Source organism: Rhinoraja longicauda, chromosome 15 (assembly GCF_053455715.1).
Source record: "Rhinoraja longicauda isolate Sanriku21f chromosome 15, sRhiLon1.1, whole genome shotgun sequence".
NCBI lineage: Eukaryota > Metazoa > Chordata > Chondrichthyes > Rajiformes > Arhynchobatidae > Rhinoraja > Rhinoraja longicauda.
Genome location: NC_135967.1, coordinates 6,043,296 through 6,115,384, shown reverse-complemented (window position 1 = coordinate 6,115,384; position 72,089 = coordinate 6,043,296). Strand labels below are relative to the sequence as shown.

The 72,089-nt window shown below is 45.5% G+C and overlaps 1 protein-coding gene across 1 annotated transcript; it reads left to right on the top strand.

The window, feature by feature from the left end:
* The first annotated feature begins 29,803 nt into the window (after positions 1 to 29,803).
* On the top strand, positions 29,804 to 45,183 carry LOC144600739 (T-box transcription factor TBX22-like). The gene is made up of 8 exons (XM_078412663.1): positions 29,804 to 29,957; positions 31,173 to 31,326; positions 33,175 to 33,276; positions 35,804 to 35,978; positions 38,553 to 38,717; positions 39,092 to 39,156; positions 43,350 to 43,444; positions 44,669 to 45,183. The coding sequence occupies exons 1-8, from the start codon at positions 29,804 to 29,806 to the stop codon at positions 45,181 to 45,183; spliced, it is 1,425 nt and encodes a 474-aa protein (XP_078268789.1).
* Positions 45,184 to 72,089: the final 26,906 nt, after the last annotated feature.

Below are 72,089 nucleotides of genomic sequence, written 5' to 3'. Positions count from 1 at the left end.
CACCCGGTGGCCAGAGGCGCTCCCGTTGTCCGACATCTCAGCAGCCTCCTGCGCGCGGGCTCTGGCACTAAATTGGATTGCCCGTTTCGGCGTCCCGGACGTCATCACTACCGACCGGGGCGCCCAATTCACCTCATCCCTGTGGGTGGCTCTGACTCAACTGTGCGGGTCCCGATTACAGCAAACCACCGCCTATCACCCCCAGGCCAACGGGATGGTGGAACGGTTCCACAGGCAGCTTAAAGCGCCACTCACTGCCCGCCTGTCCGGCCCCGACTGGGCCGACCAGCTCCCATGGGTTCTCCTGGGTATCCGCACGGTTCCGAAGCACGATCTCGGAACTTCCTCGGCAGACCTGGTCTATGGCTCGCCCCTGCGGGTACCAGGCGACGTTCTCCCCCAATGTTCCACCCCCCCTCCCTCCATGCCAACACTCTTAGCTTCACTCCGAGCGCGGGTGGGGTCCCTGGCCCCGGTCCCTGCTTCTCGTCATGGGGATCCCCCTTCACACGTCCCGCCAGCCTTGGGCGACTGCGAGTTCGTTTTCCGACGCATCGATGCCCACCGTCCCCCGTTCCGGCCGTTTTACCAGGGTCCGTTCAGGGTAGTGAAGAGAGGCACAGTCACCTTCACGTTAGAAGTGGGTACACGACAAGAGGTCGCCTCGGTGTCTCGCCTTAAGCCTGCCTATTTGGACCCAGACCAGCCCGTCACAGCGGCTCAACCTCCTCGCCGGGGCCGCCCTCCGGCCGCGGCTCCCGTACAGCAGTTTTCCCCCTCGCTGCCCCCGTACGGGACTCCGCTTCCCTCGGTCGCCTTGCCACTGCCGCCTCCGGGTCCGTCAGTTCCCCCTCCTCCCACGGTGCCGGTTTCCCCGTCCCCACCCCCGGCAGGGCCTCCCTCTCCTCTCCGCACCCGCTCCGGTCGGGTGGTCCGGGCACCTGCCCGGTACCGCACCGAGGGTTCTGGGGGGCGTCATGTAGGGACACAGAGATTGGTCCAGACCATCGAACCCTCTGATTGGTAGAAGAGGTGAGGTGGTGCGCAGGTAAAGGAACTGGGCAGTCTGGTTTAGAACTCCGAGAGAGACAGTAAGATTTATGGTTGTCTGTCGTTTGATGCGTTGATTGTCACGGTTGTTAATATTACAATAAACGTCTACCTCAACGTACTTCGCCTACGACTCGCCATATGCTGCCCTTTTCAAACACATAGTGAGAGAATTCAATCAGAAGGACATGTTGATAACTACAAAGTTAAAAGGAGAATGAGGAACATATTAGAGCATATTACTGGTGGAAGGTTCAACAACGAAGGGACATAAATACAGGGTAAGGGGAGGGAGGTTTCGGGGGGATGTGAGAAAGAACTTTTTCACCCAGAGGGTGGTTGGAGTCTGGAACTCACTGCCTGGGGTGGTGGTGGAGGCGGGAAAACTCACAACGTTTAAGAGGCATTTGGATGGGCACTTGAAATGCTACAACATTCAGGGCTACGGTCCAAATGCGGGAAAATGGGATTAAAATTAGACTGTTTGGTAACGGGCGGCACGGACACGATGGGCCGAAGGGCCTCTTTCTGTGCTGTAGGACTCTATGACTCTATGACTCTATATAAACAAAAAGCTGGAGTAACTCAGCAGGACAGGCAGCATTTCTGGAGAGAAGGAATGGGTGACATTTCAGATCGAGGCCCTTCTGCAGACTCAGTCTGAAGAAGAGTCTTGACTCGAAACCTCACCCATTCTTTCTATCCAGAGATGCTGCCTGAGTTATTCCAGCATTTTGTGTCTATCTTCAGTGTAAACCAGCATCTGGCAGTTCAAGCAGTTCCTTCCTACACACATATTGCAGGTTACAGCACACTGTAGCCTGTTTTCTATTGTTTGCACTGGGTCTGTAGCATTTTCAGCATAATCTTTTGAATCAGACATATTATTTCCTGTTTAATCTTCACGTTTGCGGAAGTAGTAATTGCAGACCTTGAGCTAGTTGAACCGAACTCCAAAACTACAGAAAAGCATATCCGACATTTTTTTTTACACACATAATGAAAATTGAATTGATGACACATTCAGAATCTGCTATTATTATATATATATATATAGCCTTTTGCTCACAAATATTATTCCGAGAAACCAAAGAGCTTTATGCAAAGCAAGAACATGGACGATTATCAGAATGCTTCATTCAGCTAATGGGAGACTGAACTAGCCTTGCACTTCCCCTGCACTTAAAATGGTGGCTTGAGAACCTGCATAGTATAATTGGGACAGATAGTTATACAGCGCCATCTTGTGGGACAATGAGAGTACCTCTAGTGTCAAAATATGGGCCTTCTGATAGAGATTTATTTTTGTATTACTTTGTTTAACTTTCTCCAAAACCAAAGCCCTCTTTTCCTCTGGAGCTTCATTTTGGATCTGTGCAACTATTAAAAACAAATTAGAAGCAGAAATAGACCACCTGCCAGCTACTCAGTAAGATCGCAGGCAATTTGATTATCACCTGAACTCTGCAAAACATTCTACCATGGTTTAGTTTTTTTAGTTTAGAGATACAGCGCGGAAAAACAGGCCCTTAGGCCTACCGAGTCCGCACCGACCAGTGATCCCCGCACATTAACACTATCCTACACATGCTCGGGACAATTTACATTTATACCAAGCCAATTAACCTACAAACCTGTACGTCTTTGGAGTGTGGGCGGAAACTGAGGATCTTGGAGAAATCCCACACGGTCACAAGGAGAACGTACAAACATCATACAGACAGCACCCATTGTCAGGATCGAACCCGGGTGTCTGGCACTGTAAGGCAGCAACTCTACCGCTGCACCACTGTGCCGCCCCAACATGCTAACATTTTATCTCCTTGCAATAACTGTTGCCTCACCTTGCCTCTTCAGGTTTGGCTCTTATGCTTCAGATTTTTTGTCAAAACCGTTCTGCTTCGCCACCTCCTTTTTCATCTTTATGACCCGTTTTAAACACTCATCTTCTTGTACAACCTTTTTAAAGTGTCTTGATCTGTGTTTTTAACCTTTAAAAAAGCTGCAGGCACAGGACAAGAAGGATGCAACACCAGTGATACCCATCCCACTTTGTTCCACAAATGCTTTAAGAAAGCTGTGGCCAAGTACACTGCCAGTGTTTGCCAATGACACCACTGTTGTCGGCTGGATCAAGAACAACGATGAAACGAAGTACAGGAAAAAGATCGAGAACCATGTGTCTTGGTGTTAGGACAACAGCGTAGCCCTAAACATCAGCACGATGAATGAGTTGGTTTGTTGACTTGTGGAAGCGAAGGAGAGAACACAACCCTGTCCTCAGGCATTCGTAAAACCTTCCAAATTCACCAGAGAATAAGTGAACAAACTTCAGTGTTCTCTCCCACGACAACATCCCTACCAATTAGGAGGGCAGAATCAAGGGCGTGTTCAAAGGCCCAGACAGAGTGGATGTGGAGAGGGTGTTCCAGTAATAGGAGATTCTAGGATCAGAGGGCACAGCCTCAGAATAAAATGACATCCCTCTAAGCCCTTGCTATACATATATCCATCCAAATACCCTTTGAAATTCGTAATTTATTCACTTCTAGTTTCCTCTAGAAGCTTATTCCAGATACAGACTATCCTCTAAGTGAAAAATGTACCCTGAGGTCCACTCTCTCCCCTCTCACCTTAATCTTAGGTGCTCTAGTTTTAGAATCCTCTTCAGTGGGAAAAGACATTGAGCATTCAGTTTATCTAACCCTCAGCCTCCTACACTCCAAAGAAGAAAGTTTCAGCCTATCACCCATTCCCTGTAATGCAAGCCTGCAAATCAAGTAAAATACTGGTGAATCTCTTCTGCACCCTATCCAACTTAACGCCATTTATTTCTACAGCAGGGCTACCAGAACTGCATACAGTATTCTAAGTGTGGCCCAACCAACAACTTGTACAGTTGTATCATGATGTCCTTATCTTTGCACTCAACATCCTTCCCAATTAAGGCATGCGTACCAAATGATTTCTTCCTGTCTACCTGAACTACCACTTTCTGGGAACCATACACCTGTACTCCGAAGATAGACACAAAATGCTGGAGTAACTCAGCGGGACAGGCAGCATCTCCAGTGAGAAGGAATGGGTGACGTTTCGGGTCGAGACCCTTCTTCAGATTATTCGGGTCTCGATCCGAAACATCACCCATTCCTTCTCTTCAGAAATGCTGCCTGTCTCGCTGAGTTACTCCAGCATTTTGGATCTATCTTTGGTTTAAACCAGCATCTGCAGTTCCTTCCTACACATCTGTACTAGATTTCTCAGTTCCACAACATTCTTGAGGGCTCTACCATTTATTGGGTAAGTCCTGCCTTGGTTTGACATTGCAAAGAGCAACACCTCACACTTATTTGAGTTAAGTTCCTTGGCACATTTCCAACTGATTTAGATCCTGTTGTAAAGATAGATGTCCTTTCTTAATGTCTACTACATAATCAATTTTTGTATTATCTGCAAATTTATGAATAATGTTAACCACATTGTCATCCAAATCATCAATCTAGGCAATAAACAACAGTGGCCCCAGTATGGATCCCTTAGGCACACCAATGGTAAAATCCATGCAGACAACATCCACTGCCATATCCTCAACAAACCATCTTTGTCACTTTTTCATAAAATTCATTTGAATTCGTGGGACAGGACCTCCCCTGAACAAAGGCATGCTGACATTCCCTAATAAGTCCTTGCTTTTTCAAATGCAAGCAAATCCTATCCCTAAGAATCATCTCCAGTTAAGGACACAAAGTGCTGGAGTGACTCAGTGGGTCAGGCAACATCACTGCAGAAAATGGGTAGGTGATGTTTCGGGTCGGGACCCTCCTAGAGACTAGACTGACTGTGGAGGGAGGGGGCGGGGAGGGAGAGGTGAAAACTGAAAGAGGTGGGGCAGTACAAACTTGGTAGGTAATAGGTGGATACAGGTGAGGGGGGATTTAGATAAGGTGATGGTAGGAAATAGAGATAAAAGGAAAGGGTGTGCATCAGGAAACCAGCATCCGCTATTCCTACAATTGTCACCAGTCGATTCCCTGTCATCCCTTAAAGTAGCAACAAATGGCCCTACTTTTATATTTCATACCTCTTGCCATAAAAGTCAACATTTATTAGCTTTCTGATTATTTGCTGTACCTATATGTTAACTGTTTGCCAACATTACATTCCTTAGGATTTAATGATTTGAATTAGAATGCCTTTATTGTCATTGTACGAGCAGTACAACAAAATTAGAAGTGCTACATCTGAAACAGTGCGACAGTGCAAACCTTTCAAAAAACAATCGCACAAACATAAGAACTAATACAATAAGTACCAATATCAATAAAAACTAATAAATAATAAATGAGTTTTGCTCCTAAGATGCTGTATATTTAAAAAAAGTGCAAAGAAAGTGAGAGTCACATCAAGTCAAGTGTTTCCATTCACAGTTCTTATGGCCCAGGGAAAGAAACTGTTTTTAAGTCGGTTTGTTCTGGTCCTTAGGGTCCTGTAGCGCCTCCCAGAGGGCAGGAGAGCAAACAGATCATATCCTGGGTGTGTGCTGGCCTTAATTATATTTCTGGCCCTGTTTAGACAACGCGAGCTGAAGGCAGTGGACAGCCGATCATTTTCTCTGCTGTCTTAATGACCTTCTGGAGGGCCTTCTGGTCTGCAGCTGAGCAGCCAGTGTACCACACTATGGTGCAGTATGCCAGTACGCTCTCAATGGTGGAGCGGTAGAAGGTCACCAGCAGATTCTCCTTCAGTTTGGTTTTTTTAATGATTTATTTTTATTTTTTGATGAATTAGGGTGGCACGGTGGTACAGTGGTAGAGTTGCTGCCTTACAGCGCCAGAGACCCAGGTTCGATCCTGCGTGCAGGTGCTGTTTCTCCCTGTGACCATGACCCTATGATTTGTTTCTTTAAATGCAGATGCTGGAAATCTGGATCTAATTGTAATTGTAATTGTAATTAATTTATTAGCCAAGTATGTAAAAACATGCAGGGAATTTGATTTGCCATACAGACATACCAAAAAAGCAACAAGACACACAACTACATAGAAATTAACATAAACATCCACCACAGCACACTGTGATGGAAGGCAATAATGTATTATATTCTTCCCTCCTTTTCACCCGCGGTCGGGGCAGTCAAACCTTCCGCAGTCAGGGCGATTGAAGTTCCCGCAGCCGGCAATCGAAGGTCCCACGAAGGGAGCGATCGAAGCTCCCATGATCAGGGCGGTCGAAGCTCCTGCGGTTGGAGCTCCCGAAGTCGGTCCCCAGCAAAGGGACCGCCAGCTCCATGATGTTAGGCCGCAGTACGGACAGAGATACGATGTAGAAAAGTCGCATCTGCGTCGAGGAAAGAAATAAAAAAAGTTTCCCCCACCCCCCACAAAATAAAAAACTAAAGATAAACTAAAACATACATTTAACAACAGACTAAAAACAACAAAAGAACAGAAGGCCGAGACAGACCTTTGGCGAGGCTGCCATTGTGCGGCGCCACCTGGTCTCCATCCCGAGCCCTTATATCTGTTTTTCTTGTCCATAGACTATGCTGACATGATGAGCGTTTGCTGCATTTTTCATTTGTATCATTTCAGAGCTAGCAGTTATGGTGAAATACCATTAATCTACAACATGTGTCAGTTTCTTTTCTTCTCAGGTGCTGCCTGACCTACTGAGAACTTCCAGCATTCTGCACTATCACCAGCTTTCTCCAATTGTCTATTGTTTTCGCTATTGTTGGGTTTCAGAGATTGTCCTCTAATCATTTGGAAAAGCAATTTCTTGATATGCAAAGTGAATTGAATTAACCAAAGCCTTGCTTTTGTGATGCCAAGAAATCTTAAAAGAGACTGATCATGGATATGGATGAGGATAGTTGCAGTCTTGCCTTTTGTACGTATGATAGGCTCAGAAATAAGAATTAATTGCTTTTATTGAAAGTAAGAATGACTTCAGGGTTAAACTACCTTATTGATTCAATGAAAGAGCAATTTGCTGCAGTGTAGGGCATAGATTAATGCCTGCAAAATGACTCTCTAACCTCAGATAGCTGTAGGAAGGAACTGCTGATGCCGGTTTACACTGGAGATAGACACAAAATGCTGGAGTAACTCAGGCCAGAGACTTTCCTTCCCAGTTGAAATCGCAGCTACCAACCTGCGACCAGACCTGGTCCTCTGGTCCAACTCCTGTCGGCGTGTTTACATCATTGAGCTGATGGTGCCCTGGGAGGAGGCTGTGGACGAGGCATATGAAAGGAAAAGGCTGAGATATTCCAACCTTGCAGTAGAGGCAGAGGAGCGAGGTTGGAGTGTAAGGGTGTGTCCAGTGCAGGTGGGGTGCAGGGGCTTTGTAGCCAGTTCCACTGCAAGGCTCCTGAGGGAAGTAGGAGTCAGAGGGCAGGCCCAAAGGAGGGCAATCAAAGAACTTGCAAATGCCACCGAACGGAGCAGTCACTGGCTGTGGCCGAAAAGAAAAGATGCTGTCTGGGCTGCCACGTGACCATCTAGAGGCTAACCATAAGACACACACCCAGGTCTGATCACCCTGCGGTGGGCCTGCCTCGACTGAGGGTGTCTTGTGATAAAAGGCCGAAACACCCAGTGACGTTGAGGTGCACAACTGAAGATGTGTCTGAATGGTAGCAACATCACCTAGTGGTCACCCCCAAGAACAACACCAGTCAATTGTAGTGCAAACCTTAGGGATTGTAACATCTAGTCCTACTAATCAATCTGAAGCGGGATAGGCTGCATCTCTGGAAAGAAGGGATGGGTGACATCTGGAGATCCATCTTCGGACTGCTTGTTGCTCACATGTGGAAGAATAAATGTTTTTTCCACATTGAAATAAAAAACCTACATAGGAAGATAACCTCACTTCTAGATGACAGACCTATTTGTAGGAGACTATCTGCTTGTGAAAAGCTGTATTTTATCCAATGGAATATGATGATTGTGAGATCAGGGGAATTTGGGGGAAAAAGTGATGATTATACAAAAGCATAAATGCATTTTAGAAAGGAAAGTGATGGAAGAGCTAGCCATATAAACGTATGTCACAACAAAAACACAATAAATCAGAATAAAATGTAAAACTGGGAAGAAACTGCAAATGGCAAATTGTTGTCCAACTAATGATAACACATTGTGGTGAAAGTGATAGAGCTTTGAGACAACAATTTCTCTTTGTATTTCTTCAACCACCGAATCGTTGAGACATTAACACAGGGCCTCACTGCTGGAACAATCCCAACAGCCCTTCGATTTACAGTAGGGCAGTACATGTACTTATATGTCAAATAAACACTTCCACAAGCACATAAATGAACGGGGAAAAAATTACCCCAGCTCATCCACATTACCAAACCTAGAATAGACACAAAAATGCTGGAGTATCTCAGCGGATAGAAACATAGAAACATAGAAAATAGGTGCAGGAGTAGGCCATTCGGCCCTTCGAGCCTGCACCGCCATTCAATATGATCATGGCTGATCATTCAGCTCAGTAGCCTGTACCTGCCTTCTCTCCATACCCCCTGATCCCTTTAGCAAAAAGGGCCACATCTAACTCCCTCTTAAATATAGCCAATGAACTGGCCTCAACTACCTTCTGTGGCAGAGAATTCCACAGACTCACCACTCTCTGTGTGAAGAAATGTTTTCTCATCTCGGTCCTAAAAGACTTCCCCCTTATCCTTAAGCTGTGACCCCTGGTTCTGGACTCCCCCAACATCGGGAACAATCTTCCCGCATCTAGCCTCTCCAACCCCTTAAGAATTTTATATGTTTCTATAAGATCCCCCCTCAGTCTTCTAAATTCCAGCGAGTACAAGCCCAGTCTATCCAGTCTTTTCTCATATGTAAGTCCCGCCATCCCAGGGATCAATCTGGTGAACCTTCTCTGTACTCCCTCTAAGGCAAGAACGTCTTTCCTCAGGTTAGGAGACCAAAACTGCACACAGTACTCTAGGTGCAGTCTCACCAAGGCCCTGTACAACTGCAGCAGAACCTCCCTGCTCCTAAACTCAAATCCTCTTGCTATGAATGCCAACATACCATTCGCTTTCTTCACTGCCTGCTGCACCTGCATGCTTGCTTTCAATGACTGGTGCACCATGACACCCAGGTCACATTGCATCTCCCCTTCTCCCAATCGGTCACCATTCAGGTAATACTCTGCTTTCCTGTTCTTGCCGCCAAAGTGGATAACCTCACATTTATCCACATTATATTGCATCTGCCATGCATTTGCCCACTCGCCTTATCTATCCAAGTCACTCTGCAGCCTCCTAGCATCCTCCTCACAGCTAACACTGCCACCCAGCTTCGTGTCATCCGCAAACTTAGAGATGTTGCATTCAATTCCCTCGTCCAAATCATTAGGATCAGACAACATCTCTGGAGAAAAGGAATAGGTGACATTGCAGGTGAAGACCCTTCTTCAGGCTGAGAATTAGGGAAAAGGGAAACGAGAGAGGTAGATGGTGGTATAGGGAGATGAATGAAAGATATGCAAAAAAAGTAACGATGATAAAAGAAATAGGCCATTGTTAGCTGTGGGCTCGGTGAAAACCAGTTACAGACAATGAAACTCACCAGGATGACATTGAGAATGGCTGGGATGGGGAAGAGAGAGAGGGAATGCAAGGGTTAATTGAAGTTAGAGAAATCAATATTCATACCACTGGGTTGTAAGCTGACCGACCAAAATATGAGGTGCTGTTCATCCAATTTGTGTTGGGCCTCACTCTGACAGTGGAAGAGGCTCAGGACAGAAAGGTCAGTGTGTGAATGGGAGGGGGAGTTAAAGTGTTTGGCAAACGGGTGATCAGGTAGGCACAGGCAGACTGAATGGATTTATCACACCTAGACATGGTCTGATGAGCGAGGTGCTGCAACCTTCACTACCATGGATAAATCATTGCTCGAGGGTGAAACACATGTATTATCTTATCAATATTTTTTTGATTGTCAGATATTCCAACAAAGAATACATGCACATCAACATTTATTTTGAAGAAACCCTTTACTACTCTATTCTACCTTATTCACTCATACAATTTCAGTAATGGATGGACTCCTCCCACATACATGGCCAGCAGCAAACCTTTCCCCAGCTCTAGACGGAGCAGAAATACAGTAGGAACAGAACATTCAACATTGGAAAGTACAGTGCAGGGACAGACCCACCGGCCAACCATATCCACGTTGAATATGATGTAAACTTGAATTAGGCTTGTATACACTGGAATTTAGAAGGACGAGAGGAGATCTTATCAAAACGTATAAGATTATTAAAGGGTTGGACACGTTAGAGGCAGGAAACATGTTCCCAATGTTGGGGGAGTCCAGAACAAGAGGCCACAGTTTAAGAATAAGGGGTAGGCCATTTAGAACTGAGATGAGGAAAAACTTTTTCAGTCAGAGAGTGGTGAAGGTGTGGAATTCTCTGCCTCAGAAGGCAGTGGAGGCCAATTCTCTGAATGCATTCAAGAGAGAGCTAGATAGAGCTCTTAAGGATAACGGAGTCAGGGGGTATGGGGAGAAGGCAGGAATGGGGTACTGATTGAGAATGATCAGCCATGATCACATTGAATGGCGGTGCTGGCTCGAAGGGCCGAATGGCCTCCTCCTGCACCTATTGTCTATTGTCTATAATCTGCATGCAGGTGATCCATATCCTTTCATTCAGGAACCTATCCAAAAGTGTATTAACTGCCACTATCGCATCAGTATTCACCACCATCCCAGGCACCCACCAATGCCTATGTAAAAACCTTGCCCCACACATAGAATCATAGAGTTACGCCCCTCGGCCCAACTTGTCCGTGCCGACCAAGATGCCCCATCTAAGCTAATCCCATTTGACTGCGTTTGGCCCATATTGTTTGAAACCTTTCCTATCCATGTACCTGTCCAAGTGTCTTAAATACTGTTATAGTACCTGCCTCAACTTCCTCCTCTGCCAGCTTCTTCCATTTGCCCACCACTCTCTGAGTGAAAAGGTTACCCCTCGGGTTCCTTTTAAATCTTGCCCTCTTACTTAGTTTACAGACTCAGCCTGGAAATAAGTCCTTCGGCCCAGTGAGTCTGCGCTGACGAGTGATCACCCATATGGGGAAGAGAGAGAGGGAGTGCAAGGGTTGCTTGAAGTTAGAGAAATCAATATTCATACCGCTGGGTTGTAAGCTGACCAACCAAAATATGAGGTGCTGTTCCTCCAATTTGCGTTGGTCCTCACTCTGACAGTGGAAGAGGCTCAGGACAGAAAGGTCAGTGTGTGAATGTTCTATCCTACACACTGGGGACAATTTACAGAAGCCAATTAACCTACAAGCTTGTGTGTCTTTGGCATGTGGGAGCACCAGAGAAAACCGTGCACACAGCACCTGTAGTTAGGATTGAACCTGGGTTTCTGGTGTCGTAAGTGCACCACTGTACCGCCTAAAGCCTATGTCTAGTTCTTGATTCTCCTACCTTGGGTAAAAGACTGTGCATTCACCATATTTATTCATGATTTTATACCCCTCTCTAAAATCACCCTCAGCTAAAGAGTCCTTGCCTACCCAACCTCTTCCTACAGCTCAGCCCCTCTAGTCCTGGCAATATCCTTGTATATATTCTCTGCACTCTTTCCAGCTTAATGACATCCATTCTATAGCAAGGTAAATAAAACTGAACAAAATAATCCAAATGTGGCTTGTGCAGTTGTAACACAATATCCCAACATCTATACTCAATACACTGACTGATGAAGGCCAATGTGCCAAATGCCAATGTACCACCCTATCCAGCTGTGGCACCATTTTCAGGGAACTATGTGCCTGCACTCCTAGATCCCTCTGCTCCACAACACTCCCCAGGCCCCTACCAATCTGTGTGACTGTCCTGCCCTAGTCTCTCAGAATTTTGCCCCTCTCATCTTAAACTATGCCCTCTAGTCTTTGAGGTTTTCACTCTGGAAAAATGGTTCTGACTGTTGACCCTGTCTATGTCTCTCATCACTTTATACACTTCAGGTCTCCCTTCAGCCTCCAACGCTACAGAGAAATCAAACAAAGTGAATTGACCCATCCTTCCTTGTCCCTTATACCCTCTGATTCTGGTAGACCTCTGTGGCACCGTATCCAAGGCCTCCATATCTTTGCTGTAATGGGATGACCAGAACTGCACACAATGCTCCAGCCATGTTACAAGGCTGCAACATGACTGCTGAAGGAGGGCAGTCAGTGTTACGGTTGAGGAGGTGCTGAAAGTCTTGATGTGTATGAAGGTAAACAAATCTCCTGGGCCTGGTCAGATATATCTGAGGACACTGTGAGAATCTAGAGAGGAAATTGCAGGAGCCCTCACTGAGATTTATGAGTCATCATTAAATGCGGGTGAGGTTCTGGAAAACTGAAGGTTGGCAAATCGTGTGCCTTTACTTAGGAAGGGCTGCAGTGAAAAGCCTGGGAACTATAGGCCAATCTGTGGTTGGAAAGTTGCTAGAGTATTCTGAGGGATTTGATATACATGCATTTAGATAGACAAAGGCTGATTTGGGCTAGTCAGCACAGTTTTGCACGTGGAAGATTGTGTCTCACAAATCTGATTTTTTTAAAAAATGCAACCAATAAGAATGATGAGGGCAGAGCTGTTGACATTGTATAAATGGATTCAGCAAGACATTTGACAAGGTTCTGAATGGTAGGCTGCTATGCAAGGTTAGATCGCATGGGATTCAAGGAGACCTAGCTGACTGGATAGAAAATTGGCTTCATGGAAAGAAGCAGAGGTTGATGGTGGAAGGTTGCTTTACGGACTGGAGGCCTGGGACGAGTGGTGTGCCTCAGGGTTTGGTGCTGGGCCCATAGCTGTTTGTTATCTGTATCAATGATTTGGATGAGAACATGTAAGGCATGATTAGCAAGTTGGCAGATGACAAAAAAGTGGGTTGGTTTCTTGTAGATTGTGAACATGTTTGTCAAACATTGCAGCAGGATCTTGGTCGGTTGGGAATAATTGATGGAATTTCATGCAGAGAAACGTGAGGTGTTGCATTTTGGGAAGTCTGACAAGGACAGGATCTACAAAGTGAATAGTAGAACTCTGAGGAGTGTTGTAGAGGTGAGTGATCTAGGAGTGCACGTACATTGTTCTTTGATAGTGGAGTTATGGGTAGATAGTGTGGTCAAGAAGGCTATCGGCACATTGGCCTTCATCAGTCAGAGTGATGTGGTGAGGCCACATTTAGAGTATTGTGTTCAATTTTGGTCACCATGTTATGGGAAAGATGTTGTCAAGCTGGAAAGGGTGCAGAGAAGATTTACGAGAATGTTGCCAGTACTGAAGGGCCTGAGCTTTAGGACTGAGCAGGCAAGGACTTCATTCCTTGGAGCACAAGAGGATGAGAGGTGATCCTTTAGAAGTGTCCAAGATCATGAGGGGAATAGATCAGGAAAATCCAAGTCTTTTACCACGAATAGGGGACATAGGTTTAAGGTGAGAGGGGAAAGATTTCATCGGATTTATTTTAGATTTAGAGATACAGCGCAGAAACAGGCCCTTCGGCCCACCGAGTCTGCACCGCCCAGCGATCCCCGCACACTAACATTATGCTACACCCACTAGGGACAATTTTTACATTTGCCCAGCCAATTAACCTACATACCTCTACGTCTTTGGAGTGTGGGAGGAAACCGAAGATCTCGGAGAAAACCCACGCAGGTCACGGGGAGAACGTACAAACTCCGTACAGACGGCGCCCGTAGTCAGGATCGAACCTGAGTCTCCGGCGCTGCATTCGCTGTAAGGCAGCAACTCTACCGCTGCGCCACCGTGCCGCCAATCTGAGGGGCAACATTTTTACACACAGGGTAGTGGGTATGTGGAACGAGCTGCCAGAAGGGGTAGTTGAAGCAGTTACTATCATAATGTTTAAGAAATATTTGGATAGGTACATGATTAGGATAGGTTTAGAGGGCTATGGTTCAAGCATGAGCAGGTGGAACTAGTTTGGATGGTGCTTGTTGGTCAGTGTGGGCACGTTGGGGTGAATGGCCTGTTTCCACTGAATGATTCTATCACAGGACGGTGGTGGAGAGAGTCAAAAACCTCAAATTCCTGGGCATGCACATCTCTGAAGATCTGCACTGGACCCTGCACATTGGTGCAATCATGTGTGTTGGGTGTATGGAACAAGCTGCCAGAGGAGGTAGTTGAGTCTGGGTCTATCTCATTGTTTAAGAAACAGTTGGACAGGTACATTGATGGGACAGGTTTGGAGGGTCATGGACCAAGCACAGGCAAGTGGGACTAGGGTTGCTGGGACATTGTTGGCCAGTGTAGGCGAGTTGGGCCGAAGGGCCTGTTTCCACATTGTATCAATCTATGACTCTCTGACTCTATAAAGAAAGCCCATCAATGCTTCTACTTCCTTCGGAGATTGAGGAGATTCCATAAGTCAACAAATAATCTTGAAATTCTACAGGAGTACAGTAGAGAGCATATTGAGTGGTCGCATCACAGGGTGGTTCTGTAACTCAAACGCCCAGGAATGTAGACGATTGCAAAAATGATGAACACTGCCCAGTCAATCATGGATACTGACCTCCCCACCATCGAGGGGATCTACAAGAGTTGCTACCTCAAAAAGGCAGCTAGCATCATCAGGCACCCACAACTACCCTGGCCACACTCTCAATGTACATCTGCCATTGGGAAAAAAAGGTATAGGAGCCTGAAAACTAACGTCCAGGTTTAGGAGCAGCTTCTTCCCAACAACCACAAGGCTGTTAAACACTACAACCTCCACACAAGTTCCTAACTATTTCGACTCAGGAGCATTACTTTTGACTTTACACTATTATTGTGCTTGGAGACATAGGTAGGTGTTGATTTGGGTCAGGACTTCTTCCGACTGATTGCAGGGAACGAGAAAGGAAGTTGGAAGATGGGAGGCCGGACAGAGCATGGCCGGTAATTGGTAAACACAGGCGCGGGTTTTTATTTTGATAGGCAAATTGTTGGACAAAGGCCAGGCATGGTTAGAAAGGCGTGTGCCCAAAAGGGTAAAGAGTTATGAACTGTGAAACCTGAGGATAGAAAGGTTGCAAATTGTGAAGTCGGTGGAAGAGACGCAGGGGGAGGGAAGAACACAATACAAGGTCAGCCAGCGTTCAGGAGAAGAAAGTGGGGGAAGGGGGGGATAGGGGGAGAGGGCCAGAGAAGAAAGGGGGGAGTCTTGGGGGAGAAGGGGGCTGCTTGTGGATTAGTTACCTAAAATTGGAGAATTCTATGTTCATGCCTTTGGATTGGAAGCTACCCAAGTTGAATCTGAGGTGTTCGTCGAGTCTGTGTGTAGTCTTACTCAGGCAATGGAGGACACCCAGGACAGAAAGATCAGTATGGGAATGGGAGTTAAAATGGTTACCAACCTGGAAATCTAATAGGCCTTGGGAGTCCGAACGCAAGTGTTCGGCAAGGCTATCGCCGAGGTTATGCTGTTTCTTTCCGGTGTACAGGAAGCCATATTGGAAACATCCGATACAGTAGATATGGTTAGAGGAGGCTCACATAAATGCCTGTCTTACCTGGAAGGACTACATGGGTCCCTGGATGGAGGCGAGGGAGGAGGTAGAGGGACAGATGTTACATCTCCTGCTGTAATCAGTGAAGATAGTGACAAATAATCCCCTATGATAATCCTCAGCACTGGTGCCCCACAAGACTGTGTCCTCAGCCCCGCACTGTACCTCTTATACACTCGTGGTTGTGCAGCCAAATATCAATCCAACTCAAGTTACATGTTTGCCGATGACAATGCCATAGTGGGCCAGATATCAAATAGTGACGAGACGGAACAGAGGAAGGATTGGCTACCTCGTAACCTGGTGCTAAGACAACAACCCATCCCTCAATGTCAGCAAGACAAAGAAAATTGTGGTTGATTTCAGGAAGTAAAGCAATACAATCACCCTGGTATTCATTGATGGTGCCGAAATAGAGATGGTCAAAAGCTTCAAGTTCTTAGGAATAAATATCACCAGCAATTTGTGCTAGACCAGCCGCATCAAAGCTACGGTCAAGAAAGCGCACCAATGCTTCTACTTCCTTAGAAGGCTTAGGAAGTTCGGCATGACCCCAATAACCTTCACCAACTTCTACAGATGTGTCGTAGAAAGTATTTTATCGGGATACCTCAGAGCATGGTTTGGGAACAGCTCCATCCAAGACCGCAAGAAATTGGAGAGAGTTGTGGACATAGCCCAGACCGTCATGCCAACCACCTTCCATTGACTCCGTCTACACCTCATGCTCCCTTGACAAGGTCACCATCTGAATCAAGGACCTGTCTCACCCAACTCACTCCCTCTTCTCCCCTCTCCCATCAGGCAAGAGGTGTAGAAGTTTGAAAACTCATACCTCCAGATTCAGGGACAGTTTCTTCCCAGCAGTTATCAGGCTACTGGACCATCCTCTCACCCGCTAGAGTATGGTCCTGATTTCCCATCTATGTTACTGAAGACCTTTAAACTATCGGACTTCTATCTGGCACTAAATGTTGTACCCTTTATCCTATATCTGCACTCTGTAGCCAACTTGATTGTAATAATGTGTAGTCTTTTCTATCACTGGATAGCACGTATCTAAAAGCTTTTCACTGTGCCTCTATTCATGTGACAATAATAAACTAAACTGAACTGAAGAAACTAAACTAAAAAGTCTGAAGATGGGTCTCGACCCGAAACATCACCCATTCCTTCTATCCAGAGATGCTGCCTGTCCTGCTGAGTTACTCCAGCAATGTTGTGTCTATTTTTGTCTTAAACTAAAATAATGGCATTCACATGACACTCGGCCAGTTTTCTCCGTCATCCCTTTCTACCAGGCTTTAATCATCCTAATCACCACTGCTCTCAATATGGTTTTAATTTTCTGGATTATACTGGTCACAAGCACTGCAACTCTCATCATTGTTAATGAGCTATCACTGTGCTGGTACACACTCCGGCTCTGTCTCTCGAATTTGCTCTAATGCAGTGTTTCTCAACCTTTTTACCTTTGCGGAAACGCTTGAAATAATTTTCATGTCTCAGGGAACCCCTACGTAAAAATTATTATCTATTTTTATTCATCTCTTTCATAAACTTAAAGTTCATAAGGCAAACATAATATATTTTTCTGATAACTGGTTTAAGCAAAAAATAACTTACATTTTTATTGACATTGCAAAACACAAAAATGACTCCAAAATGCATTTACATATGATTAGCCTATTTATCACTGTTTCTCTTGGAACCCCTAGCGACCTCTCGCAGAACCCTAGGGCTCCTGGGAACCCCGGTTGGGAAACGCTGCTCTAATGAGTCAATAAATTCCTATGTATTGCACTGAAAAGTCTCATAGCAGTTGTTCATTGGCACCTTTTCAACACATTGCCAACGGATTTCCACAGCTCACTCCGGTGACCCCTAGAATAGGTCACGACAAAGTTGAAAACAGTGGTGGAGTTCACCACATCCCAAATAACTGCTCATTTTGATCATCTTGCTCACGTTAAGCTCGTAAATTAAGCAGTGGCTGCAAAGGTGAAGTCAGGATCTGAATTGCCATCACAAATAGAACACCCTTTTGTAACCCCTGCTAACTATGGTGGGCTCTCAGGGGTAGTGTGTACGAGTGATCATGCTTCTTGACCATCCACGCTATTTTGTTCAGCCTTCGCAAGCTGTGCTTTGTCCAACTCAAGTTCCTTCTCAAGCTTATTGTGCCTAAAGCCTTTTTGCTTACATCTGGAACTAAATCATTACCACAGTTTATGAAGAGAAACCCCTAATTAATTTTGTCCCACTATTTTCCTTTATTCTGTAAGTCATTCCTCTAATGATTTTTAACTCCATGAATTTATTTTCTTGACTGTTTCTGTTCCTCTCTTTGCCTCAACAACAGAGCAAATGCAGCAACATTTATTAATTTGTGCGCTTTTTTCCAATGCGGATTCCATTGGATCCCTGACCCATATTATTTTTATCAGCATATCTGGCCCACTTGGGCCATTTATGAATGTGATTCTCCCACTCTCTGTTCGCCCACTCTGGGCAAACAATCATCACTACCTTCCATTCTGTTTAAAATCTTGAACAAGTATTTTAGACCAGGCATCGGGCGATTCAGAACCATCGCCAGAGTGGCATATTGTTCTCCCTTGCTTACTTCCCATCTGATCCCTCTAAGTCAATGCACAGGAGATATTGCTGACCACTTCTTAAGGCTCACTTTCAGAGCTTACCCTTGCTTCATGACAAATCTACTGTCTTGACACCTGTAGTTGTGTGTTGTCCTGATTCCTAAACACCTAGTACATGGCCTGATTATCGGTCAGCCTCCTCTGCTCTGATTCAGGCCCTAACATGGGCCACCTGCCCTCTTAATTCAACCTCGGGTTGGATGTTCAGGTGCACAAGGCTGGTGTGGGTTCAACTTCAGAGCTCCTTTCAGCACCTCCTTATCGAACCCCTTCCAGGAATGCCAGAATTGTTGCTCCTGCTTTCTGAGCACTTTGACCAATATCCTTTTAACGAAGATAGACACAAAATGCTGGAGTAACTCAGTCGGACAGGCAGCATCTCTGGAGAGAAGGAATGGGTGACATTTCGGGTCGAGAAGCTTCTTCAGAACTTTTTAATGCTTAATACTTTCCAGGCAAACATAAGAACGCGTGTCAAATCCCTGTATAATTACAATGTAGTGCAGCCAATAGTCTCTTACTGTAGGTAAGAAAGTGGGCTGCTCATTGACACCCTGCCAACACCTCCCCAAACCCTTCCATTGGATTTCCCCAGCTTATTCCAGTGATCCCCACCATAGGCCAATGCAAAGCAGAAAAGAATGGTGAAGTTCATCACACACCCAATTACGTCACCTCTTTGTCATCTGGCCCATGTAAAGCTTGCAGCTAAGTATTGGCATGCAAAGGTGAAATCAGGATCCCTACTCCCAAGACAAACAGAACCACCCTCTGAACAGAACCACCCTGCTGCCTATTGTAGGCTGTCAAGGATAGCATGTACCTGGATATATTTCTAAAATTGTTTTGTGAATTTTCTGTATTGATAGAAACTATATTCTGCATTCTGTATCTTTCCCTATTGTACTTGTGTTTTCTCGATTGTATTTATGTATAGTTATATCTGATTTGATTGGATAACATGGCTTTTCACTGTACGTTTGGAAAAGAGATGGCAATTTATATCTGGGATCTAAACCAGGGTTAGTTGTTTCTCACAAAATCTATAATTCACATCTGGATATTTTATAAGGTCGCAAGGCCATAAGTGATAGAAGCAGCTGCGGCTTGCCTGCAGTCCGTCTGTCTTTTGTGTTTTGTGTTGTTTTTGTCTCAATTGTAGTGTTAATATGATGTAGTGTTGTATGTTATGTTTTGGGGGGGGGGGGGGGGGGTGGGAGGGAACGGGAACTGTAACTGTAACATTCTCTCTCCAGAACGGAGACGCGACCTTTGTTCTGTGCCGTGTCTCCGTTCCCGCTGCGGCCTACCACCGGCCATGCACCTGGGACCACCTGGGTCTCTGGTTCGCAGAGCCCGCGGCGCGGACTCACCACCTGCGGCGCTGGCTGCCTGCGGATGCTGCGGGAACGGCTGCGACTCGTCTCCGGAGGCTCCGGCGCGGGCCGCGTGGACGTCGGAAGCCCGCAGGCCCCTGGATGGGGGCCGACGTCGGGAGCTCCGGCAGCGGCATCGGCAGAGGCAACGTGTTCGCCCGCCCTGAATCACGGGGCTTGGGTCGGCCCGCCGCGGACCTTTCACCATCCGGCGCGGCCTGAAATAGGCCGCGGGATTTTTTTTCACCGCCCAGCGGGGGCTTCAATATCGGGAGCCCCGACCGCCCCGACGTGGCAACTCCAACAGCCTGACCGCGGGACAAGACGGCAGGGAAGAGAAAAAGACATTCTGGCCTTCCATCACAGTGAGGAGGGACTGGAGGAGACTCACTGTGATGGATGTTTCTTTTTGTTTGGTGTTAGTTGTGATTGTATGTGTTATTGCATTTTTATTGATTAATCTTATTGGTCTTATTGTTCAACTGCGGGTAATGTTTCATTTTACTACACATTTATGTGTATGTAACAAATAAACGACTATTGACTATATTGACTATTGAATTAGGCCATTCGGCCCATGAAGTTTGCTCTGTCATTCAATCACGGCTGACCTACCTCTCCCTCAACCCCATTCTCCTGCCTCTTTCCCATAACCCCTGACACCAGTACTAATCAAGAATCTGCCTATCTCTGCCTTAAAAATATCCATTGACTTGGCCTCCAAAGCCTTCTGTGGCCTTTTGTGCAACTCTGGGGTTGAAGAACTGAACGCACGCACGGATCTGAGCTTGGCACAACATGACTATTTCAAAGGCTTCTCCGGACTCATTTCGGCAAATCTCTACAAAAGATTACTGCTACTCAGAGAGTGGATAACCGTGCAACACTTTATTTAACAGGCAGCAGGCTGAAAGCATCGGAAATCCTTTTACAACCAATACTGATATCTTCAATTTGCACAGAGGCCTCTGGGTCGTGTTTAATCAGGTTTTGAACATCACATGCAGAAGTTGGATATCTCCGTCGATGGAAATAAAATACTCAACAAAAAAATAATACAATATGTATTTAAAAAATAATGTCGTATATTTTAAAATAACATAATATTGAAAAACTGAAATAAAAAAACAAAAAAGCTGGAAATACTCGGTGGCGATTGTGATAAAGTGCGACCTGAAAATAATCACTCACCATTGTAACGCCACATGGGAGTCCTCAACACCGTATGTCAAACAGATTATTCAATCAATAAACAGCCAAACTCATCATATAGTTCTGAAGACATGACTCAGTATGAAAAAGGCATAGTGGTGCAGCGGTAGAGCTGCTGGCTCACAGTGCCAGATATCCGAGTTCGATCCTGACCACAGGTGTTTTCTGTGCGGAGTTAGTATGTTCTCCCTGTGCCTGCGTGCTTTTTCTCCGGGTGCTCCGGTTTCCGCCCACATTACAAAGATGTGCAGGTTTGTCGATTACTTGGCTTCTGTAAATTGCTACATGTGTGCAGGATGCATAAGTGGAATAAAATGGAATTAGCTTGCGGGTGATGAATGGACTTGGTGGGCCGAAGGGCCTATTTCCAAGCTGCACTTCTAAAACTAAGACCCGACCCGGAATGTCACCTACCCATTCTCTTCACGGATGCCACCTGACCTGCTGAGTTCCTCCACCACATTGTGTTTCACTTATGATTCCAGCATCTACAGATCCTTATGTCTCAACATATGGTTCCAAAGCGTTCAGCTTCATAAAATTTTGGTTTCATGTTGCAGTTTTATAAAACTTTGGCAAGGCTGTGTTTGGAGTATTGTGTGCAATTCTGGTGGCCCCATTAGAAAATATATGGAGGCTTTGTAAAGGTGGTGCAGAAGAGGCATAGGTAGAGCAGACAGTGCAAACCTTCTTTCCAGGGTGGTAATATCAAATACTAGAATGCTCAGAGGGCATAAAGCGCTGGAGTACTTCTACACGCGTACAGTGAAGGGCACATTGACTGGTTGCATCAAGGCCTGGCTCAGCAACTTGAACCTTCAAGAGCGGAAAAGACTGCAAAACGTTGTGAACACTGCCCAGTCCATCATTGTCTCTGACCTCCCCACCATCGAAGGGACTTACCGGAGTCGCTGCCTCAAAAAGGCAGCCAGCATCATCAGAGACCCACACCACCCTGGCCACACACTCATTTCACCACTGCCATCGGGAAGAAGGTACAGGAGCCTGAAAACTGTAACGTCCAGGTTCAGGAACAGCTTCTTCCCTACAGCCATTAGGCTATTAAACACTATAACCTCAAATAAACTCTGAACTACATAGACTATTATTGTAAGAAAATAACTGCAGATGCTGGTACAAATCGAAGGTATTTATTCACAAAATGCTGGAGTAACTCAGCAGGTCAGGCAGCATCTCAGGAGAGAAGGAATGGATGACGTTTCGGGTCGAGACCCTTCTTCAGACTATTATTGTTATTATTGCTTGTTTATTTTTTGTTTGTTTATTATTGTTTGTTTTGTTGTGTGTACGTATGTGTGCATGTATATGTACATATATATTATCTACAGACTATTATTATTATTATTATTATTATTATTATTATTATTATTATTATTATTATTGTTATTATTATTATTATTATTGTTATTATTATTATTATTATTTACAGTGTTCCATGTTTACATATTCTGTTGTGCTGCAGCAAGTAAGAATTTCATTGTTCTATCTGGGACATATGAAAATAAAATATTCTTGACTCTTGACTCTTGAGTAACTCAGTGGGTCAGGCAACTTCTCTGGAGAATATGGATAGGTGGTAGACACAAAATTCTGGAGAACTAAATGGGACAGGCAGTATCTCTGGAGAGAAGGAATGGTTGATGTTTTAGGTCGAGACCCTTCTTCAGACTCGACCCGAAACATCTCGACCCAAAAAGTCACCAATTCCTTCTCTCCAGAGATGCTGCCTGTCCCACTGAGTTCCTCCAGCATTTTGTGTCCATCCTCGATTTAAACCAGCATCTGCAGTTCTTTCCTATGCATGGTTGTATTTCGGGTCGAGACTTTTCTTCGCACTCCGTGCTGTCAGTTGGAAAGTAAAAAAAGTCTGGAGAATGTAGAAGGCTGGGAAGGGAGGTTTGGGAGGAGGGAAAATGTAGGAGATGGGAGAAGGGGTCATCACTGAGAGGCAAGGATCCTTCCCATAGAAAAGGCGCAGAGACAGAGGCAACGGAAGAAGAGCTCTACATGAGGGAGGGCCAGGAACCCGTTGAGGTGGGGGTGGGGGTGGGGGGGTCCAAAGGTCAGGCCTCTGTCGAGGACAGACCGTTCTGTATCGGAAAGAGGGAGGTCTGGGGCGATGGTACAAACACGATGGGTGAGATAGAAACATAGAAACATAGAAAATATGTGCAGGAGGAGGCCATTTGGCCCTTCGAGCCAGCACCATCATTCATTGTGATCATGGCTGATCATCTACAATCAGTACCCCGTGCCTGCCTTCTCCGGATATCCCTTGATTCCACTAGCCCCTAGAGCTCTATCTAACTCTCTTTTAAATTCATCCAGTGAATTGGCCTCCACTGCCGTCTGTGGCAAAGAATTCCACAAATTTCATATTTTATTTCATATTTCAGATACAGCGCGGAAACAGGCCTTTTCGGCCCACCAAGTCCGCGCCGCCCAGCGATCCTCGCACACTAACACTATTAATACTATCCTACACACACTAGGGACAATTTTTACATTTACCCAGTCAATTAACCTACATACCTGTACGTCTTTGGAGTGTGGGAGGAAACCGAAGATCTCGGAGAAAACCCACGCAGGTCACGGGGAGAACGTACAAACTCCTTACAGTGCAGCACCCGTAGTCAGGATCGAACCTGAGTCTCCGGCGCTGCATTCGCTGTAAAGCAGCAACTCTACCACTGCGCTACCGTGCCGCCTTTACGGCTCTCTGGGTGAAAAAGTTTCTTCTCACCCCAGTTTTAAATGGCCTCCCCTTTATTCTAAGACTGTGTCCCCTACTTCTGGATTCCGCCAACATTGGGAACATTTTTCCTGCATGTAGCTTGTCTAGTCCTTTTATGATTTTATACGTCTCAATAAGATCCCCTCTCATCCTTCTACACTCCAGTGAATACAAGCCTAGTCTTTCCAATCTTTCCTCATATGACAGTCCCTCCATCCCAGGGATTAACCTCGTGAACCTAAGCTGCACTGCCTCAATAGCAAGGACGTCCTTCCTCAAATTAGGAGACAAAAACTGCACACAATACTCCAGATGTGGTCTCACCAAGGCCCTATACACCTGCAGAAGGACTTCTTTGCTCCTGTACTCAAATCCTCTTGTTGTGATCTGATGGCATGGGGATGGATGGAGGCTAGGCTGTCGGGAGAGTGTGGGAGATCATTGCATGACTATATCCCAGATTTTGTACCTAATACTACATGCCCTTGTTTGGGATTTCCCCACTTCTGCAATATTCTGAGATCTTCCTGTCATGGCCCCTCAGAATATGTTTCAACAGGTTCACCCCTGCTAAAAGCTGAAGATCATGGATCTCATTTCTTTAGCTGCTCTTAATATGACAACCCTCTCATCGCTGTAATTATTTTAGTGAATCTCTTTGCAATTGCAGCCACACGCCATTTCTTAAATCAGGTGACCAAATGTGTACTCAATGCCGTAGGTGTTACCTCAGTAATATCCTATTCTATAATTGTATAATTGGAACTATGCCTCCCTATTTCTAAATGCAACCCCTCTGACAATAAAGGACAATATACCGTTTCTCTTTCTAACCAAGATCTTTGTACTTTGCTCATTAGGCGTTAGAGATACGGCTCGGAAACAGGCCCTTCGGCCCCACCGAGCCAGTCGACCAGCGATCGCCCCGCACACTAACAGACACACGCTGGCTTTTACAACGGCTTACCCGAAGCTAATTAACCTGTGAGAAGTGGCAGGAAACCGGAGCGCCCGAGGAAAACCCACGCGGTTACAGGGGGGACGTACAGACAGCACAGGCAGTCGGGATCGAACCCGGACCTCTGGCGCTGTCAGGCGGCAACTCTACCGCTGCTCATCCGCCACCTTTCTCTATTTAGATAACAATCTACCGTTCTCTTCCTCCAATTGAAGTGTATCAGTCCTTCCCACTTCAACCTCTGCTGTATTTGCCTTTTTTTTGCACAATAACTATTCTCAGTTTTCGCTATTTTCTCTTCACGCCACCAAGTGATTGCTACTTTTCACAATCACTTTTTTTCCCGTTCCCTGTGTACCATACACACCCAGACAAGGATAACCGATTCCCAGCTGGTTCCTCGACTTAACGGTCTATTAAAGGCCAGTGAAAAAACATGTGCTGCGACCTCACCGTTAGAAATGCGGGAAATTTTCATTATGTACAAAAAAATCTTCCTCCATAATATTACTGTTAATTTGATTTGATAAATCTATCTGCAGATTGAACAGGTTTACAGGTGCAGTATTTTTACATTCACTTCTAATTTTCTGTTTAAGGGCGGCATGGTGGCACAGCGGCAGAGTTGTTGCATCAATCGTCTATTGTCTATTGTCTATTGTCTATAATCGCTAGCGCTAGAGACCCGGGTTCAATCCGGACTGCGGGTGCTGTCTGTACGGAGTTTGTACGTTCTCCCCGTGACCTGCGTGCGGTTTTTTCCCGAGAACTTCGGTTTCCTCCCACATTCCAAAGACCTATAGGTTAATTGGCTTGGTAGAAATGTAAAAAAATGTTCCTAGTGTAGGATAATGTTAATGTGCGGGGATCGCTGGTCGGTGCGGACTCGTTGGGCCGAAGGGCCTGTTTCCGCGCTGTATAACTAAACTAAATTGAATTCTCTTCTCGGCAATTCCAGCAAACATATTCCTCTCTTTGGTGTATTTTAGCTCTCCCTACTTTCTGCGCATACATACATGCCACTCGTTGTCACAACGTTGAAAATGATGTGTTTCTAAATCCTTTCATGCGAATGAAAGTTACTGCAGATGCTGGTTTAAATCGAAGGTGGACGCAAAATGCTGGAGTGACTCAGCGGGACAGGCAGCATCTCTGGAGAGAAGGAATGGGTGACGTTTCTGGTCGAGACCCTTCTTCAGACTTTCATGCGTTTTCTTATTAAAAAGCCGCCAGTCAGCGCCGAGTTTGTTTGTGAAATATTTAATGAAACGACGAATAAAGCCCAATTATAACAACCCCCTAATCAAGAGATCTTGCCGCCCGGCTCGGTCTCTCGTGCTGGGTCGTTTCAATGTGGTGTCTCATCCAACAAGCTTGCTCGCATTGGCGCTTTAATTCGCATTACAGTGGCATCTTATGTTTTAGCAACAACGCTCCACCTTCCCCATTAGTTTTACTACTGACCTACAATAATCCCTTTTTATATCCAAAGGCATCTTACATTGGGGGTTACAAACAAGGTTGGCTGGGACTGCTTAGTACAACAGAATAATCGGCGTTAATACATTGCATTTAACTTGCTTTGACAACTATTAGACTTCTCTGTAATTAACGATTCAGAAGTTCAGTAATTCTCCAAGTAAAGATTTGAACGAAATTCAATTAACCGCTGGACGAGAAAAAACAACATGGAATGGCGCGATAATTTATTCTACAAACTCCCGGGGGTGTAATGTTTCTCGTCCAATCTTTGAAATACGATCGCTGTAAATTGAAATTAATGACACTGCTCTGAGCAATTAACCGTTGCAGTCTATGGTAATACAGTGCATAAACAGGTATGCACGCAGACACTCATATTCACACGCGTATTAATCATTTGAAATCTAAACGCACTTTCACGAGCGCCGTTTAAAGTTCCAATCTGCAACGCATAACGCGTTTTAATTCACTAATAAAACATTAATACTCAGTAAATTTTTGATAGGATTGTTTCGTTAACGGCTAACCCACTGCAAAGGAAACAACACGAATTCCTTAAAATCATGCGGTGATTTGACTGAAAAGTTAAAATAGAAAATAAGCTTAAAATAACCCCTCCTTTTGGGGCAGAGTACGCTGGGTGGCGTATTTACTGTTGCGATTCGTGCATTTATCTAATTCACAAAGAAAATACTGTAAATTCTGTCTGAAAAAGAACATTCGACATCACCTCCTGTTTTCTTTAGTTTCTGTTAATCGGGAATTGATTGCTAAAAATGTTAGGTCAGTTGCAATAAACCAAAACTATGGGCAATTGCTGAAATCCTCCAGTTGAAACGGAGAATGAAAACCAAGAATGCGCGCAAAGTATACCCATCCTCGGAGAAACCTTTGCTTGTATATATCCATTCAAGTTTCATGAAAGAAAATATTTTTACATATGGAACCAGTTAAATGTCAATCAGCTGCGTTGCTGTGCTGTTCAAGCCATGTTGTACCTGCCTCATCTTTTATTTTGTCTTTCGAAACACCGCTTGTAAAATTCGCCAGTGAAAACAGACATTTAAAATTTTACTGCAGCAACGGTGAAATATTAGTATTGGTCAGAGGAATATCAATGGTGAATTGTGGCATTTTAAATGCCTGTAGCGTGGCTAAAGAAATCCCGATAGTGAAATCTAAATGTCTGAGAAATTCCAGTAAAAAGATATGCTACTTATCCGTTCTAAATATTGTGGCGAATTAAATTAAGTTGAACTAATTTTCTAAGGGTGAGTAATATTGCTTTGGCAAACGAGACTTTGGTTTTGAATTAACTTATTCTGCGACATATGCATATATAAATAGATTATATGTATATTGCAGAATAAGTTAATTCAAAACCAAAGATTCGTTTGCCAAAACAATATTGCAATATTACAATATTATATATAATATGTAAAATATGTATATTTAACGTGTGTGTGTGTGTGTGTGTGTGTGTGTGTGTGTGTGTGTGTATAAATATATGTATATATGTGTGTGTTAAATATATATATGTTAAATATATATATAAGTGTGTGTGTGTCTATATATATATATATATATATATTTAACGAATATATAAATACGTAAATATATAAATACGAATATATAAATACGTAAATATATTTATACGAATATATAAATACGTAAATTTAACGAATATTTACAAAAAAACGATGTCAAGTATCGGTTGTTATTAAAAATACATTTTATTTTCCACGGGTCCTGTGGGTAATAACTAGCGGTGTTTGAGAATGTTCAGATATTTTGCCTTGGCGTGCTTTCATTTTAAAATATTTTTCGTGAGATTACCCAGTAACGAGTTCTCAATATGTCTTCACAATGGTGCATTACCTTGCACTAAAGGTTATTCCATTATCATGTATCTATCTATACACTGTAAATGGTTCGATTGTCATCATATTCTGTCTTTCCGCTGACTGGTTAGCATGCAACAGAAGCTTTTCACTCTACCTCGGTACACGTGACAATAAACTAAACTAAACGGAATATCCTTCCCTTGTGTAAGAAGGAACTGCAGATGCTGGTTTAACCGAAGGTAGACCCCAAAAAAGCTGGAGTAACACAGCGGGTCAGACAGCATCTCAAGAGAAAAGGGATAGGTGACGTTTCGGGTCGAGGCCCTTCTCCAGACTCTTTCCCCTTCGCTGGTGCTGCCTGAACCGCATAGTTCCTCCAGCACATTGGGTTTTCCACAGTGACTCGCGCGGGACTTGCGGGACTTGAAAGCGAAATCATTTGCGGACTCGGGTCCTCACATTTACAGAAAGCGCAGAACAAAGTTTAATGGCCATGCATCTCCAATGGGTGACATCTCAGAATCCCGATTCCACGTTCACGCACTTCCACGCAAGCTTAAGAACCCAGACACGTGCACGAGATCAGACGTGGCATGTTTCCAGTTCAATGGATATTTAATAAAGTGCATTAAAAACCTAGTGAAAACACATGTACGCTTGACACGCTTCTGCATGTGCCAATAGACAATAGACAACAGGTGCAGGAGGAGCCCATTCGGCCCTTCGAGCCAGCACCACCATTCAATGTGATCATGGCTGATCATTCTCAATCAGTACCCCGTTCCTGCCTTCTCCCCATACCCCCTGACTCCGCTATCCTTAAGAGCTCTATCTAGCTCTCTCTTGAATGCATTCAGAGAATTGGCCTCCACTGCCTTCTGAGGCAGAGAATTCCACAGATTCACAACTCTCTGACTGAAAATGTTTTTTCTCGTCTCAGTTTTAAATGGCCTACCCCTTATTCTTAAACTGTGGCCCCTTGTTCTGGACTCCCCCAACATTGGGAACATGTTTCCTGCCTCTAATGTGTCCAACCCCTTAATAATCTTATACGTTTCGATAAGATCTCCTCTCATCCTTCAAATACATGGCTTTGCACATACACCTTATGGACATACACATATAGATGCAACTATCAATGCTAATACACATATGCATGCACGCAAATGATTGTACATTTAAATATGGCCTGTGGATAGAAGGAATGGATGAGGTTTCGGGACGAGACCCTTCTTCCCTGAGGCTTGAAGAAGGGTCTCGGCCCGAAACGTCACCTATTCCTCCTGTCCAGAGAGGCTGCCTGTCCCGCTAAGCTACTCCAGCTTTTTGTGTCTATCTTCAGTATAAACCAGCATCTGCAGTTCCTTCCTGGGCATTTAAATACGTTGGTGCATGAATGGAGAGCTGTCCCAGGCTTTAGGTTATTTTCCTTCTAAGATGGGTTAGTTGCCAATGTTGAGCGAATCTTATTACGCGACTGATACACCACGATGGTGAAATGCACCCGCTCACATCTACATACCGCACCTACACACGGGCAGGTATGACTGCAAGCGATTATCCCCCAGTCCAGCCAGTGGAAAGAACGCTCTTCTCTGGTAACAATTAGTGATGAGGGGAAGCTTCGCTCGTTCTCGTCTGTGCTAGTATTACTGGTGAGGCTGTAACAGGAGGCGAGCTCTCGCCCTCCAGAAACACACAGAAGGCGAGGAGTGAAGCCTAGAGGTGCTGTCGGGAGCGACGCATCCGGTCACAGCAGTCCGCTGGTTGGAATGGGATTCAGTCTGGGGCTCGGAGCAAATCCCACCGGTCTCCCAGTTCCACTCGGCGGATTTCTCCAATTGCCCTCAACATTGGGGCTGGCGCGCACCCGCCAGTGTTGGACGCTGATCAACTGATGGCTCTCAGTTCCAGGGCCCACGCTTTCTCTGTGGAATCTCTCGTGGGGAATTCCCTGAAGAGAACAAACGAAGACACTGGAAATGGGCAGCTGAGAGACGGACTCAACGCCGCGCGGAATCAGCCCAAGTTCGAAGAACACGAGCAATCTGGTTAGTCCGCTTAGACCATGCTTATTGATCTAGGTGCAATGCTGGTGGGACACAAGACTACAACAACAGAGAAATCTCCCTCCACTCCACAATTCTACGGTGTGAGATTAAACCTGCAAAAAAGACTGTAATTCCAACTCGGGAATAAGAATCAATTTCGTTTAGATATGTTACAATCACGGCCCTGGGCACGCTTCAATGCTTCAATGCTTCAGTTGACGCTCTATTTCTAAACAAAAATGTTTTATGCTGCAAGTCCTTAACGTCGGGTTGAATCGACCTCCCTAGGATTTTACTTTGCGCTTTTTTTGGAGATTTAGTTTAGTTTAGTTTTTTGATACAGTTTAGTTTAGTTTAGTTTAGTTTAGAGAAGATTGGTGTTTTCCTTCTGGAAATTGGAGTATAAAAGTGTAAAATTAAAAATTGTAAAATGTTACCCTTAAGTATAAAATAGGTCAACCGATACAAAGCCACAATGATGCACATGATAGCGGATTCATAAAGGGGTGATGGGAATGTAAGTGTCTCCATTATTGGCTGAGAGAGGACATTGTCTCTCATTGTCTGTTGTCTACATTTCAAACTGAGGAGCCACACTCCATTTGCGTTACGTTCGCTAAACTGTGTTTGATTGAGTTGAAGATTAAAACTCGCCCAAATTACTTGTGGGAGAGAGAGAGGGAGGGAGGGAGTGTGTGTGTGTGAGAGAGAGAGAGAGAGAGAGAGAGAGAGAGAGAGAGAGAGAGAGAGAGAGAGAGAGAGAGAGAGAGAGAGTGTGTGAGAGAGAGAGAGGGAGTGTGAGAGAGAGAGAGGGAGTGTGTGTGAGAGAGAGAGAGAGAGAGAGAGAGAGAGAGAGAGAGAGAGAGAGAGAGAGAGAGAGAGAGAGAGAGAGAGAGAGAGAGAGAGAGAGAGAGAGAGAGAGAGAGAGAGAGAGAGAGAGTTGGAGAGAGAGAGAGAGTTGGAGAGAGAGAGAGAGAGAGTTGGAGAGAGAGAGAGAGAGAGAGAGAGAGAGAGTTGGAGAGAGAGAGAGAGAGAGTTGGAGAGAGAGAGAGAGAGAGTTGGAGAGAGAGAGGGTGGAAGGGAGAGAGAAGGAGAGGGGGAGAGACCTATGTAAGGCCTCGAGGAGGTTACTGTAACCGCGGGTGTATTGGAAGTGCATTGATGCATTTTGATCAGAGTGTTGTGTTTGGTGTTCTGTACATGATTATTTAGTAGAAGCGATAGCAGAAGGCGGCAAAGCCCACACTGCTCCGTCTCCCAGATCGCTCGGCGGTGACTCGGATGATCTACAGGTGGAACTGCAAGGGGCGGATCTTTGGAAGAGATTTCATGAGATCGGAACCGAGATGATCATCACAAAAGCTGGCAGGTGAGGGGCCGAGAGACCTTGCGTGCGCACAATGGAGCCACCGCGCCCCATCCCAAGTCCAAACCCTCATGACGATCATATTCTCTGGGATATCCTTTGCTCCGAGCGTAACGAAAACAATAATCTGTCGATGTTTTAGTTTACAACCCAGCTGTGTGAATATTGATTTCGCCAACTTCAAGTAGCCCTTGCTACCATCTCTCTCCATCCCTCCCCCTTCCCAGTTCTCCGACCAGTCTGACTGCGCCTCCGATTACATTTCCCATTGTATGCCTCGTTGTCACCTTCTCCTCGCTAACAGTGATCTATTCTACAATATCCCCGAACTGCATCTCCTTTGAAGTTTCGTTTTCACACCTCACCCTTCCATATCTCTTTCGCTCCCTCTCCCCTGACTCTCAGTCTGAAGAAGGGTCTCAACCCGAAATGTTACCCATTCCTTCTATCCAGCGAGCTGCCTGTCCCGCTGAGTAACCCCACAGAGTTTTTGTTTGGTCTATCTTCTGTGTTTTAAGGGATTTCGTCTGTTGGGAAAATAGATCAAATAAAAATAAACTTCATTTGGGTTCAGTAAAATATCCACAAGCTGTAATATGGATTAATATCTTAAAACAATTCAAATGAACGGCGCCAAGTTACCACTCTGAAGAAGGGTCTCGACCCGAAAGGTCACCCATTCCTTCTCTCCTGAGATGCTGCCTGACCTGCTGAGTTACTCCAGCATTTTGTGAAATAAATACCTTCGACTCGTACCTTGTTTGCGTAGCTGGAGATTTATTCTGTTTAGCATTTACTGGATTGCGAACACCGTTGTTTATGCCATATGGTGATGTAACTCAGAAATAATGGTTGAATAATTTATTCTTTTGGAAGGTTCATAAATGTAATCATGCATATTTTGGAATCCGGGGATTTATATTAATATTAGAAATCTTCCGCATCTCTCTCGCCTCCTATGTTAATTCCCGGAATGGCGGGACTGTCATATGTTGAAAGACTGGAGCGACTAGGCTTGTATACACTGGAATTTAGAAGGATGAGAGGAGATCTTATCGAAACGTATAAGATTATTAAGGGGTTGGACACGTTAGAGGCAGGAAACATGTTCCCAATGTTGGGGGAGTCCAGAACAAGGGGCCACAGTTTAACAAATAAGGGGTAGGCCATTTAGAACTGAGATGAGGAAAATCTTTTTCAGTCAGAGAGTTGTGAATCTGTGTAATTCTTTGCCTCAGAAGGCAGTGGAGGCCAATTCTCTGAATGCATTCAAGAGAGAGCTGGATAGAGCTCTTAAGGATAGCGGAGTCAGGGGGTATGGGGAGAAGGCAGGAACGGGGTACTGATTGAGAATGATCAGCCATGATCACATTGAATGGCGGTGCTGGCTCGAAGGGCCGAATGGCCTCCTCCTGCACCTATTGTCTATTGTCTTTGTACTTGTACTTGACAAGCGAGCGAATGATTATTACTTTAAGAACGAGATTAAGATTTACATTTCCCCCAACAATACGATTGTTTGCTTGTCATTGCAAGGAGCCTTGGTTATAAATCGACAGAATCAGCGAGAAAGGATCTTAAACCAGTTTTTAAAAAAAACACATTTACATCTTTATACACAGAATGCTGGAGTAACTCAGCAGGTCAGGCAGCATCTCGGGAGAGAAGGAATGGGTGACGTTTCGGGTCGAGACCCTTCTTCAGACCCTTTACATCTTTATACATGCGTTGCAGTTTGTTTATTTCGTCCATTACGAAGCGGTTGAAGGAGAATAAGTCTACCTTCGGTGTAAACCAGCATCTGCAGTTCCTTCCCACACATAAGGTCTGACGGTCCTGATTTCCATACAGGCGCATGTTCCCCGCGGTTCGGGTGAAGATCAGAGGCCTGGAGTCGGAGAGACAGTATTACATCGCTATGGATATTATCCCTGTCGATTCCAAGAGATACAGGTACTCATCGCGGTATTGTTAAGATTGAAATCTGCACGGTGGAAAATTGGCAAATATTCAAACTGAGCCGCTATCCTCCAGAAAACATGACTTAAACAGATTGTAATCCGGGCATCCTTTCACACCTTCCCATAGCTAATAATGACCCATTCTATATTTTCCTTGAACCACGTCCCCTTTGATGTCTCGTTTTCACATCTTGCCCTTCCATATCTCTGTATCTCCCTCTCCCCAGACTCTCACTCTGAAGAAGGGTCTCCACCCCAAATGTCTCCACCCATTCCTTCTATCCAGAGATGCTGTCTGTCCCGCTGAGCTACTCCAGCAATGTGTGTCTGTTTTAGGTGTGAAACAGTATCTGCAGTATAAGAGGTTTCAATGGTAAATCATGCCTCACTTTTCTCAACTCTGGAAAATACCTTTGTTTAGGTCTTTGTGATGGGACAACCCCCTCCCAGGAATTAGCCTGATCAATCTCTTCTAACGGCTTCCAATACTGGCACATCCTTCTTGAATAAGAGGACCAAAACTATGCACAATACTTTAAACGCAACCTCAGGAACACCTCATACAACTATGACAATACTTACTTATTTTTTTAAAAATAAGGCACATGGGTATCTTGCTTTCAGAGGTCAGATCATTGAGAATAAAGGTCTGGGAGGCAGGATGCTGCTTTACAGATGTGTAGGAAGGAACTGCAGATGCTGGTTTAAATCGAAAGTAGATACAAAATGCTGGAGTAACTCTGCAGGTCTGCCAGCATCTCGGGAGAGAAGGAATGGGTGACGTTTCGGGTCGAGACCCTTCTTCAGACTGAAGAAGGGTCTCGGCCCGAAACGTCACCCATTCCTTCTCTCCCGAGATGCTGCCTGACCTGCAGAGTTACTCCAGCATTTTGTGTCTACCTGCAGGTTTACGGACTCTGGTTAGGCCACATTTTGAGTATTGCGTGCTGTTCTCTTCACCCTATTACGGGAAGGATGTGAAGGATTTGGAAAGGGTGCAGAGAAGGGTTACCTGAATGGTGCTCGAAATATGGGATGGTTGGGAGAGGTTGGATTGTTTTCTACAGGGAGAGGTTAGATTGTTTTATCTGGAACACCAAAGGTTGGGGGATTCATGATATTAGTACACAAAATTATGAGAGCATAGATAGGATAGACAGTCAAAGCTTTTTCCCAGGATGGACAAATCAATTATGTGTAGGCATAGAGGGGCAAAGTCTCGATGTCTAGATGTGCAAGACTGGGTTTTCACTCAGTGTGGTGAGTGTCTGGAGCAAGCTGCAGAGGGCAGTGGTTGAGGCGTGCACAACAGTGGCATTTGAAAGACTTTTGGAAAGGCGTATGGATATGCAGGCTATGGAGGGATATGGATTATGTTCAGGTAGACAAGAGTTTGTCTTGACATTCTGTTCGGCACAGACATTATGGGCTGAAGGGCCTGTTCTTTTGCTGGAGTGTTCTAAAGTCCGATCTCTGACAGTAAAAGCTATTCGCAATCTCACTTACTCACTGCACCTGCATGAGTATAGCAACCTGAAATAATATTACAAAATTTTGTATAAGGTTGTCTCCAAATCATAGTGACAATATATGGCGTAAACACGTAACCAGCCAGTGACTGCGAAATAAGATCTATCTGCTAACAGCATCGTAACCTAAGATGACAATAACTGCTCTCCAAAGCAACTTACCGCATGTGAATATATTGGGACAAGATGAGGCACTGTTTCAACATACATTGTTCCAGGAAATATACTGTATTTATAATGATTAGAATTTCAGATGGATGGTTCCCTGAGAGCAGAGCAGATTAAGGGAGTATGTCACTGTTTTCAAATTGATGAATGATGATGAATTCATTGGACGGCTTTAGGTAACTGTAAAATTGTTTATGCTCTTAGGTCATAAGTGATAGCGGCAGAATTATGCCTTTCGGCCCATCAAGTCTACTCCGCCATTCAATCATGGCTGGTCTATCTCTCCCCCTAAACTCCATTCTCCTGCCTTCTCCCCTGCCAGGAAAAACTTTTTCAGTCAGAGTTGTGAATCTGTGGAATTCTCTGCCTCAGAAGGCAGTGGAGGCCAATTCTCTGAATGCATTCAAGAGAGAGCTGGATAGAGCTCTTAATGATAGTGGCGTCAGGGGGTATGGGGAGAAGGCAGGAATGGGGTACTGATTGAGAATGATTAGCCACGATCACATTGAATGGCGGTGCTGGCTCGAAGGGCCGAATGGCCTCCTCCTGCACCTATTGTCTATTGACACCCGTACTAATCTTGAAAATAGTGTCTGGCTCAAAAGCTTTCAAAAGGGAGCTGGAGGCACAAATGGCCCTGAGACTTGCGGACAGAGCATATTCGTGGAATTAGTTCAATTGAAGAAGCCAGTTCATGCCTCGTTGTTCTCAGACAGGTCCCCATTCCCGGCACGGTTCCGAGATGTAACCGGCAGTTGCAGAACCCGTTTCCACTGCCCCGCCACTCCCCCAACATGCTCATTTCTTGTGTGGTGTTCGCAGGTATGTGTACCACAGTTCACAATGGATGGTGGCGGGGAACACCGAGCGGTCACCGATGGCACCCCGACTCTACATCCACCCCGATTCGCCAACGTCAGGACAGTCCTGGATGAAACAGATCATCAGCTTCGACCGGGTAAAGCTCACCAACAACGACATGGACGAGAAAGGACACGTAAGATTAAATGCCTGCCCCGGTTTTACCTTCTCTCCAAAGTCCATAAACACAACTACCCCTGCAGACCCTTTGATTGTGCCTGCTCCTGCCCCACTGAGATCATTTCCACATACCTTGACTCCATCCTATCCCCCCTGGTCCAATCCTTCCCGACCTATGTCCAAGACACATCACACGCCCTTCGGATCTTTACTATCTTCCATTTTCCAGGCCCCCACTCCCTCATCTTTACTGTGGACGTTCAGTCACTCTACACCTCCACCCCCCGCCAGGAAGGCCTTAAAGCCCTCCGTTTCTTCCTCAACTGCAGCACCAGCCAATTTCCCTCTACGAATGCTCTCTTCTGCCTAGTCCTCACTCTCAACACCTTCTCCTTCAACTCTTCCAAATCCAAGGCGTAGCCATGGGCACTTGCATGGGCCCTAGCTATGCCTGCCTCTTTGTAGGGTACGTCGAACAAACCCTGTTCCAGACGTACACTGGCCCTATCCCCGAACTCTACCTGTGCTACATTGACGACTGCATCGGTGCTACCTCCTGCACCCATGCAGAACTCATGGATTTCATTAACTTCACCACCAATTTCCATCCTGTACTCAAATTCACTTGGACCATTTCCGACACCTTCCCCATTCTTCATCTCACCATCTACATCACAGGAGAGAGGCTATGGACTGACATCGATTACAACTGATGTACTGACTCCCACAGCTATCTAGACGACACTTCTTCCCACCCTATGACTCTATCACCTCATCCCCAGCCAATAATGAACTGTTGTGGGCTTCATCGTCCCTGAGTTATTGATGCCAGCTCTGCTTTGTTCTGTACCTTTCTATACTTCCAGTGTCCCCCTCCCTGACTCTCATTCGGAAGAAGGGTCTCGACTCGAAATCTCACCTATTCCTTTTCTCCAGAGATGCTGCCTGACCCGCTGAGATACTCCAGCATTTTGTGTCTGTCTTCAGATTTAATGGCATGTGTGTGGTCTTCAGTCCGACCAAGTATCACCACCCCAAACATCACCTATCCAAGGTCTCCAGAGATGCTGCTTGACCCTGCTGAGTTACTCCAGCACTTTGTGTACATTTGCGAATTAAACACTATCTCCAGTTCCTTGTTTCTGCATTTTATGTGTACTTCTCTTCAGGTTTTGTCTATACAAACATTCTGTGTGTACTAATCTAGGTAAGTGTGCGTTCGGTGGGCGTGAGGCAGTATGCTGACATGCAGGTCATCATATGTTTACGCCAGGACCGGATGCATTGCCTGCAAATGTATTGGCAGCAGATTCAATAACAATTTTCACTGGGGAACTGGGAACATGTTTGCAAAAAGAGGAAGCTGCTGAACTTTCAGCAGACGCTTGGGTAACATGGGCTTGTTCTATCCAAGAGCCGGCACGAGTACTGTGAATGATCTCCTGCACTTCAAAGGTATTTATCCACAAAATGCTGGAGTAACTCAGCAGGTCAGGCAGCATCTCAGGAGAGAAGGAATGGGCGACGTTTCGGATCGAGACCCTTCTTCAGACTGATGTCAGGGGGGGCGGGACAAAGGAAGGATATAGGTGGAGACAGGAAGACAGTGGGAGATCTGGGAAGGGGAGGGGAAGAGAGGGACAGAGGAACTATCTAAAGTTGGAGAAGTCAATGTTCATACCGCTGGGCTGCAAGCTGCCCAGGCGAAATATGAGGTGCTGTTCCTCCAATTTCCGGTGGGACTCACTATGGCACTGGAGGAGGCCCATGACAGAAAGGTCAGACTGGGAATGGGAGGGGGAGTTGAAGTGCTTGGCCACTGGGAGATCAGATTGGTTAATGCGGACCGAGCGCAGGTGTTGAGCGAAGCGATCGCCGAGCCTTCGTTTGGTTTCGCCGATGTAAATAAGTTGACATCTGGAGCAGCGGATGCAATAGATGAGGTTGGAGGAGGTGCAGGTGAACCTCTGTCTCACCTGGAAAGACTGTTTGGGTCCTTGGATGGAGTTGAGGGGGGGAGGTAAAGGGACAGGTGTTGCATCTACATTTTTGACCCTGAGTCCTGCACTTCAAAGTTCTGCCATTCTGGCTGTGAACGGCAAGCAAAGAGACCAGTTTCCACAGCCACCTGAGAGGCTCGGCTATGCCAACAAGAAGCGGCGGGCTTGCAAATGCTCTGGGTCGAACCGCTGCTGACAGCGAGTTAATCCAACGAGAACAGATGATGAGGAAAAAAAGCTCAGACTGTGCAAAAGGACACAACGTGCTGGAGTATTTCAGCGGGTCAAGCAACATCTCTGGTGAACATGGATGAGCGACGTTTCGGGTCACCCGAGATCGGGTCCCCGGGAATGCTGAGTTACTCCAGCACTTTGTGTCTTTTTCTGGAAACTGGCACCTGCATTTCCTTATTTCCAGCTCAGACTGTACTTTACTTGAGCGGATGATTTTCAAGCATGGCTCCCTTGTCGGCTAAGTGAACACATATTCCATCTTTGTGTCAACACGTAAATTACAACGGAGGGAGAATATTTCATTACACGTTATATAAAATGCAACGCCTTTCAAATATGTCTCTCATTCGCGCCAGATTTTACTGCAATCCATGCATAAATATCGTCCGCGAATCCATGTGATCGTGAAGGAGTTGGATTTGGACATGTCTGTGTGCCAGTTCCTCCCGTCGAGGGGAGTGCAGACATTCACATTCCCGGAGACTGAATTCACCACTGTCACAGCCTACCAGAACCAGCAGGTAACCAAGGCCCCTGACAGACAGGGAGAGGAGGGAGGGAGGGAGGGGGTCTTATCGAGGCGTGGGGAGGAAACATAGCGAAGAAGCAGTAACCGCATAAAGGCTGCGTTCAAGGCACAATATAATTACATACATCTCATTAGCTTGATTATATACTTTTATATTTTTTGCATGTTTATATAAAACAACATCCTCTTCATCTTAAATCTCGATTCCTTGTTATGTTCTGCGACTTGGTTTTAAGCTCCTCGGATCCCTGTCTTTCTGCGCCATGTATTTGCCCTGACAATCGAACATGTTTCCCACATATTTCTCAACGGACAGCCAATTCAAGGTTGTCATTAATTTTACTTTCCCGTTTACTCCCCTTATAGATTACAAGGTTGAAAATTGACAGAAATCCTTTCGCCAAAGGCTTCAGGGATCCAGGGAGAAACAGGTACCCAAACATCTGATCAAGATCAAGATCAAGATCAAGATAGCTTTATTTGTCATCCAATATTGGACGAAATTCGGTCACCCACAGTCCAACAATAAAAGCATTAAATAAGCATTCAAATTACACAACCCCAAAACCCCCAAAACACAGTCCAACAATAAAAGCATTAAATAGGCATTAAAATTACCCAACCCCAAAAACACACAAAAAAAGAAACATCCATCACAGTGAGTCTCCTCCAGTCCTCTCCTCACTGTGATGGAAGGCCACAATGTCTTTCCCTTCTCCTGCTGTCCTCGCCCGCAGTCAGGCTGTTGTGGTTGCAGGCCGCACCGGACGGTCCACAGCGGGCCAAGCCCAAGGCGCGTCGCAGCCGCTCCCGCAGCCTCCGAAAACGGCCGGCTCCGCCGATGATAAGTCCGATCCGGGGCGGGCGAACACGCTGCTGCCGCTGTTGCTGCACGTCGGAGCGGTCGTGGCTCCCGACATTGAAGCCCCCGCCCAGCAGAGAAATATCCCGCGGCCTATCTTAGGCCGCGCCGGACGGTGAAATGTCCGCGACCCAAGCCCCGTGATCCGGGGCGGGCGAACCCGCTGCCGCTGCTGGAGCTCCCGATGTCGGCATCCACGCGGCCCGAGCCTAAGGCGAGTCGCAGCCGCTCCCGCAGCCTCCGAAGACGGCCGGCTACGGTGGTGGTAAGTCCGATCCGCGGGCTCTGCGAACCAGAGCCCTGGAGGCCGCCAGCTCCAGGAGTTGGGCCGATGGTAGGCCGCAGATGGAACGGAGACACGGCCCAGAAAACAAAGGTCGGGTCTCCGTTCGGAAGGGATACATATTTACAATGTTACAGTTCCCCCCCCTCCCCCCCACATACACACATAGTACAGAACACAAAAACACCACATCACAACTACAATTAAGACAAAAAAAAAACAACAAAAACACAAGACAAATGGACCGCAGGTTTAGCCGCAGCTGCTAGGGCAGCGCCGCCATTTTGCACATTCTGCATCCGTGAATTGCTGCAAACACTACTCCTGTCGCGTTGTTTCAGTGTTTTACAGATATAGACAATAGACAATAGGTGCAGGAGGAGGCCAGCACCGCCATTCAATGGGATCATGGCTGATCATTCTCAATCAGTACCCCGTTCCTGCCTTCTCCCCATACCCCCTGACTCCGCTATCCTTAAGAGCTCTCTCCAGCTCTCTCTTGAATGCATTCAGAGAATTGGCCTCCACTGCCTTCTGAGGCAGAGAATTCCACAGATTCACAACTCTCTGACTGAAAAAGTTTTTCCTCATCTCAGTTCTAAATGGCCTACCCCTTATTCTTAAACTGTGGCCCCTTGTTCTGGACTCCCCCAACATTGGGAACATGTTTCCTGCCTCTAACGTGTCCAACCCTTTAATAATCTTATACGTTTCGATATGATCTCCTCTCGTCCTTCTAAATTCCAGTGTATACAAGCCTAGTCGCTTTAGTCTTTCAACATATGACAGTCCCGCCATTCCGGGAATTAACCTAGTAAACCTACGCTGCATGCCCTCAATAGCAAGAATATCCTTCCTCAAATTTGGAGACCAAAACTGCACACAGTACTCCAGGTGCGGTCTCACTAGGGCCCTGTACAACTGCAGAAGGACCTCTTTGCTCCTATACTCAACTCCTTTTGTTATGAAGGCCAACATTCCATTGGCTTTCTTCACTGCCTGCTGTACCTGCATATCATCTGTGCCACCATGGTATAGAGTCACATATTCGGATATCACCCAACAAAACCCTGAGAACGATCAGCCATGATCACATTGAATGGTGGTGTTGGCTCGAAGGGCCGAATGGCCTACTCCTGCACCTATTGTCTATTGTCTATAGTCCATTAACAGGTGTGTTCTCACTAAAGGTGAAAATAGTTCGAGTGCTTGCATCTGGACTTGATAGTGTACCTCGTCACGTTCTCAAAATCTGCGTGGACCAACTGGCTGGTGTTTTTACAGAATCTTCTACCTCTCATTACCGAGGGTCCCACCTCCTTTAAAAAGGGTATCAATAATAATAGTGCCCAAGAAAAGTAAGGTAACATGCCTCAATGACTACCGACCAGTGGCACTAACGTCTGTGGTGATGAAGTGCTTTGAGATGTTGGTTATAGTGCAAATCAACTCCGACTTCACCAGGAACCTGGACCCACTACAATTTGCCTACCGCCACAATAGATCAACGGAGGATGCGATCTCGCTGGCTCTCTTTTCTGCACTGGACCACTTGGACAATAAAAACGCATACCTCAGGCTGCTGTTCATAGACTACAGCTTGGCTTTCAACACCATCATCCCCTCCAACCTGCAAACCAAGCTCAGGGAACTGGGTCTCGGTGCATCCTTTCTACAATTGCCTCCTCGACTTCCACATCAACAGAACACAGTGGTCCCGCGGTGAAGTTGCTGCCTTACAGTGCCAAAGAACCAAGTTCAATCCTGCTACGGGTGCTGTCTGTACGGAGTCTCTGTGCTCTCCCTGTGACCGCGGGGGGTTTCTCTGGGTGCTCAGGTTTCCTCCCACATTCCAAAGACATGCAGGTTTATAGGTTGATTGGCTTTTTGCAAAATTGTCCCTTGTGTGTAGGATTGAACCAGTGTATGGCTGATCGCTGGTCGGTGCAGACTTGGTGGGCTGAAGATCCTGTTTCCATTCTGTATCTCGAAAACTAAAACAAAAATCAGTTCAAATTGGCAGCAACACTTCCTCCTTAATAACCATTAGCACAGGAGCACCACCAGGCTGTGTGCTCAGGCCCCCTGCTCAGCTCACACTGTACGCGTGACTGCTTAGCTGGCCACTGTTCCAACTCCATTGTTTAATTCACTGAGGCCATTGCCATTGTTGGACAGATTATGGATGATGATGAGTCAGAGTATAGGAGGGAGGTCAATCGAGATGACCGCATGGTGCCAGAACAACATCCGTAAAACCAAGGGACTAATTGTTAACTTTAGAAGAGGAAGGCCAAGGATCCACAATCCTGTCTTCATCAATGGGATGATGGTGGAGAGAATCAACAATGTCCAATTCCTGGGCATGCATATCTCCTGTACCCAGCACATTGTCAAGTCACGTCAAGTCAATTTTATTTGTATAGCACATTTAAATCCACGTTGACCAAAGTGCTGTACATCAGTTCAGGAACTAAGAATGAACATACAATGGCACACAAACATAACAGCACATACATAAACAATTCACAGCACCCCCTCAGAGGGCCTCAAACACTAGGGAGTAGAAATAGGTTTTGAGCCTGGACTTAAAGATGGTGCAATCATAAAGAAAGCACATCAATGTCTGTATTTTCTTTGAAGATTCAGGAGGTTCAGTGCATCGATGATTACTCTTTAGAACTTCTACAGATATACTGTCGAGAACATATTGACTGGTTGCATCATGGCCTGGTTTGGCAACTCGAACGCCCAGCAATGAAGAAGATTGCAAAAAGTGGTGAACACTCCCCATTCCATCAAAGGTTCTGACCTCCCCACCCATCGAAGGGACCTATAGGAGTTGCGAACTCAAGAAGGCAGCCAGCATCATCAGAGACCCACGCACTTATTTCAAACCTGCCATCTGGAAGAATGTAACGTCCAGGTTCAGGAGCAGCTCCTTCCACAAGGCTACTCCAAACTACAAACTGCCTTGGTTGCACTACAGAACTTCTTTTTGTTAACTGGATATTATGATGTCTACTGAGTACTCGGCTTACATAGAAGATAGACACAAAATAAAACTGGAGTAACTCAACGGGTCAGACAGGAGAAAATGAATAGATGACGTTTCAGGTCGAGATCCTTCTTCAGACACGAAACATCACATTTTCCTTTTCTCCAGAGATGTTATCTGACCCACTGAGTTACTCCAGCTTCTTTTATCTATCTTCGGTTTAAACCAGCATCTGCAGTTCCTTCCTACACTATGTTTATGTATCTCTTGTGCTGCTGTAAGTAAGAATTTCATTGTTCCATTTCAGGACATAGGACAATAAAACACTCTCGACTCGTGACTCTTGCAGTATTAAGGACACTTTTGAATATTAGTTTTGCTTTTTTAAGAGGCATGTAGTGGTAATGTATTCCCAGAGCAGTCCATATACCTTGGATAACTTCAGGTGAAGCCATGATTAAAGTTGTCATCTTGCATTTAGGATTGGCCTGGAGCGAGTGATGGAGGAGTACCCCTGGCCGCCCACAAACTGCCGATCACCACTGGATTTCCAACCATTTAACATCCAAAAGCCAGGTGTGTACAATGTATCTAAGTCCATGGATTGCTGGTGTGGTCCAATGGAAAATTAATCAAAACGAATCATGAAATCAGAAGGAAGACACAAAAAAGCTGGAGTAACTACTCAGCGGGACAGGCAGCCTCTTGGGTAGAAGGAATGGGTGACATTATGGGTCGAGACCCTTGCTCAGACTGAGAGTCAGGGGAGAGGGAGTCTAGAGATATAGAAGGGTAAGGTGCGAAAATGAGACATCAAAGGGGACGCAGTTCAATGAAAATGTAGTATAAGAAAATAACTGCAGATGCTGGTACAAATCGAAGGTATTTATTCCACAAAATGCTGGAGTAACTCAGCAGGTCAGGCAGCATCTAAGGAGAGAAGGAATGGGTGACGTTTCGGGTCGAGTAGAATCGTTAGCCAGGGGAAGATGACAACGAGACATAAAAAAGATACAATTTAACCAGGAGGACAGTCAAAACAGTTGGAGAACGAGGATGGGGGTGAGATGGAGAGAGTGGGAAAGCAAGGGTTAATTGAAGTTAGAGAAGTCAGTGTTTATACCGCTGGTGTGTAAGCTGCCCAAGCGAAATATGAGGTGGTGTTCCTCCAATTTGCGCTGGGCCTCACTATGACAATAGAGGAGGCCCATGACAGAGGGATCAGATTGGGAATGGGAGGGGGAGTTAAAGTGTTGAGCCACCGGGAGATCAGGTAGGTGTAGCCTACACGTGAATTCAAATGGACATAGACAATAGACAATAGGTGCAGGAGGAGGCCATTCGGCCCTTCGGCCCTTCGAGCCAGCACCGCCATTCAATGTGATCATGGCTGATCATTCTCAATCAGTACCCCGTTCCTGCCTTCTCCCCATACCCCCTGACTCCACTATCCTTAAGAGCTCTATCTAGCTCTCTCTTGAATGCATTCAGAGAATTGGCCTCCACTGCCTTCTGAGGCAGAGAATTCCACAGATTCACAACTCTCTGACTGAAAAAGTTTTTCCTCATCTCAGTTCTAAATGGCCTACCCCTTATTCTTAAACTGTATGGCCCCTGGTTCTGGACTCCCCCAACATTGGGAACATGTTTCCTGCCTCTAACGTGTCCAACCCCTTAATAATCATATACGTTTCGATAAGATCTCCTCTCATCCCCCTTCGCGGAAGGTCCTGGGATGGTTGGGTGTGAGGGTCGTGGGGCATCGGGTGCATTTTAATGGTTTGAGCCTTTATTTTGCAGCCGGATACTCGGACTCTCCGTTGGGGATCTCCAGCTCCGGGACTCTGGCCTCTCTCAGCTCGGAGCTGTTTCCCATGTGCTCGGCGGGACTGATCCACCTGAACGCGAGGTCGCTGGCGGTGACTTGCCGGAGCCGCTGTAACATGGACCCGGGACCCCAGCACTTCAACCCGCCAGCCTGCGACACCTCGCCCCACGACCACCTGGCCGTGCACAGAGGTCCACAGCTCATGTTCCGTTTCCCTTCCATGTCCCCACTGGCAGCGAGCAACGGGAGGAGCGGCCACGGCTTCCAACTAGAGCACAGGTCGGCGTTCCCCCACCTACAGGTGATGCACCCGGGGAGGGCCAGCCACCTGGGCACCGTGTACACCTGGGCAACGCGGCGCCCCTACACTCTGCCTGGGTACCACTTACCCGCGCCCCGGCCGCCCACAGCTCCCCTCAAACTGCCCGAAAACACCCCGGGGACCAAGACTGGGCACTGGCCCCAACCTGTCAGCCACTGCCCGTGACTGGTGGCTGGGCGAGCAGGTGAGGACGGGGAGGTGTGTGTGTGTGTGGAAGGCGCTGAAACGCTTGGATACAGTTGCCCGCCTTGCAAGGAGCGCCTACTTATCCACAGGCGTGACCGACTTATGCCCTTAAAGAAAGGGGCACTGTACAAATAAGGGGAATACACAGCGCTGAAACGCTTGGCCAGAGTGGCCCGCCGGGGAAGGAGCACCGATTTATCCACTTATGCCGTTAAAAAAAGGGCGCTGGACAAATAGGGGGAATCGTAAAGTGCCGAGCTCAGAACAAATCCAAATTAAATGGGTCATTGATTCTCATTTCGTTGCCCGTTGAACCTCAAGAACCAGCAACAAGCCCGCTGTACATTTTTCCATTTGGGGCAGAGACAAAGGTTGAAGGGTCCCGCTGAGTTACTCCAGCATTTTGTGTCTATCTTCGGCGTGAACCGGCACCTGCAGTTCCTTCCTACACAAGGGTGAATTTGTGTTGCTTTTCGATAGTCTTCTGCACACTGCACACGAACCCTTGCATACATTTTATGGCTACCCCCTTTCCCCCCATCCCCCCACCCCAAATCAAACATCTCCGGAAGGTTTGGACGTCTGTGCACTATGAACGTCGAGATACAATGGAGTGAAGTATCCGTGGAGTATCCCAGCCCACACAACACGCAATCAGCAACCCGAGTACTCCTTTAATCTCACTCACACTTCCTGAACGTGGAGCCACTTCTCGACACCAAATCTGCCACATTTTACAGCAAGTGTATGAAGGATGTCAGTGTGAAACCGACATCCACAGAGTACAATATCGGGGTTATTAAACCGCAGAACACAGGAGCTGTGCGTTGGCACGGCGGGAATGCATCTGATAATAGACAATAGACAATAGACAACAGGTGCAGGAGGAGGCCATTCAGCCCCTCGAGCCAGCACCGCCATTCAATGTGATCATGGCTGTCAAGTCAAGTCAAGTCAAATTTATTTGTCACATACACATACACGATGTGCAGTGAAATGAAAGTGTCAATGCCTGCGGGTTGTGCACAAAAAGAATTACAGTTACAGCATATAAATAAAGTTAATAAGTTACTATTAGTGACGACAAAAATTTAGTCTCTGGGGTTATAAAAGTTGACAGTCCTGATGGCCTGTGGGAAGAAGCTCCGTCTCATCCTCTCCGTTTTCACAGCGTGACAGCGGAGGCGTTTGCCTGATCGTAGCATCTGGAACAGGGTTACTGGGGTGGCAGGGGTCCCTCATGATCTTGCTTGCTCTGGATCTGCACCTCCTGATGTATAGGTCCTGCAGGGGGACGAGTGTAGTTCCCATGGTACGTTCTGCCGAACGCACTACTCTCTGCAGGGCCATCCTGTCCTGGGCAAAGCTGTTCCCAAACCAGACTGTAATGTTGCCGGACAGGATGCTCTCTGCAGCCCCAGAGTAGAAGCAATGAAGGATCCTCAGAGACACTCTGAATTTCCTCAGTTGTCTAAGGTGGTAAAGGCGCTGCTTAGCCTTACCCACCAGTGCGGCAATGTGCGTTGCCCACGTCAGATCCTCTGCGATGCGGACTCCTAAGTATTTGAAACTGCTCACCCTATCCACAATAGACCCATTTATCTCCAGTGGCGTGTACGTCCTTGGATGTTTAGCCCTTCTGAAGTCCACAATCAGCTCCTTTGTTTTAGTGACATTCACGAGGAGGCTATTGTCCTGACACCAGAGTGCCAGATCAGCCACCTCCTCCCGGTAGGCCTTCTCATCGTTGTTGGAGATCCGGCCCACCACCACAGTGTCATCAGCAAACTTGATGATGGAGTTTGAGCTGAACCTGGCCCCACAGTCATGTGTGTACAGGGAGTACAGTAGGGGGCTAAGGACGCAACCCTGGGGGGATCCTATGTTCAGGGTGAGGGAGCTAGATGTGTGTTCCCCCATCCTGACCACTTGGGGCCTGGCAGTGAGAAAGTCCAGGACCCAGGCACACAGAGGGGTGCTAAGCCCCAGTTCCAGCAGCTTCTCAACCAGTCTGCTGGGGACTATTGTGTTGAATGCTGAACTAAAGTCAATGAACAGCATCCTCACATAGCCCCCCTGGCTGTCCAGATGAGAGAGAGCGGTGTGTAGATCCTGGGAGACCGCATCATCCGTGGACCTGTTCGGACGGTATGCGAACTGTAGTGGGTCCATGTTGCGAGGAAGGAGGGCGCAGATGTGCTTCTTGACTAGCCTCTCAAAGCATTTCATGACAACCGAGGTGAGGGCCACCGGTCGGTAGTCATTTAAACACGCTGGAGAGGCATTCTTTGGCACCGGTACAATGATGGATCTTTTGAAGCATGCAGGGACCATGGACTTTGCCAAGGAGAGGTTGAATATTGTGGTGAGCACTGGAGCAAGCTGAGTAGCACAAGACTTTAGTACTCGCCCAGATATACCATCTGGGCCTCCAGCTTTCCTCGTGTTCACACGCGTCAGAGCCCACCTCACCTCATGCTCGGACACCGAGAATGTGTGCACATCCCCGGGAGTGGATCCCCCTCCAGCCTCGCTAGCCAGCGCCCCTTCGGTGCTGTTTTTAGACGGCGAGCTGGTGGTGTTACCCGTCTCAAATCGTGCGTAAAAAGAGTTCAGGTCATCAGCTAAGGAGGATCATTCTCAATCAGTACCCCGTTCCTGCCTTCTCCCCATACCCCCTGACTCCGCTATCCTTAAGAGCTCTATCTAGCTCTCTCTTGAATGCATTCAGAGAATTAGCATCCACCGCCTTCTGAGGCAGAGAATTCCACAGATTCACAACTCTGACTGAAAAAGTTTTTCCTCATCTCAGTTCTAAATGGGCTACCCCTTATTCTTAAACTGTGGCCCCTGGTTCTGATGATCTTATTCCTTAATGGACGTGAAAGCACAGGTTAAAGACCAGGATAAAGTTGACTTTTCCAACTCTCTCTCTCTCCATCCCTCCCCATCCTAGTTCTCCGACCAGTATGACTGTCCTCATAATTAAATGTTATCTTTGTATGCCTCGTTGACGCCTTCCCCGAGCTAATAATGATCTAGTGTACATTTCCCTTGACCTACGTCCCCGTTGGTCTCCAATGTTCACATCTTACCCTCCCCTATCGCTGTGCCTGCATCTCCCCTGACGCTTAGTCTGTAGAAGATGTCTTGACCCAAAACGTCAGCCAATCCTCTCCAGAGATGCTGCCTGTCCCGCGGAGTTACTCCAGCATTTTGTGGCTATCAAGATAGTTGCTGGCGACATACACTGTAATACTTTGTAATACTTTGAAGAAAAGTGACCTAAATGTCTGTACAGAAACAAAATATCCAATCATAGTGGTAGCCTTGAATCTAGTTTCACTTGATGGATTTCAAATGCACTTCAAACAACAATTTCAATGTAATTGTTTGAAAGACCATGCCAATCTGTGAACATCATCACAAACAGTAGTACATTTTGAACTATTTATTTACGGGTAAATCAGCAACCTTGCATCAAATGTAAAAAATTGTCCCTAGTGGGTGTAGGATAGTGTTAATGTGCGGGGATCGCTGGGCGGCGCGGACTTGGTGGGCCGAAAAGGCCTGTTTCCGCGCTGTATATATATGATATGATATGATATGATAATAATGCATTACTGGAAACTGAAGAATTAACAGCAGAAATATTCACAAAGTGCAGCGGCAAGCTATTGATCATTATGAAGTCTGTAAAAACTCACAGGATATAAAACATCAGCCAGTCCCGCACATCCGAGATATATTGCAAACTCTTCGTTTAGTAGAAAAGAGTCTGAAGAAGGGTTTAGACCCAAAATGTCACCTATTCCTTTTCTCCAAAGATGCCGTCTGTCCCGCTGAATCACTCCAGCTTCTTGTGTCCATCCTCGGTTTAAACCAGCATCTGCAGTTCATCCCTGAACAAGAGAAAGTGCAGACACAAAATGCTGGAGTAACCCAGGGTCTCGACCCGAAATATCACCCATTCCTTCTCTCCTGAGATGCTGCCTGAGCCTCTGAGTTACTCCAGCATTTTGTGTCTATCTTCGGTTTAAACCGGCATCTTTTGCAGTTCCTTCCTACACAAGGGAAAGGGTGTTCAGTTTCAGTTCAGTTTATTGTCACGTGTACCGAGGTACAGTGAAAAGCTTTTGTTGCGTGGGATCCAGTCAGCAGAAAGACAATCCATGATTACAATCGAGCCATTACACGTTGTCAGGTACATGATAAGGGAATAACCTTTAGTGCAAGGTAAAGCCAGCAAAGTCCAATCAAGGATAGTCCCAGGGTCACCAATGAGGTAGATAGTAGTTCAGCCCTGCTCTCAGTTGCCTGATAACAGCTTACCCAAAGAGATCTGATTTTTAGTTTAGTTTTTGTTGTTGTTTCGTTTGGAGATACAGCGTGGAAACGGCCCTTTCGGCCCACCGGGTCCGCGCCGAGCAGCGATCCACGCACATTAACACTATCTGACACCCCCTAGGGACAATTCTTACATTTATCAAGCCAATTAACCTACATGCCTGTATGTCTTTGAAGTGTGGGAGGAAACCGAAGATCTCAGAGTAAACCCACGCAGGTCATGGGGAGAACGTACAAACTCCGTACGGACAGCACCCGTGGTCGGGATCGAACCCGGGTCTCCGGCGCTGCATTCATTGTAAGGCAGCAACTCTACCTAACTGGTGGATTGAAAAGAAAATTCACAGAGATCTACGGCATACAAATCGAAACGGCCAGATTTTAATTAAAAAAATATATTGGATAGAAAATTATTTCCACTTATAGAGGAAACAAAGCTTTATCTCCCTATTGTTTTTAAGTTCAACAGATGCCAATTTATTTCCAGCACTCGCCAGTATGTACTGTAAAATAAAAATATTGGCTCAGGATGTTCCATGATTATTGTGGGATCATTAATTGTTGGATAGTTTGTGCGGTATTTGGTTGATGAAAGAGTGTGTTGTTTGTCAGAAGGCAGTGGAGGCCAATTCTCTGAATGCATTCAAGAGAGAGCTAGATAGAGCTCCTAAGGATCGCGGAGTCAGGGGGTATGGGGAGAAGGCAGGAACGGGGTACTGATTGAGAATGATCAGCCATGATCACATTGAATGGCGGTGCTGGCTCGAGGGGCTGAATGGCCTCCTCCTGCACCTATTGTCTATTGTCAGCATCAGTTCTACAGTCGGCAGACTGACTATTTCTGTACTGCAGGTGTACTGCGGTAGCCAGCCTGAACTAAGAAACATAAATTGGCAACTTAATCGGGCTATTTAAAGAAAAGTTTGAAACAATTCAAAGCATTTTGTGGAAATTGTAATTATGTTTACCTGCACAACAATTATTATTACTCTTCTAAATAATAATCAGCGAAGTCCTTTGGGATATTGAAGATGTATATTTAGATCATTCCTATATCATCCCGTGCTAGAATTAAGGAATATATTACTGGTGTATTACTAATATATTAGAAACATAGAAAATAGGTGCAGGAGTAGGCCATTCGGCCCTTCGAGCCTGCACCGCCATTCAATATGATCATGGCTGATCATCCAACTCAGTATCCCGTACCTGCCTTCTCTCCATACCCCCTGATCCCTTTAGCCACAAGTGCCACATCTAACTCCCTCTTAAATATAGCCAATGAACTGGCCTCAACTACCTTCTGTGGCAGAGAATTCCACAGAGGGGAAGCCCAAACATCACCTCAGCTTTCAAGGTATCACTGTGATATATGCACACAAATGACTTGAACATAGATGGGTCGGATAGTAAGTCTGCAGATAGCATCGTGGTTGCTGCAGTCACGGACTGTGAGGAAGGCTGTCAAAGTATACAGCGAGATATAGATCAGCCTCAGTAAAGGGTAGAGAAGTGGGAGATGGAGTTTAATCCGGACAAGTGTGAGGTGTTGCATATTGGGAGCTCAAATGTAAGGGGGAAAATATACAATTAATGGCATGACCCTTACATGTACAGTACAGAGGAATGTACAGAGGAATGTTGGGGTCCAAGTCCATAGTTGCTTGAAAAGGCACCACACGTCGATAGAGTGTTAAAGAAGGCATGTGGTATGCTTGCTTTCAGTAGGTGAGGGCATTGAGTATGACAATCAGAAAGTCATGATGCAGGTTTATTGGACGTTGGTTTGGCCTCATTTGGAGTATTGTGTGCAGTTCAGGTCGACCCTTCACCAGAAGGATGTGGAGGCTTTGGGAAGGGTTCAGAGGAGGTTTAGAGGGAGTTTTAAAGTGAGAGGGGCAAAGTTTAAAGGAGATGTGCAGGGCAAGTTTTTTTTACACAGAGAATGTGATTGTCTTGGACGCACAGGGGGGGGGAGGGGGAGGGGCGCGGGGTGATTGAAGCAGACACGTTAGTGGCATTTAAAAGACCTTATGATAGGCAAATGGATATGCAGAGAATGGAGGAATATGGGTTATGTGCACATAGGTAAATGATGGTCTTGGCATCATGCTTGGCACAGACATTGTGAGCTGAACCACCTATTCCTGAGCCATGCTGTTCACAGTTCTATGGTATTACAACGCAGAACTAAGTTTCCATGATGCAAAGTGATTTGGAATGTCTTTAGATTGTGAAAAGAACTACACAAATGACTCACTTAAAAAAAAAGATTAATAAAGAAGAAGCATTAGAATTCATTTCTTCCCTTATAATCAGTTTGAGGGAAGAGAAGTGGGAGAAAGCTTGTGAAGAACATTAGCACCAGGAAAAATTAACCGCAATGAAGGGCTGCAGTGGTGCTAGCATTTGATGTGACTACGTTTCTCGACAACAACATGATTATTTATTTATATAGAACTTATTAAGAAAGGAAAACTTCCCAAGGTGCTTTAAGCTACTTTAAACAACAATATTTGAACAGTATTTAAGTAGATGATAAACTACTTTAAAAATATTTGTTTGATTATACTGAAATCCAGTTTGTGTAGCTGATTGGGAAATCTCTTTAATTATTCCAGCATGGTGACATTAAAACAGGCATAGGAAGTCAAGTGCTATTGGTAGTTATACCTTAACTTTTTTAGATTTGGTGTCAGTGTGACAAGGTTGCAAGAAAGGTTTTTTAAACGTCGAGGAGATAATTTTATCTATTACATTTTACAGCAAGTGAATGATGGATTACCAGTCTAAAACTGAAATTCATAAAGTACATAGAAACATAGAAACATAGAAAATAGGTGCAGGAGTAGGCCATTCGGCCCTTCGAGCCTGCACCGCCATTTAATATGATCATGGCTGATCATCCAGCTCAGTAACCCGTACCTGCCTTCTCTCCATACCCCCTGATCCCTTTAGCCACAAGGGCCTCATCTAACTCCCTCTTAAATATTGCCAATGAACTGGCCTCAACTACCTTCTGTGGCAGAGAATTCCACAGACTCACCACTCTCTGTGTGAAGAAATGTTTTCTCATCTCGGTCCTAAAAGACTTCCCCCTTATCCTTAAGCTGTGACCCCTGGTTCTGAACTTCCCCAACATCGGGAACAATCTTCCCGCATCTAGCCTCTCCAACCCCTTAAGAATTTTATATGTTTCTATAAGATCCCCCCTCAATCTTCTAAATTCCAGCGAGTATAAGCCTAGTCTATCGAGTCTTTCTTCATATGAAAGTCCTGCCATCCCAGGGATCAATCTGGTGAACCTTTTCTGTACTCCCTCTAAGGCTAGAATGTCTTTCCTCAGATTAGGATCAATGTGGCACACTGGGGGATACGATGTCTGCATAATATTTGTGCTTTCTGAGTGTCCGGTACCTGTCAGCTGTTAGAAGAACCCAAGTGTCCAACGGGCCATCCAGGTGATTTTCAAACGAGGAGTTATATAGTCATGGCTGAACCCAACATGAAATACGTGTGATCTCTATTCACTATAATGATAATCAGTGTTTTCACATTTCATGCTTTAGTTCAGGTGAGAATTGTACCAAGTTATTCTGTAAATTTTGCTTTGACATTAAATTAAAGTGCAATTTTAACCGAGCCGTTGCCTGTGATAGGGACCAAATTATTCTTACTTAAGTATCTGCCAATATTTACGTTTATGGCTTTCAAGTGGGGATTCAGAGAAATGGGGACTGGGGGTGGGGGTGGGGGGGGAGGGGGGGGAGAGGGGTCACTCCAGTGACAAGTTCATGCAGGATATATTGATGCATGACATCCTCATCTTCTGATGGGGAATTATTACTCACAGTAATTGTGCAGAGTGCAAATTTGTGGATGGTATAGAAAACAGAACAGTATACCACAAGAACAGGCCCTGCGGCCCACAATATCTGTGCCGAACTTAATGCCAAGACTACCTCTTAACCTTTGCGACCTTTCCAAAGCCACCACATGCTTCCTGTAATGGAGTGACCAGAACTGCACCCAATATTCCAAATGTGGCCTAACGAAAGTCCTATACAACTGCATCTTGTTTTCATCCTGAATGTGCTGGAGTAACAGGCAGCATCCCTGGAGAACATGGATAGGTGATATTTCTGGTCGAGACCATTCTTCTGAATTTCCTCTCTGATGGGAGTTTTGTGACACCTTCTCTCACTGCCTCCCCCTCCCCCCCCCCATGATTCCTGCGCCTCTATGTCTATGTTTTAACCCAGACTCGCTACCACAGCCATGTGTGTTTTCTCAATACTATCCTCCCTCTGACAGGAGTTTTGCGAGACACCCGGCCCACTCACTGTTCCCCCTCTGATTCCTGCTGTTCTACGCAGCAATGTCTATGTTTTAACCTGGACTCGCGACCACAGTCACATGTGTTTACATGAACACCTGCCTACACTGCCACCTCCTCTCTCCTCACATCCTGACTCCTGTACTCAATGTCCTGATCTATGAAGAAAACGGGACCATATGCCTTCTTTAACCACTCGATCTATTTGCTTAGTTTAGTTCTGAGCTATTGCATGGAAACAGGCCCTTCAGCCCACTGAGTCCACACTGACTATCGCTCACACTAGTTGTATATTATCTCACTTTCTCGTCCATTCCCTGCACGCTAAGGGCAATTTACAGAGGCCAATTCACCTCCACAATCGGGATGTGGGAGGAATCCGGAGCACCTGAAGGAAACCAAAATAGACACTGGGGGAATGTGCAAACTCCACACACACATCAACCGAGGTCAGGATTGAAGCCAGGTCTCAGGTGAGGCAGTAGCTTTACAAGCAAGACAATAGACAATAGACAATAGGTGCAGGAGTAGGCCATTCAGCCCTTCGAGCCAGCACCGCCATTCAATGCGATCATGGCTGATCACTCTCAATCAGTACCCCGTTCCTGCCTTCTCGCCATACCCCCTCACTCCGCTATCCTTAAGAGCTCTATCCAGCTCTCTTGAAAGCATCCAACGAACTGGCCTCCACTGCCTTCTGAGACAGAGAATTCCACACCTTCACCACTCTCTGACTGAAAAAGTTCTTCCTCATCTCCGTTCTAAATGGCCTACCCCTTATTCTTAAACTGTGGCCCTTGTTCTGGACTCCCCCAACATTGGGAACATGTTATCTGCCTCTAATCTGTCCAATCCCCTAATTATCTTATATGATTCAATAAGATCCCCCCTCATCCTTCTAAATTCCAGTGTATACAAGCCCAATCGCTCCAGCCTTTCAACATACGACAGTCCCGCCATTCCGGGAATTAACCTAGTGAACCTACGCTGCACGCCCTCCTTAGCAAGAATATCCTTCCTCAAATTTGGAGACCAAAACTGCACACAGTACTTCAGGTGCAGTCTCACCAGGGCCCGGTACAACTGTAGAAGGACCTCTTTGCTCCTATACTCAACTCCTCTTGTTACGAAGGCCAACATTCCATTGGCTTTCTTCACTGCCTGCTGTACCTGCATGCTTCCTTTCATTGACTGATGCACTAGGACACCCAGATCTCGTTGAACTCCCCCTCCTCCTAACTTGACACCATTCAGATAATAATCTGCCTTTCTATTCTTACTTCCAAAGTGAATAACCTCACACTTATCTACATTAAACTGCATCTGCCATGTATCCGCCCACTCACACAACCTGTCCAAGTCACCCTGCAGCCTTATTGCATCTTCCTCACAATTCACACTACCCCCCAACTTAGTATCATCTGCACTATGCTGCCCGAAACCATTTATACAACCGTACAGCACAAGAATGGCTGCCTCAGCCCACAGTGTTTGTACTGAACATGATGCTTAGCCAAACTGATCTCATCGACCTGCACATGATCCATATCCCTCTATTCCCCGCACTTCCTTGCGCCCCTTTTAAAAGCCTATTAAACACCACTATCGTATCTGCCCCCACCACCACCCTTGTCAATGTGCTCCAGGCCCCCACCATCCCCTGTGTAAAAGCTTGACATGCACATCCCCATTAAACACTCCCCCTCTCATCTTATAGCCATGCCCTCCAGCGTTGGCCACTTCCACACTGGGAGAAAGGTTCTGACTAGTTACCCCTCTCATAATTTTACATACTTCTATCAAGTCTCCCCTCAATCTCCAACGATCCAGAGAAAACAGTCCAAGTCTATCCAACCTCTCCCTATGGCTGCAGAATAAGGAATATGAAGGCAGAGGAATCTTCATGGCCCTATCAACTATATCCAAGGTTGATGTGGGAAGCTAGAGAAGAAATTGCAGAAGCCTTAGCTGTGAGAGATAAATTAGACACAAGACTATGGACCAGTGATCCTAACATCTGTAAGTTAATAAAGAGAATTCTGAAGGATAAGATGTATATGCATTTGGATAGACAGGGGCTGATTAGGGATTGTCAGCATGGTTTTGTACATGGAAGATCAAGTCCGATGAATTTGATTGAGTTTTTTTGAAGAGGTAACCAAAATGATTGACGAGGGCAAGCCCATAGATATTGTCCATATAGAATTCAGGCCTTTGATAAGGTTCCACATGATAAGTTGCTCTAGAAAGTTAATTCGCATGAGATCCAGGGAGAACTAGCCGAACAGAACTATCAGCACACAGAAGATAGACACAAGGAACTGGAGTAACTCAGCGGGTCAGACAGCATCTCTGGAGAAAAAGAATAGGTGACGTTTCGGGTCGAGTCCCGAAGGTCTGAAGAAGGGTCTCAATCTGAAACGTCACCTATTTATTTTCTCCAGAGATGCTGTCTGACCCTCTAAGTTATTCCAGCTTTTTGTGAATATTTTCAGTATGAACCATCATCTGCTGTTCCTTCCACACATCAGTATGCAGAATTGGCTTGATTTAAAAAATATATATATTTTTTAAATCAAAAATATTTATTCAAATATTAAAACAATATATACAATACAATAAAACCAAAACAGAACCCACCACCAGAATATTATACAAACAAATATACCAATTGAAACTATTATACAATTATATTACAATCCCCATCCAGGATACATCCAATCCCCCGCGGTGCCCAGCGGTCCCGGACATCCTCCAGGGTGCCCGTGGACAGCGCGCAGTCCCTCTCCAACACCACCCGGGCGCGGATGTAACCCCGGAAAAGGGGCAGGCAGCTGGCTCGGGCAGAGCCCTCTTCCGCCTGGCGCCGCGAGTCACGGATGGCCAGTTTGGCCAGGCCCAGGAGCAACCCAACAAGGACATCTTCGGCCCCACCCTCTCCCCCACGTACAGGGTGTCCAAAGATGAGGATGGTGGGTGAAAAGTGCAGCCAAAAAGCAAGGAGCAGCCCCTTTAGATATTGGAACAGGGGCTGCAACCACACACACTCCATGTACACGTGGTACACAGACTCTTCCAACCCGCAAAAGTGGCAGGCGGCTGGCGAGTCTGTGAACCACATGAGGAACAGGTTGCAGGGCAGATTTGGCTTGATGGAGGGAAGCAGGGGATGACGGTGGAACGTTGTTGTTTAGACTGGCCTGTGATAGTGCACTGCCTCAGGGTTAGTTGCATTGATGTTTCTGGTTTACATCAATGACTTGGACAGGAGTGTACATTGTGTGATTAGTAAGCTTGCAGATGACACTAAAATGGGTGGTATTAGACAGTGAAGATGGTTATCAAAAATTACAGCAGGATTTTGATCAGCTGAGCAATTGGGCTAAGGAGTGGCGAATGGTGTTTAATGCAGTTTAGAGATACAGTGCGGAAACAGGCCCTTTCGGCCCACCGTGTCCGCGCCGACCAGCGATCCCCACACATTAACACTATCCCCACACATTAATCCACTAGGGACAATTTTTACATTTACCAAGCCAATTAACCCACAAACCTGTTGGTCTTTGGAGTGTCGGAGGAAACCGAAGATCTCGGAGAAAACCCGCGCAGGCCACGGGGAGAAGGTACAAGCTCCGTACAGGCAGCACCCATAGTCAGGATGGAACCCGGGTCTCCGGCGCTGCATTCGCTGTAAGGCAGCAACTCTACCGTTGCGCCACCGTGCCGCCCTTAAATACAATTGTCGCATTTTTGGAAGTCAAACTAGGCTAGGACCCTCAAAGTGAATGCTAGGGCCCTGGGGAGTGTTGAAGAGCAGAGGGATCTAGGAGTACATGTACATAATTCCGTGAAAGGTGCATCGCAGATAGACTTTATTCCTTGGAGTGCAGGTGCCTGCGGGGTGTCATAGAATGGGAAACATTCTTATACAGAATGGAAACAGACCCTTCAGCCCGACTTGCCCATGCTGACAACATGCTCCATCTACACTAGTCACACCTGCTCAAGTTTGGCCCATATCCCCCCGAAACATTTCCTATCCATGTATCTTTTCAAATGTCTTTTAAATGTTGTTATAGTACCTGCCTCAACTATCTCATCTGGCAGCTCTTTCTATATACCCACCAACCACTGTGTGAAAAAAATTGCCTCTCCGGTTCTTTTTTAAATCTTTCTCCTCTCACTTTAAACCTAGGTCGTCTGCTTCTGGGTGTGGGGGGGGGGGGGGGGGGGGTGGAGAAGGAGAATGAAAAGGGAATATATTGAATACATTTGTAACTTTGTCGATGCCCTTTATGTGATGACTCTTGCATAGTTGTTCTCTATGTAAACAAAGAATCTCACTGTACCAAGTACACATACCAATAAAGTATCAATCAATCAACTGATCAAGATCCAGTTGTAATCTTTGATAACCATCTTCGCTATCTACAATAGCACCCACTTTTGTGCTTTCTGCAAACTTAGTAATCATACGTTCTACATTCTCATCCAAATCATTGATATAAACCATAAACAACATTGGTTCCAGCACCAAATCACAAGGCACACCACTAGTCAGAAGCCTCTAGTCTGAAAACAACCACCTTCCACCATCACTCTCTGCTTCCTTCCAAGAGGCCAATTTTCTACCTAGTTGACTAGCTCTCTCTGGCGATCTAATCTTCCAGAGAAGTCTACCACATGGAACTTTATCAAATGCTTTGCTGAAATCCATATACAGTGCATTCAGAAAGTATTCAGACCCTTTCATTTTTTTCCACATTTTGGTACGTTACAGCCTTATTTTAAAATGGATTACATTCTTTTTTTTATCATCAATCCACAAACAATACCCCATAATAAAAAAGTGAAAACAGGTGTTCAGAAATTTTTGCAAAGTAATTAAAAAGAAATAACTGAAATATCACATTTACATAAGTATTCAGCCTTTATTCAGTACTCTGTTGAGGCACCTTTGGCAGCGATTACAGCCTCAAGTCTTCTTGGGTATGACGCTACAAGCTTGGCACACCTGTATTTGGGTCATTTCTCCCATTTTTCTCTGCAGATCCTCTCAAGCTCTGTCAGGTTGGATGGGGAGCGTTGATACACAGCTATTTTCAGGCCCCTCCAGAGATGTTCGATCGGGTTCAAGTCCGGGCTCTGGCTGAGCCACTCAAGGACATTCACAGACTTGTCACAAAGCCATTCCTGCATTGTTTTGGCTGTGTGCTTAGGGATGGTGTCCTGTTGGAAGGTGAACCTCCACCCCAGTCTGAGGTCCAGAACCCTCTGGAGCAGGTTTTCATCAAGGATCTCACTGTACTTTGCTCCAGTCATCTTTCCCTTGATCCTGACTAGTATCCCAGTTCCTGCCACTGTAAAACATCCCCACAGCATGATGCTGCCACCACCATGCTTCACCATAGGTATGGTATTGGCCAGGTGATGAGCGGTGCCGCTTGGCATTCAGGACAAAGAGTTCAAACTTGGTTTCATCAGACCAGAGAATCATGTTTCTCATAATCTGAGAGTCCTTTAGGTGCCTTTTGGCAAACTCCAAGTGGGCTGTCATGTGCCTTTTACTGAGGAGTGGCTTCCGTCTGGCCACTCTACCATAAAGGCCTGATATAGTTGTTCTTCTGGAAGGTTCTCCCATCTTCACAGAGGAACTCTGGAGTTCTGTCAGAGTGACCATCAGGTTCTTGGTCACCTCCCTGACCAAGGCCCTTCTCCCCTGATTGCTCAGTTTGATCGGGCAGCCAGCTCTATGAAGAGTCCTGGTGGTTCCAAAGTTCATCCATTTAAGAATGACGGAGGTCACTGTGCTCTTCAGGACCTGCAATGCTGCAGAAATTGTTTTATACCCTTCCCCAGATCTGTGTCTCGACACAATCCTGTCTCGGAGGTCTACGGACAATTCCTTCGTCTTCATGGCTTGCTTTTTGCTCTGACATGCACTGTCAACTGTGGGACCTTAAACAGACAGGTGTGTGCCTTTCCAAATCATGTCCAATCAATTTAATTTACCACTGGTGGACTCCAATTAAGTTGTAGAATCATCTCAAGGATAATCAATGGAAACAGGATGAACATAAGCTCAATTTTAGGCCCACCTTACTCACCATCGTCCCTTTGGTGCTAATGGAAGAAGTGTCATTGAAATCGGTGATATATTTTAAAAGATATTCGCATTTTAAAGTTTAAATCTATCTCCGAGGGAGGGGGGAGGAGGGAGGAGAGAGGAGGGAGGATAAGGGGGGATAAGGGGGGTTGAGGGGGATGGAGTAGGGGGGAGGGGAAGGTTGAGGGGAAGGTTGAGGGGAAAAGGGGAGGGGAGGTGGAGTTAAAGGGAGGGGGAGAGGGGAGAGGGGAGGGGGGAGAGGGGAGGGGGGAGAGGGGAGAGGGGAGGGCAGAGGGGGGAGGGGGGGAGGAGAGGGTGCTGCACAAATGCAGGAGAGGTTTGGGCCTCTACGGGTCCACTTGGTCTCGTATACTTATGAAATCTCTTTAGATTTACATTAATATTTTTTCCAAGGCTAACTGCTGCCCCCTTTTTTCCCCTCCTGAATTCCTTCTTAGGTATGCTCCAGGGATACATTGATATCAGCTGCCTACACCTGTGCCATGCTTCTTTCCTGATCAGAGCATTTAATTTCTCTCATCTTCCAAGCTTCCATACTCCCAGCTGTGTTGCCCTTCACTCTCACATGAACATCACCAACATGCATGCCCTGAACTCTTGTCATCACACTTTTGAAAGCATCCCACTTTCCGGACGTTCCTTTACCCACAAACAACTTAATTCAATCAACTTGAGCAAGTTCCTGTCTAATACCATCAAAAGGGTGATCTTATAGGGTGTATAAAATACGAGGGAAATCGATAAGGTGTATGCACAAAGGCTTTTACACAGGGTAAGTGAATCAAACACCTAAAGACATAGGTTTAAGGTGAGAGGGGCAAGATTTAATATGAACCTGAGGGACAAATATTTCACTCAGAGGGTGGTGGGTCTGGAATGAACTGCCAGATGAAATAGTTGAGGCAGATACTATAACAGCATTTCAAAGACAGGTACATGGATAGGAAAGGGATATGGGCCAAATGCATGCACATGGGAGAAGGTCAGATAGGGCATCTTGCTCGAAAGGGGCGTATTGGGCTAAATGGTATATTCCATGCTGTGTGACTACATGACTAAATATAGCATGTCCGCTATGACTCATACCAATCTCTACAGATACACCATAGAATGTATCTCATCAATATGTATCACAGCTTGGTATGGCAATTGCCCGGTCCAAGCCAGCAAGAAATTGCAGAAATTCGTAGACACAGCCCAGTCCATCACTAACATCAGCCTTTCACTGCTGATTGACTCCATGTACACTTCACGCTGTGTTGGAAAAGCAGCCAAAATTATCAATCCCTGTCACACTGCGATAATTCTATTAGAATATAGAAACATAGAAAAATAGGTGTAGGAATAGGCCATTCGGCCTGCTTTTTTCCTGCTTTTTCCCCATATCCCTTGATTCCTTTAGCCCGAAGAGCTAAAGCTTACTCTCTCGTGAAAACATCCAGTAAATTGGCCTCCACTGTCGTCTGTGGCAGAAAATTACGCAGATTCACAACTCTCTGGGTGAAAAAAGAGTTATTGTTTTCCCCTCTCCCATTGGGAAGAACATTCAAAACCTTGAAAGCACGTACCACTAGATTCGAGAGCAGCTTCTTATCTGTTGTTATTGGACTTTTGAACGGACCTCTCATATGCTAACAATGTATTGCTAATCTTCCAACCTATATTCTTGTAGCCCTTACATTTTTTTTAATCGGCAATTTCTCAGTAGCTTTAACGTTATATTCACTAATCTGTTTATTTTCAATTTTGCACTACCTGTTGTACTTTAGTTTAGTTTAGTTTAGTTTAGAGATACAGGCTCTTTGGCCCACCGAGTCTGCACCGACCAGTGATCCCTGCACATTAACACTATCCTACACACATAAGGGACAATTTTACATTTATATCAAGCCAATTAACCTGCAAACCTGTACATCTTTGGAGTATGGGAGGAAACCGAAGATCTCCAAGAAAAGCCACACAGGTCAAGGGGAGAACGTACAAACTCCGTACAGACAAGCACCCATAGTCAGGATCGAACCTGGGTCTCTGGCGCTGTAAGGCAGCAGCTCTACCACTGCGCCACCGTGCCACCCTCACTACTCCACTATATATGGAATGATCTGCCTACACAGATTGCAAGACAATTCTTTATCACTGTGTATGGGTAGACCTGACAATGAAATATCAACACTATCACTTCCTCAGAAGAGTTAGGAATTTCAGCACGTCCCCAATGACTCTTACCAGTTTCTTCAGATGTACAGAATCTGTGCTGTCAGGTGCATCACAGCTCAGCGTTGCAAGTTAATATAAATTAACGACATTCTCCCAGTGACCAAACTGAGATGTCAGTTTTTTAAATCTCATTCACATGTCCCCATGCCCTGTTCCCAACCAAAAGCTAAATCTGCTGAGGCTTGTTTAATAGAACATTTCAAAACTGAGGCTGACAAACATTTGGTAGGTTTATGTTTAATGGTAATGCCAAGAAAACTGATGAAGTTAAGACACCAATGTGAATGGCAGATCAGGCCCGGACGACTCCAGTCTAATAAGAAAAGAAGCTGAACGCAAATATGTCTCAGATAATAGTATCTAATAACGGGAAATCCAATCATTTTCCAATGACCAGGATTTGGAGATTGTGATCACCCTGCTAATAGGAAAATAGATGGCAGCCATGAATGGGGTTTTACATGCCAGACTTATCAAAATGGAGTCACAATGCATTCTATTATTCAGGAAAATACATGCCAAATATGTTAGCAGTGAATTGAATGGATCATTTCCATGTCATTATCCCGGAAGCAATCTCCATCTGTCAACAGTCATGTGTTCACATTTTTCAGTGTTCACCTGTGTCCAAATCTTTTCAGTAAACTACGCATCCTCTTTTACCATTCTTGGACATCTGAAAACTATTAAACGTTGCATTTCATTTTGTTTTAACAAATTGCTTTTGTGCCTTTTAATGCACGTTATACTTTCACGTTCAGCCTGGACGTATTTGTTGCATGACCCACAGAATAAACATTGAGTTTCAATGCGTCTGGATTTAATCTTAATGGTCATTAGAATTAATTGTTTCAGTGATTTTAACATAATTTAAATGAACACCCTCTGGCCTGTTGTACTTGGGTTCTGAGTTCGTGGCTTTGAAGATGTTTCAAGGAAAATTGAAGCAGTTTCTTGATTTAAAATGCGCAGGGTCAAGAGATTGAGTATAATAGGTTAAATAAATGAGGGGCTGCATGGTACCTTTGAACTTGGGAAAGGCAAGCTCATTACAGAGGAAGAATTCAAATTCACTGAATTTCTTCTGGGTGAAAGATTTCCTCTTTATATCTAACTAGACAAAGTGGACCCGTTGGGCCCAAATCTCTCCTGCATTGGTGCAGCACCCTGTCCTCCCCGCATCCCCTCTCTCCTCAACCCCCCCTCTCCCTTCTCCCCCACTCCCTCCTTCCCCCCTCCCTCTTCCCTCCTCCCTCCTCCCCTCCCCCTCCCCTCCTTTTAAACTTTAAAATGTGAATAACTTAAAAAATATAAGATCGATTTCAATAAAACTACTTGCATTATCACTAAAGTGACAATGATGGGCCTAAAATTGTCGCGCTATCGTTTACCGTTTTGGCTGAAGTTCAGTCACAAACAAGATAACAAATGAGAGTTTTAGTATATAGATGTTGCAGATTTGAAAACCTCAAACCGTGCTTAAGGAATAAAGAATATTCCTTAAATCTTAGAAATAAATCGCCAGTGGTGCTGAGGTAAGGATATAAAGCATTAAATCTCCTACATATATTAGAACCTAGTTTAAACTCAGATCTAGGTTAAGATCTAGGAGCAAAGAGGTCCTTCTGCAGTTGTATAGGGCCCTAGTGAGACCGCACCTGGAGTACTGTGTGTAGTTTTGGTCTCCAAATTTGAGGAAGGATATTCTTGCTATTGAGGGCGTGCAGCGTAGGTTTACTAGGTTAATTCCCGGAGTGGCGGGACTGTCATATGTTAAAAGACTGGAGCGACTAGGCTTGTATACACTGGAATTTAGAAGGATGAGAGGAGATCTAATCAAAACGTATAAGATTATTAAGGGGTTGGACACATTAGAGGCAGGAAACATATTCCCAATGTTGGGGGAGTCCAGAACAAGGGGCCACAGTTTAAGAATAAGGGGTAGGCCATTTAGAACTGAGATGAGGAAAAACTTTTTCAGTCAGAGAGTTGTGAATCTGTGGAATTATCTGCCTCAGAAGGCAGTGGAGGCCAATTCTCTGAATGCATTCAAGAGAGAGCTGGATAGAGCTCTTAAGGATAGCGGAGTTAGGTGGTACGGGGAGAAGGCAGGAACGGGGTACTGATTGAGAATGATCAGCCATGATCACATTGAATGGCGGTGCTGGCTCGAAGGGCCGAATGGCCTCCTCCTGCACCTATTGTCTATTGTCTATTGTCTATTGAATGGCGGTGCTGGCTCGAAGGGCCGAATGGCCTCCTCCTGCACCTATTGTCTATTGTCTATAGTCTATTGTCTATTAAAACATAAATGGAACCACAGTCGAGAGAAATGGAACCATAGAGTTCTGCAAGTCATGAACAAGAACGTGAAAAAATAACAAAGCAAATGGTTCAAGTGTATGCTTAACTTAAAGCATCAGTGATCGGTTCAAGCAAGTGCTAATCCCAGGTTTTATTCCAGGTTTGTGAATGTCTCCACCTTCTCCAATCTGACATTTTCTCATATTATTTCCGTTTTTCAAGTAACGTGGGGTAGCTTGGCTTTGCAACTATGTGGCCTACTTCCAATCCATGCAGTCTATGTGATATTGCCTCAACGGAAGTGGATGTAGACAGGTATAATTTGGCAGGTCAAAGTCAGGACTTCAAATTATGCCGTTAAAACCATGTATAATTTGTGCTGAGGGACTAGCTATATTAGTGGTGCAGAGAAACTTCCTGTTCATTTCACTGAGGTGTTAAGGCCACATCTGGGCCTTATTCCCAATCCAGAAGAATAGCAGCATCTATATCTTCATTTTACTGTGTTTGTGTTTTATTAAATCTGTTCATCTGGTTACAGATGAGACCACCTGCAAAGGAGGTCTTGGAATGAAATCCTATTTCAGAAACGTTCTTAACTGGAACGAGGATTAATATCTTTACTTTTAATCATTTGGAAAGCAAAAAATCAATCTTATTTTACGCTACATTGTAAATATTTCAAGAAACATTGAACAAAATTGCAGTAAATAGTGTATTAAATATCCTCCTGAGTTACAAAATGACACGACATGTGAAAAACAGATGTATACAGGCTTTCATGTAGTAAAAGCCAGGCAAATATTTGTTGCTTGTTTCATATCAAGAGTCAGGATTCAACTTTAAGTCTTCAATTGCAACATCTGCTGTTCAGTGATGTGGATAGTGAATTCAGCATTCAGTGAATAGCCCACACAATGGCCTCATTTTTTTCTAGCAAGACCTTTATACTAACTACTACTGTGCAGGAAGGAATGCTGGAGTAACAGCAGGGCAGGCAGCATCTCTGGAGAGAAGGAATTCCTTCTCTCCAGAGATGCTGCCTGGCCCACTGAGTTGCTCCAGCATTTTGTGTTTATACTGCCATGGTTTACTGTCATTATCCCGTGAAAGCAGCACAGTGGCGCAGCGATAGAGTTGCTGCCTCACATCGCTTGCAGTGCCAGAGATCCGGGTTCGATCCCGACTACGGGTGCTTGTCTGTACGGAGTTTGTACGTTCTCCCCGTGACCCGCGTGGGTTTTCTCCAAGATCTTCGGTTTCCTCCCACACTCCAAAGACGTACAGGTTTGTAGGTTAATTGGCAAATTGTCCAGTGTGTGTGTGTTGGATAGTGTTGGTGTGCGGGGATTGCTGGACGGACTCGGTGGGCCGAAGGGCCTGTTTCGACGCTGTATCTCTAAACTAAAACTAAAGCTCATCAGGTTTATAGCAATTCAGCATAACGCAAGCTGATTTCCCAGCCCAAGAGTGGAAAAGTCGGTTTAAGAATCTGCTGACTGATAGGATTCCAAAAAAGGTCCATAAGTGTTGCCCAGGAACAGCCAGTAGAACAGGCAGAAAATGCCACTGCCATTCATACCGATGCCAGTGCTGAATATTGGGATGTATACAGAGCTATGTGCCATCAGCATTAGTGACTTTAAATACATAAGTACTGAAGTAAAGGTAAGTCATAAATCTCTACAGGCCATGGTGTTGCAACCAAGTGAAAACTCTTGCACTGACAGAAATTTCAGATATTTATAAAGTAGTCCTGCTGCAAAAAGCCTAAAACGAAACAGCGTTATAGTCCACAAAGTTTACGGGGCATTTCTGGCTCAAAACCAGTGGTAAAATCTGGTTCAAAGAGCTGTTCCTTTGCTGAACTGGTGGACTCCATTAGAGCTACTGCAGAATTCCCAGCTCTCGTGAAATCAGTGGGCTATTTTAATGCAAGTATTAGCTAAGCCATCCAAAAGTGGCTTTCAGGTTTTGACCGAATACTGTGCACAGGAAAGCCCAGTTCCTAATTACAGTAGAGAAGCATGGAGCCTTTAATGTCCACTTCAGAAGAATCATTTCTTAGTAACAAAGAGATTTAATTTGAGGAAGGACATTCTTGCTATTGAGGGAGTGCAGCGTAGGTTCACGAGGTTAATTCCCAGGATGGCAGGACTGTCATATGATGAAAGAATGGAGCGACTGAGCTTGTGTTCACTGGAATTTAGAAGGATGGGAGGGGATCTTATAGAAACATATAAAATTATTAAGGGATTAGACACACTAAATGCAGGAAACATGTTCCCGATGTTGGGGGAGTCCAGAATCAAGGGCCACAGTTTAAGAATAAGGGGTAGGCCATTTAGAACTGAGATGAGGAAAAACTTTTTCGCACAGAAAGTTGTGAATTTGTGGAATTCTCTGCCTCAGAAGGCAGTGGAGGCCGATTCACTGGATGCATTCAAAAGAGAGTTAGATAGAGCTCTTAGGGCTAGCGGAAGCAAGGGATATGGGGAGAAGGCAGGAAGGAGGTACTGATTGTGGATGATCAGCCATGATCACATTTAATGGCAGTGTTGGCTCGAAGGGCTGAATGGCCTCCTCCTGCACCTATTGTCTATGTAACTATGGGTCTATGTATTCCAGGAAACCTCTTCTGCACCCTCTCCAAAGCTTCCAGATCCTACCTGTGAAAGGACAGACAGAACTGCACACAATACTACAAGAGCAACCAAACCAAAGTTTTTATAAATCTGCAACATGACTTCCGACCCGAAAATACAATGACTCAACTGATGAAGGCAAGCATACGAGAAGCCTTCTTTACCATTCTATTTGTTACTGTTGTCTATAGAGTTTAATACAGAGAAGTGTGACGTGTTGCTTTTTGGGATGTTTAACCTGCACAGTGAATGGCAGGGCTCTGGGGAGTGTTGTAGAGCAGAAGGATCTGGCAGTGCAGGTACATAGTTCCATGAAAGTGGCGTCACAGGTAGAATGGGTTCTCAAGAAGGCTTTTGGCACATTGCCCTTCATCAGTCAGAGTATTGAGTGCAGAGGTTGGAAGGTTATGTTACAGTTGTACAAAACATTTATGAGGCCACATTTAGAGTATTGTCTTCAATTTTGGTCACCCCGTTGTAGAGAAGATGTTTTTGAGCTTGAAAGGGTGCAGAGAAGATTCACGAGGATGTTGCCAGGACTCGAGGGCCTGAGCATTAGGGATAGGATGAGCAGGCTTGGACTTTATTCCTTGGAGTGCAGGAGGATGAGGGGTGATCTTATAAAGATCATGAGGGGAATAGAAAGGGTAAATGTACAGAGTTTTTTACCCAGAGTAGGGGAATCAAACACAAGATTGCACAAGGTTTAGGTTGAAGTGGGAAAGATTTAATAGGAACCTGAGGGGCAAAGTTTTTACCAAAAAAATGTTAAATAGATGGAACGAGCTGCCAGAGGAAGTAGTTGACGCAGTTGAGGCAGTTTAAAACAAGATTTGGACAAGTATATGAATAGGATAGCTTTAGAGGGATATGAGCCAAACGCAGGCAGGTGGGACTAGTCTAGATGAGGCATGTTGGTCAGCATGGGCAAATTGGGCCGAATGGCCTGCTTCCATGCTGTAGGACTCTATAAGATTTTTATGTGCCACATTTTCATTCTTTGCAGATCACCTAGTTGAACGTTGGAGTGATGCGAGGTGGGGGAAACATTTTTATATATAGGACACATCATACGAGCACCGGGCAGGACATGCACAACACTTGCTCGAATAACTGGTGGAGGAGGGTAGACATTTCTCAGTCAGGATTAATTTAAATTGAATCCGCATGGCAATTGCATGAGGCACACTTTCGCTAGGTTGCTGAATGGGCAGATTAAATCATTAGTGGAGCAGATGTCATTGTCATTCACAAACTTTTTGTCCCCCTTTACAATCTGGAAATAACCTAACATAACAAATTTCAACATTGCTGTGAAATTGATTCGAAAATCTATGAATACTATCGTCCATTTCAAAGCTTGTTGTTAGAGCTTTGGGGCGGCACAATAGACTATGGACAATAGGTGCAGGAGTAGGCCATTCGGCCCTTCGAGCCAGCACCACCATTCAATGTGAACAAAGAAATGGGAACAAAGAAATGGCAGACGAGTTAAACCGTTACTTTGGATCTGTCTTCACTGAGGAAGATACACACAATCTCCCAAATGTTCTAGGGGCCGGAGAACCTAGGGTGATGGAGGAACTGAAGGAAATCCACATTAGGCAGGAAATGGTTTTGGGTAGACTGATGGGACTGAAGGCTGATAAATCCCCAGGGCCTGATGGTCTGCATCCCAGGGTACTTAAGGAGGTGGCTCTAGAAATAGTGGAAGCATTGGAGATCATTTTTCAATGTTCTATAGATTCAGCATCAGTCCCTGTGGATTGGAGGATAGCAAATGTTATCCCACTTTTTAAGAAAGGAGGGAGAGAGAAAACGGGTAATTATAGACCAGTTAGTCTGACATCAGTGGTGGGGAAGATGCTGGAGTCAATTATAAAAGACGAAATTGCTGAGCATTTGGAAAGCAGTAACGGGATCATTCCGAGTCAGCATGGATTTACGAAGGGGAAATCATGCTTGACAAATCTACTGGAATTTTTTGAGGATGTAACTAGGAAAATTGACAGGGGAGAGTCAGTGGATGTGGTGTACCTCGACTTTCAGAAAGCCTTCGACAAGGTCCCACATAGGAGATTAGTGGGCAAAATTAGGGCACATGGTATTGGGGGTAGGGTACTGACATGGATAGAAAATTGGTTGACAGACAGAAAACAAAGAGTGGGGATAAATGGGTCCCTTTCGGAATGGCAGGCAGTGACCAGTGGGGTACCACAAGGTTCGGTGCTGGGACCCCAGCTATTTACGATATACATTAATGACTTAGATGAAGGGATTAAAAGTACCATTAGCAAATTTACTAAACTGGGGGGTAGTGTGAATTGTGAGGAAGATGCAATAAGGCTGCAGGGTGACTTGGACAGGTTGTGTGAGTGGGCGGATACATGGCAGATGCAGTTTAATGAAGATAAGTGTGAGGTTATTCACTTTGGAAGTAAGAATAGAAAGGCAGATTATTATCTGAATGGTGTCAAGTTAGGAAGAGGGGATGTTCAATGAGATCTGGGTGTCCTAGTGCATCAGTCACTGAAAGGAAGCATGCAGGTACAGCAGGCAGTGAAGAAAGCCAATGGAATGTTGGCCTTCATAACGAGGAGTTGAGTATAGGAGCAAAGAGGTCCTTCTACAGTTGTACCGGGCCCTGGTGAGACCGCACCTGGAGTACTGTGTGCAGTTTTGGTCTCCAAATTTGAGGAAGGATATTCTTGCTATTGAGGGCGTGCAGCGTAGGTTCACTACGTTAATTCCCGGAATGACGGGACTGTCGTATGTTGAAAGGCTGGAGCAATTAGGCTTGTATACACTGGAATTTAGAAGGATGAGGGGGGATCTTATTGAAACATATAAGATAATTAGGGGATTGGACACATTAGAGGCTGGAAACATGTTCCCAATGTTGGGGGAGTCCAGAACAAGGGGCCACAGTTTAAGAATAAGGGGTAGGCCATTTAGAACGGAGATGAGGAAGAACTTTTTCAGTCAGAGAGTGGTGAAGGTGTGGAATTCTCTGCCTCAGAAGGCAGTGGAGGCTGAATGGCCTACTCCTGCACCTATTGTCTATTGTCTATTGTGATCATGGCTCAATCAGTACCTTGTTCCTGCCTTCTCCCCATACCCCCTGACTCCGCTATCCTTAAGAGCTGGATAGAGCAATAAACGGTGGCGCAGTGGTGGAGTTGCTGCCTTACAGTGCCAGAGACACGGGTTCTAACCCGACTACAGGTGCTGTCTGTATGGAGTTTGCTCATTCTCCCGTGACCACGTGGGTTCCCTCAGGGTTCTCTAGATCCCTCCCACATTCTAAAGATGTATAGTTTTGTAGGTTAATTGAATTCTGTAAATTGTCCCCAGTATGTAGGATAGTGCTAGTGTATGGGGTGATCGCTGATCGGCATGATGATGGGCCGAAGAGCCTGTTTCCACACTATATTTCACAGTGTGGAAACAGGCTGGATTCCACACTGTATTTTTTCAATGACTATCCAGTGCCTGCAGAATAGTCTGCGCCTTTTTCAGAAAACAATATAAAAGTAACTTGAGATGCTAGGAGAGAATATCTTTTTTGTACAAAGTGCACATGAGAGTATTGTCCAATGATTGCAACTACCTCTACATAGTTGGCTCCATTGAAGACAGCTGTGAAAATGTTAAGGGTGTGCAATTTAGAAAATACAATTGCTTTGAACATTATAAAGGATCCATAATTTTTTTTTCATAGATCATAAATCTGCGTGATTTCCTTGATGATCCGATTAGTAAAATAAATAAAGAGCAACTGGTGGAAGATGGTGTCCTATGGATTTTTGAAAAGCTTCCCACAGAGGTCGACATGAGAAAGCTGGGATCTTATCATACGTCTGATAAGAACCATGTGGTTCAATGGTACTTTATTATCTCATGCACCTAGGCACAGTGAAATTCTTTGTCTGCATTCAGTTTAGCAACTGAGGTAGTACGCAAGACTCACTGCATTTCCGGCGCCATTTTGTACCCTTCAAGTTCAGAGTTGTTAGAAATGTTTGCGTTTTAATGGCCGTAAAGCCCCTTTGTCCTGGCGATAGCACTGGGTTGGAGTTGCGGGGGGATTGTCCTGGCCAGGCGATGTGTCAATGTCCTCTATCACTGCCCTGTGCAGCTCCAGGCCACATCTGTTCCATACACTCATCCACTTGGAGCGATGCCCAATCCAGTCGAGCCCCAGGCTGCAGCAGAGCCTCCAGCGGCCCACTCCACCGACGCCTCCATCCAGACGCACAGTGAAGGACCTGGCTCAGAGTGGATGTGGAGAGGTTGTTTCCACTAGGACCAGAGGTTGCAGCCTCAGAATAAAAGCACATTCCTTTAGGAAGGAGATGGTAAAGATTTAGTCAGAGGGTGGTGAACTTGTGGAATTCCCCAGTAAACTTTCCCCCTCTCACCTGACAACTATGCCTTGTGTTTTATGATATTTCCCTACTGGGGAAAAAGGTTCTGACAGTCCACCCTCTTTGACTCTCATGCCTTGATTTACTTCTATCCAGTCTCCCCTCAACATTCGTCTTTCCAGAGAAAACGATCCAAACGATCCAACCTCTCCCTTTTGTTGAATCCCTCTTCTCCAGGCCAGCGTTCTGGTAAACCTTCTTTGCACCCTCACCAAAGCCTCCATACCTTTTCTGTGACGGGATGCTGAGAACTGCGTGTAACACTCCAAATGCGGCCTGCATCATCGAGCTGCATCATCATGACTTTCTGACTCTTCTGTTCAATGTCCCTAGCAATGAAGGCAAGCATCATAACATCCGTCTTCTTTACCACCCTGTCTACTTATGCTGCCACCTTTAGTGAGCTATGAACTTAAACTCCCAGATCACTCTGTACATCAATGCTGTTAAGGGTCTTGCCAGTAACTGTATACTTTCCCCTT

Excerpts from the sequence above, each read along its gene's own strand:
- LOC144600739 (XM_078412663.1), top strand. The coding sequence starts at position 29,804 with ATGGCTCTCAGTTCCAGGGCCCACGCTTTCTCTGTGGAATCTCTCGTG. Across the intron at positions 33,277-35,803 it reads GTCGATTCCAAGAGATACAG|GTATGTGTACCACAGTTCAC; the intron begins GTACTCATCGCG and ends TGGTGTTCGCAG. Across the intron at positions 38,718-39,091 it reads CAGCCTACCAGAACCAGCAG|ATTACAAGGTTGAAAATTGA; the intron begins GTAACCAAGGCC and ends CTCCCCTTATAG.